General features: G+C 46.0%; 1 protein-coding gene across 1 annotated transcript; it reads right to left on the reverse strand.

Annotated features, from left to right (window-relative positions):
• Positions 1 to 10015: 10015 nt before the first annotated feature.
• On the reverse strand, positions 10016 to 53886 carry TESPA1 (thymocyte expressed, positive selection associated 1). The gene is made up of 5 exons (XM_063957072.1): positions 53837 to 53886; positions 15468 to 15504; positions 14994 to 15086; positions 12380 to 12588; positions 10016 to 10407 (listed from the first exon to the last, which is right to left on the reverse strand). Exons 3-5 carry the CDS (start codon positions 15053 to 15055, stop codon positions 10382 to 10384), a joined length of 297 nt encoding a protein of 98 aa, XP_063813142.1. The 5' UTR covers positions 15056 to 15086; positions 15468 to 15504; positions 53837 to 53886; the 3' UTR covers positions 10016 to 10381.
• Positions 53887 to 72089: the final 18203 nt, after the last annotated feature.

Genomic DNA, 72089 nt, shown 5'->3' on the forward strand with positions numbered 1-72089 from the left:
CAACCCCCTTGCAGAACCAGAAGTCAGAAGCCGGGTGAGTAGAAGAAGATCAGAAGACTTCAGTGACGGCAGAAGATTTCAGTGACGGCTTTTGAGGCACCGCAGCGGCCGCGCTGCGCGCCATGCTCCCACATACAGAACAGCACTGAAGGGTGTAGGGCGCAGGGGGGCGCTCTGGGCAGCGTAAAACCTCAATAGCGACTGGCACAAGTGTATACAGTGCCTGGGCACTAAATACAGACCCCCACCAGTATAAAGATATAAAAAATAAGCGGGACTGAAGCACGCCATTATGTGGGCGTGGCTTAGCCCTCACAGCTCTGACCAGCGCCATTTTCTCTTCACAGCTGCAGAGACGCTGAGCCTGGCCTCCCACACTACTGTACAAGTAACAGGGTGCAAAACGGGGGGGGGGGGGGGGGCATAAGTGATTTGGTGCTATTTTATTGATTTTAAAAGCGCTAACAGGTCTGGGCAGTATAGTACTCGCTTCAGAACCGGGATAGGCGCAGGGTTGTGAGCTGGCAAACTCCCTCTGTGTTTCTCTAACAGCCAGTGTGGTTGTGGGTGTCGGTACGCGTGTGTCGACATGTCTGAGGCTGAGTGCTCTTCCCAGGAGGAGGCTGGAGTGGGGACAGAAAAGGTGGTGGGAGTGACCGTGTCGGCACCGCCGACGGCTGATTGGGTAAATATGTTGAGTGTTTTGAATGCAAATGTGGCTCGGTTGACTAAGGGGCCCTACTCACTGGCCGACCCGCCGCCGAGCTGCCCGACGGCGGATACGGCCGACGAGCGACCCGGCGGCGGGGGGGCAGTGAAGTTTCTTCACTCCCCCCGTCACGCGGCTGCATTGAAGTGCAGGCAAATATGGACGAGATCGTCCATATTGGCCTGCATGCACAGCCGACGGGAGACCAGCGATGAACGAGCGCGGGGCCGCGCATCGTTCATCGCTGGAGTCTCCACACTGAAAGATATGAACGAGTTCTCGTTCATTTATGAACGAGATCGTTCATATCTTTCAGAAAATCGGCCAGTGTGTAGGGCCTATAAGAGATTAGATAAATCTGAGTCTAAGAACCAGACATGGAGAAAATCCATGGAGGATGCATCGTCGCAAGCTCAGACCCCTTCGGGGTCACAGAAACGTGCATTTACCCAGATGGCAGATACAGATACCGACACGGACTCTGATTCCAGTGTCAACTATAATGATGCCAGATTGAATCCTAAACTGGCTAAGAGCATTCAGTACATGATTGTGGCGATAAAAGACGTATTACATATCACGGAGGACCCTGCTGTTCCTGATACGAGGGTCTGTATGTATAAAGGAAAGAAATCTGAGGTAACGTTTCCTCCCTCTCATGAACTGAATGCTCTTTTTGAAAAGGCTTGGGAAAATCCTGACAAGAAGGTACAGGTTCCCAAAAGAATTCCGGTGGCATATCTGTTCCCCTCTGGGGACAGGGAAAAGTGGGAGTCAACCCCCACGGTGGACAAAGCTCTATCGCGTCTGTCCAAAAAGGTAGCGCTTCCGTCTCCTGAAACCGCAGCCCTAAAGGATCATGCAGATCGTAAGCAGGAAAATACACTAAAATCCATTTATGTCACTACAGGTTCGCTACTCAGGCCTGCCGTTGCTTCGGCATGGGTGAGTAGCGCTACTGAACAGTGGGCAGATAACTTGTCATCTGAGATAGATAGCCTGGACAGGGATAGCGTGCTTTTGACTCTGGGTCATATCAGGGGCGCTGCAGCATATTTAAAAGAAGCTGCAAGGGATATTGGCCTTTTGGGATCAAGGGCCAATGCCATGGCAGTCTCGGCTAGGAGGGCATTGTGGATTCATCAATGGAATGCTGATGCTGACTCTAAGAAGACTATGGAGTCTCTACCGTTTAACGGTAGTGTCTTGTTTGGTGATGGCCTCACTGACCTGGTATCTACGGCTACCGTGGGTAAGTCATAATTTTTACCTTATGTTCCTGCACAACAAAAGAAAACGCCCCACTATCAGATGCAGTACTTTCGGCCCAATAAATACAAAAAAGGACGAGGGTCCTCCTTCCTTGCTGCGAGAGGAAGAGGAAGGGGAAAAAGGTCACAGGCTGTGGCAAGTTCCCAAGAACAGAAGTCCTCTCCGGCTTCTACCAAATCCACCGCATGACGCTGGGGCTCCTCTGAGGGAGTCCGCACCGGTGGGGGCACGTCTCAAACTCTTCAGTCAGGTCTGGGTTCACTCGGCCCTGGATCTTTGGATATTAGAAATAGTAACCCAAGGGTACAAATTAGAGTTTCAAGACGTGCCCCCTCACCGATTTTTCAAATCGGCCTTGCCAGCTTCTCTTCCAGAAAGGGAGGTAGTATGCGCTGCAATACTAAAGCTGTTTCAAAATCAAGTCATTGTCACGGTACCCCCGTCACAACAGGGGGAAGGCTTTTATTCGAGCCTGTTCGTGGTCCTGAAGCCGGACAGCTCAGTCAGACCGATTCTGAACCTAAAATCCCTCAATTTCTTTCTAAAAAAATTCAAATTCAAGATGGAATCTCTCCGAGCAGTGATCTCCAGTCTGGAGGAGGGGGATTTTATGGTGTCGGTTGACATAAAGGATGCCTACTACACGTCCCCATATATCCTTCACATCAGGCTTACCTGAGGTTTGCTGTTCAGGATTGTCATTACCAATTTCAGACGATGCCGTTTGGTCTGTCCACGGCTCCGAGGATTTTCACCAAGGTTATGGCGGAAATGATGGTTCTCCTGCGCAAGCAGGGTGTCACAATTATCCCGTACTTGGACGATGTCCTCATAAAGGCGAGATCTAAGGAGCAATTGCTGAAAAACGTTGCGCTCTCACTGACGATTCTGCAACAACATGGTTGGCTCCTAAACTTGCCAAAATCACAGTTGGTTCCGACAACTCGGCTGTCGTTCCTGGGTATGATTCTGGATACAGAACTACAGAGAGTTTTTCTTCCAGTAGAAATGTCTCCTTACTTGGAAAGTAGTCATGTTGTTGGCCTTGGCATCCGAAAGGTGGGTATCTGAATTGGCGGCTTTGTCTCACAAAAGCCCCTATTTAATCTTCCATGCTGATAGAGCGGAGTTGCGAACTCGTCAGCAATTTCTGCCAAAAGTGGTTTCATCATTTCACGTAAACCAGCCTATTGTGGTGCCAGTGGCAACTGACGCCTTGGCGGAATCAAAGTCTCTCGATGTGAGCTTTGAAAATCTATGTCGCCAGAACGGCGCAAATTAGGAAAACAGAGGCTCTGTTTGTCCTGTGGGCTCCCAACAAGATTGGGGCTCCTGCTTCCAAGCAGACTATTGCGCGCTGGATCTGTAATACGATTCAGCAGGCTCATTCTACTGCAGGATTGCCGTTACCGAAATCGGTGAAAGCCCATTCTACCAGAAAGGTGGGCTCATCCTGGGCGGCTGCCCGAGGGGTCTCTGAATTACAGCTATGCTGAGCTGCTACTTGGTCGGGTTCAAACACCTTTGCGAAGTTTTACAAGTTTGATACCCTGGCTGAGGAGGACCTCTTGTTTGGTCAATCGGTGCTGCAGAGTCATCCGCACTCTCCCGCCCGTTCTAGAGCTTTGGTATAAACCCCATGGTTCTTGAAGCATCCCCAGCATCCTCTAGGACATATGAGAAAATAGGATTTTAATACCTACCGGTAAATCCTTTTTCTTAGTCCGTAGAGGATACTGGGCGCCCGTCCCAGTGCGGGCTGTACCTGCAGTTTGGCTATGGTTACAGTCATTTTGAGTTAAGTTCAGTCAGTCTATGGCTGATGTTGGTCATGCCGTTGCATGCGTTGTTGTTGAATGCCATGTTGTACGGCGTGTTTGAGGTGTGAGCTGGTATGTATCTCACCTTAGTTTTAAAAATTAAATAAATCCTTTTCCTCGAAATGTCCGTCTCCCTGGGCACAGTTCCTATAACTGGAGCCTGGAGGAGGGGCATAGAGGGAGGAGCCAGTTCACACCCCTTTTGAAGTCTTAAAGTGCCCATGTCTCCTGCGGATCCCATCTATACCCCATGGTTCTTGAAGCATCCCCAGCATCCTCTACGGACTAAGAGAAAAGGTATTAAAATCCTATTTTTTTATATTTCAAGAAGACCGCAGGTGCGGTTGGGGGTTTAATGGCCGCTGCATGCGCACAATCCATGCAGCGCTGAATAGAGCAGCCAAAGAGGGAAAGTGTACACACCGCAAAACAGTTACTTTAACACTCTCACTCTTCAGCAACGTAGCCTGTCATACATTCTGCCTTTACAAGGACCTGCTTTGCCGTGCTAAATGGGAGATGAAGGTCCTGTCACATAATGGAAGAATGAGCAATAATAATACATTTGCCCCATAGTGAGCTACAGCTCTGCTGTTGTGTCTTATACGAAGAAAGAAATGAGAGTAGAAGTAGTTTAAAGGAAATGCATTAATTATTCTAATTAAACTTTTAGGGGGGCTGTCAAAGCTTGGAGAGAGAAAAAAAATTGTGAGAGATAATGTACCAGCTAATCTGCACCTGTCATTTTTCAAACACAGCCTGTTGGTATTTTGTCTCCCACAATTTTATTTCTCTTTGAGCTTTGATAAACCCCACTCAGGGCTCTATTTATTATCATTTGCAGCCAGCACCTGAAAATAAAGATTCCATATCGACACAATCAGCTGCAATAAAGAATCTTTACTCTTCCAGATGTACCATTAGCAAGTCACTGAGACGTCAGCCTGGTATGAAAATATGGTCCTGCTAAGGATAATAATATTGTAGTCAATGGTGTAAGCTCTGATGAAGTTCTGGTTATGCATCAGCCTATTTTCTTTAGTGTATCCATAAAGGGAAAAAGATTTTCAGAAGATACAATTATTTGTAATAAGGTTGATCCCTCATATAGGGTAAAACTAATGCTTAGGGGGACTTTGATCAACCAAAATTTGTGGGATATCCACCCCAAAACAGCAGTTTTCTCTAGATCCCTGCAAAAGCTAAGAATCTCCAGGATTTAAGAAGGTGGGATATCTGTTATAGCCCCTTCATTTCTGACCACAATAAAAGCTGCCATATAGGGACCGTGAAACTGTCAGAGCTTGGCCACAGCAGCTAAAGTCATTATCAGATGGCATTAGCCAGAGCCGGCCCTAACCAATATGATGCCCTAGGCAAGATTTTGGCTGGTGCCCCCTACCACCGCCACTAGTTCTGCAGGACATGCCTGGCATGAGTCAGCTGGCAGCTCTGCTAACGTTGGGGCGCCTTTTGTTTATGAAAATGCCTCTTATTTGCATTACTATGTGGCTACGATGCACAAGCAGCTTTTGCTGATTAAAATCAGTATTAAAATCAGCATGCCTATATTCTGTATGCGACTGCGGCTGTATCTGCATACGAAATGCTACATTACAGTTATTTCCACACAAATATAGGCATGCTGCATATCATTTTAATCAGCAGAAGCTCCTGGTGCCCCAAAGCATGCCAAATGCCCTAGGCATCTGCCTAGTTTGCCTATGCCTAGGGCCGACTCTGGCATTAGCCAATAGGGGATCCGGTCTGAAGATCGACAGTGTCTAGGTCGACAATGTTTAGGTCGACCACTATAGGTCGACAGTCACTAGGTCGACATGGATGGAAGGTCGACAGGGTTTCTAGGTCGACATGTGCTAGGTCGACAGGTCTAAAGGTCGACATGAGTTTTTAAAAAAAAATTCTTTTTTTGGATTTTTTCATACTTAACGATCCACGTGGACTACGATTGGAACGGTAAAGTGTGCCGAGCGAAGCGGTAGCGGAGCGAAGGCACCATGCCCGAAGCATGGCGAGCGAAGCGAGCCATGCAAGGGGACGCGGTGCACTAATTTGGGATCCCGGTCACTTTACGAAGAAAACGACACAAAAAAAAATCCTCATGTCGACCTTTAGACCTGTCGACCTAGCACATGTCGACCTAGAAACCCTGTCGACCTTACATCCGTGTCGACCTAGTGACTGTCGACCTATAGTGGTCGACCTAAACATTGTCGACCTAGATACTGTCGATAAAACGAACCACACCCAGCCAATAGTAACCTAAGAGCTAATCTACAGCATTGTTTTTTTCGAGAGGGATCCCATTCCTCCATATCCCTCTGTGTTGGCCCTTATTGTTGCTGACAGCCATGCATGTGCAGTACACCTAGGGGATAATTCAGAGTTGATCGTAGATGTGCTAAATTTAGCACATCTGCGATCATTTACTCTGACATGTGGGGGGATGCCCAGCACGGGGCTAGTCCGCCCCGCATGTCAGGCCCTACCCCCGTCCTAATAATTTAGTAAAACTAAAGCAATGAACATTGATGTGCAAAATAATGCATGCACTACATAACACACAAAAGCAGCATACAGAATGGATGGCAGCAGCTAGAGAGGTAAGGAGCTTGGAGTTATAGTTTTGGATCATATGAAGGTAGGCAAGCAGTTTAGCCAAAGTGACCAAATATTGTATTGATCCAAAGTGCAGCAGTCCGCACTTTACGTGGAATGTTCAGAGATAGTTGTACATACTGTAAATATGTCACTGTCAGTGCCTCAATGCTCGTGTTGACAAATTTACAGAATTATCAGTGTATAAAAAATATACACTAACCTGTATGTGTGACTGTGAATGAAGGATAAATGAGCAAGAGATGACAGATTCACAGGTAAAAAGCTGCCAGCTGCTTCTCGTGGATGTCCACAGGAGGGCGCAGCGGGAACATTTAACACACCAGATGGGACATCTGGACACTCATTCAGTGTTTTACGTGCCCTTTATCCTTTGATGCCCAAGGGTCACCTAATGATAGTGTCGGTCATGAGAAACATTCAGTATCAAAAGGGTCACGGGTAATAGATCCATGGAAAAGTGTCCCAGCAGTTGCAGTGGGATCTCAGTAGTAAAGGAAGTCAGTAATGCATATACTGATACAGTAATTGCCATTGTACAGACTTGGATAAAAAAATAAATCTAATAGGCCCTACACACTGGGCGACACGAGTGAAAGATATGAACGATCTTGTTCATTAATGAACGAGATACTGTTCATATCTTTCAGAGTGGAGGCACCAGCGATGAACGATGGGCGACCCCGCGCACGTTTATCGCTGGTGCCCCATCGCTTGTTAATGCAGGCCAATATGGATGATCTCATCCATATTTGCCTGCACTGCTATGGAGCCGGGTGACGGGGGCAGTGAAGAAACTTCACTCCCCCCTGTCACTGCCCCTTCCCCCCCCGCCGCCGGGTCGCCCGTCGGCCGTATCCGCCGACGGGCATCTTGGCGGCGCATCACGCAATGTGTAGGGCCCTTAAATAAGAAAAAGCAGCAAATAAACAAAACTAAGACAGACTAGATGGACCACAGGATGCTTTGCTGCTGCCACATTGATTTTCCTTTTCGAAAATGATGCACAGTAGTGCTCCATGTGAAAACATTGAATGGCCAAGGCATACTAACTAATCACTGTTTCAGTAGTAAACTTTTGTTCATACCCAGAAGATAATAGTTAGAGCCATCTAAATTGTCCACTCTATAGACAATACATTAAAAGTGAATACAACTTGAAAGAATGGACTTGGCATGAAGAGAATTTGCCACAAGACATTTCCTATTGTACACTGCCATCTTGTGGTAAATCTCAGATGTTCAAGCTTCACTTGGCATTGCAGAAAGAGTTACATTTGGTTAAAGTTAATTTTCCCCTAAAGCATTTAGATGGTTGCACAATAAAGACACCACAGCACAATTACATTTCTCATAAAGAAACATAAAACAATAAAGTACTAAAATGTGAAGAGTCTAGAATAGATTAGACTGTCCTTTTACAGGAGATGTCCATCTTGGTGCATTGTGACACAATCCCTCACTTCTCCCAGAAATGGCAGATTGATCTGATCCCTACCATAGTAAGCTTCTGCTCCAATCTCACACTGCACTAAACCAGCCCATCCACGGTTGGGACTGGGACATACTGGTAAATAAAAGATGGAATATGATTGGATGGATTACCATTAAGGGGGTTCCAGTACCTTGTTTGATACAAGTAAAACATGAGACTATTGATGGGAAAAAGTTTCATGCAGTGTGTACTGAGACAATATTTATAAGACTCAACTCTTATCAATTCATTAGGTACTGGTGTGTCTGACTTTGTTGAAATAAATTATATAGAGAGAGAGAGTGCTAAAATAAATTAGAGAGAGAGAGGAGAGAGAATCCACTTCAAATAATCATAGGCTTTTCAAAATTTCTGCTTTACTTTTTTTTTCTGTTATTTTATTTTTACATACAATATATGATAATTATATAAATGAATGTTCCTTAAATGGTAAAGGTTACAGAATAATTAGCAATTAAACAAAACTGGGAATTAAGTAAGAAAACAAGTAACTGCGCACCTGGACAAACCATGTTACAGTGCAAGGGGGTACAAATGCTAGTCAACTTTATTTTTACATTGCAATTTAGATTTCAGTTTAGACACCCCTCCCAAACCTAAATCTCTCTGCATATTTTAAATCTGCCCCAGTTACAGTGCAAATTATACCCCTTTCACATCGCACAAATAACCCGGTATTCGCACGACATATTGCCGTGTCGAAACGGATCAGTGTGCGTTGTGAAAGCTCCTTTGGTGAATTAGCGGGTCACCTGACCCGGTAATTCAACCCGGTAAAAAAGAAGGGTTATTATTACCGGGTTGAATACCGGGTCAGGTGCAGTGTGAATGGGAGCCGTTCCGATGCGACACGGCTCCCATTCACAGCATAGGGAGAGGCGGCGCAGGAGATGAGCTCATCTCCCAGCGCCGCCTCCACCCCCGCCCCTGCTGCTGCTGCGCCCCCCGCTGCTATGGCAACCGACCCGGTATATTGCCGGGTCGGAAAGCCAGCAAAGGAGCGCAAATGCCGGATCCCACCCGGTAAGGACACGTTTCTCTTACCGGGTGGGATCCGGCATTTGCGATCTGAAAGCAGCATTAGTTTTACCAAGGTGATTATTTGCTATTTTATTTTATTCCCAAATTAGAATCAGACCCTATGTCACATATAATTACTATATAATATTATACATATATATAATAATATATCTATACTTAATGGCAGTGTACAGTATTTAAGTGTCCCTCAGAATAATATATATTCTTTTTCATTACTTGTATATAATCTTTACTGTGCTCAATCCATTACAACATAAATTCTGTTGGATCCAGTGATACTAGTTCTAATAGTATCGGTATGCGTGATTGGTGGATGGGATGCTGGTTGTCACAATACCCACACCACAATCCCTAACCCTCCCTTACCGCAGCCTAACCTTAACCTCCCCCTTTATTTCGTAAACCTAACCTCCTCCCTTAGGGGTCTATTCATGTAGAAAACGAAAACATAATTGCTACTTATCACTATACATCGCATCTCTTCGATGCGATGTATAGCTGTGATAAGTAGCAATTCATGTATACTCACCCTTCCGACGATGCGCTGCGGTGTCTGGGGCTCCTGCGGTGCGGTCTTCTCCAGAGATCCCTCCCGGCGATGCGCGGGGTCCAGCGGCGGGTCCCTTTGCGCATGCGCAGGGTGTTGACCTCCCGGCCGGCCGCAGTGGTTGCTGGGAGGTCGGGGGCGGAGCCAGCGCGAGGTGCAGAGCAGCGATCAGGGAAGCATTGAGCTTCCCTGACGTCTCCGCACTACAGTTCAGGTTACGCCGTCCTCAGATGGCGAACCTGAACTCCATGGAGAAGCGGAAAGCAGAGCTTTCCGCACCTTCATGAATTGCACTCACCATACAAAGGTATGGTGATGCGATTCAGGCACAGAGCGGGGGTACCGCTGGAGAAGTCAGAGACTTCTCCACGGTAACCGGCTCTGTGAATTGCGGTAAGCAGAGAAAAGCCCTGTTTAACGCAAAACAGGGCTTTTCACTGCTGCATGAATAGACCCCTTAGTGCCTAAACCTAACCCCCCCCCCTCTCCGCAGCCTGACCCTAGCCCTCCCCGCTTAGTGCCTAAACCTACCACCCAAAGACAAACCCTAACGCTCCAGGCTATACTTACCTTTGGGATTCTGGCTGACAGGATAACAGCGTCGCGATGTTGACCTGTTCGGGTTTCGGGCATCTGTGTTCTGACGCGTGTCTGGACTCCGGTGTCAGTATTCTGACTGCCGGGATCACGAAAGCCGGTATCTTGAGCATATACCGTTCTAATGTCATCTGCACCATGAATAGGATTTTCTTTCACTTAAGATATATACATGTTTAGATTGTCTATGAGATTCCTATGTTGACGACTGGTTGCTGGCTTCTGCCCAGTGTCACTTAGGAGTACAGGCTCTGGAGTGTTCATACTGTTTTGTTCAGAAATTCATCTAAGATACAAAACAAAATATAAGCAGAGTCCAGACAGAGAAATAAAGCAAATACACATTTAAGCCTACAGTATATATATATATATATATATATATATATATAATTTTAAAGTTTCCCAAACAGCACTCTAATGGTATGCTCTCTGATTACACTAATGATTACGATACCTTTGCATTCCATCCTGTAGGCTGTGTGCAGAAGCATACAAACTAACACTATCTGGGACCGGATGTACACAGTATCTTATTCCAATAATGAGAAAATGTACCTCTTTAACGTTACAAACACGATTCGCAAACATGACAAGCAAGCCCAGACTTCACAAAGTTTACTTAAGGGTAGTATCAGACAGGCACTGTATGCACCTTATAAAGTATAAACAGCTCCATGTTGTTGTACAGGTGTTTATCTTCATCTCATACTTGCACATTGCAGGCAGCAAGACACCAGGGTCCTGTCTCACGGTATCCGGACTCTGGGTCGACACCACTGTGGTCGACACCCATTGGTCGACAGTGACTAGGTCGACACTAGAAATAGGTCGACGCGACCATTAGGTCGTCATGAACAAGGTCGACATGCAAAAAGGTCGATATGAGTTTTTCACATTTTTATCTTTTTTTGAACTTTTTCATACTTTACGATCCACGTGGACTACAACTGGGAACGGTAACCTGTGACGAGCGCAGCGAGGCACCTTGCCCGAAGCATGGCGAGCGGACACGGTGCACTACTTGGGGTTCCCGGTCACTTTACGAAGAAAACAACACCAAAAAAACATGAAAAACTCATGTCAACCTTTTTACATGTCGACCGTGTTCATGTCGACCTAATGGTCGTGTCAACCTATTTCTAGTGTCGACCTAGCCACCGTCGACCATTAGGTGTCGACCTAATGGGTGTCGACCGAGACACTGTCGACCCTGAGCCCCATACCCCTGTCTCACTAAGGGGGCCATTTATTAATCATTGCATTTGTAATGTGATCTTGGCGCAGCGTCTGGAGGATGTACATAACGGGGCAGATATATGAAGCGGCGCATGCAGTTACAGGGGCTTCAAAAGGAGCCTGTCCCTGCAATGTGCTCACCTCAGAGCTGGCACTACTGTGCATGCGCGGTCTACTGACCACAAATGCGTGGCGGCCATTCTGGAGGAACCCTTTCCTGGTGATTTTTGTGATCTGTAGCCCATAGGCTACAATGGGCTAATGGTATCTTCAGATGGCGTTAGCTGCGGTGGCCAGTCTCCGGAATACTTTGCATTTTGGAGCTTGGTATATCTGGCAAGATCACATCCCCCATAGAAACCTATGGGGGTTGCGGCTGCAGGCAGCAATGGAGGGATTGCATTAGGTATCGGAGACACGAGACTATAATATCTGGGGCAGTTATACAGTGGGCGCAGACAGCACCATTTCGGTAATTCTTACACGCCACCTTAAGTAGAAGAAGCTGATGTTTTTCTATGCGAACACACAGTGAGCAGCAAATATAACATGGGGTTAGGGGAAGAGCAGTAAGAAAGTAATTGTAATAATCAGTACGGAAGATTATGAATGTGTGCATTAAACATTTTGCAGTGTCATGTGAGAGATTCAGATTTATTCAGGAATATTTTAGATGTATGTAATAGGATCACCCCCAGGCAGCGAGCTTTGGGGACAGGGATTAGTGTCATGTTGTCTACAGAAATAGAGACGTCATGTAGGCTCAGTAACTTACAGTATGCTAACTGGTGGAAATGTCAGTAGCTCAGCTTTTCACAGATGGACTTTAATGCCCAGATTTAGGTTCCTTAATTTGAAGTGTAGTAATCACAGGCCAGTGGAGATTGACCCCAGAAACATAAAATAATACATTTTGTAAATGTTTACACATGTTCTAGGCAATAAATCTAATGAATGCAAAATGGATATACTGTACAGTATATATAACTTCAGTATAAAGCATTGCCCACTAGCACACTTACCTGCTGGTATATAGCTGGGGACACCCATCTTCATTCTATGTAATTGGGATTCAACAAACCTCCTGAAATCAATGCCCGAAGCCTTAGATGGGAAGAGGAAGAATCTGGCTGGAATTTTGTACATAGAACACATTTTCTCACAGGCAAATCCCAGGTTATAGAGGACGCTCTCTGGGTCTACCTGGCACAATGTCAGGATCTCTGAGATACTGAAAAGGCAATGTCAACATTTTTTAGGAAATAACAAAGTAAATGCCACAGAGGAAAAAAAAAGTAATTTTACATAATAAAACGTAGGCGATACCTATACTAATGCTATTTCTCTGTTAAATGGAACATGATCTAAAGCAGGGATATGCAACATTAAGCTCTCCTTCTGCTGTGGAACTACACTTCACAGCATGCCCTGCACAGTGTTGCCCGTAGGTAATGCTAAAACTGTGTCAGGTATGCTGGGATGTGTAGTTCCACAGCATCATGTATGATAAAAATATTCCAAGATTTCCAGGTCGTCCTTTGCAGGTTGCTTGCGCTGTTGCATTGATTGGCTTACCTGGCTATAGTATCTATGGCATAGCGATGCTCAGTACTGCATGAGCCAACAAATACTGTAGAATGCGTATGTGTTCTCCTATATGCGTAGTTGTTCACATCTGTGTCCCTGTCCCTACACTTGGGGGTATATTCAATTAGCAGCGATAACGGACTTTTCGCGCGAAAAACCGGACTTTTCCCGCGAAACGCAATTACAGCCTATTCAATTTTCCTGGAAAATTTATCGGTGATAATTTTTTCACTAATTTCACTTCACCTACTCTGAAGCAGGTGAAAAGTTGGGAAAAGTCACTATTTTAAGGTAAAAAATGTTTGGATATGGGCCCTCATTCCGAGTTGTTCGCTCGCAAGGCGATTTTAGCAGTATTGCACACGCTAAGCCGCCGCCTACTGGGAGTGAATCTTAGCTTCTTAAAATTGCGAACGAAAGATTCGCAATATTGCGATTACACATCTCGTAGCAGTTTCAGAGTAGCTTCAGACTTACTCGGCATCTGCGATCAGTTCAGTGCTTATCGTTCCTGGTTTGACGTCACAAACACACCCAGCGTTCGCCCAGACACTCCTCCGTTTCTCCAGCCACTCCCGCGTTTTTTCCGGAAATGGTAGCGTTTTTTCCCACACGCCCATAAAACGGCCTGTTTCCGCCCAGTAACACCCATTTCCTGTCAATCACACTACGATCGCCTGAGCGAAGAAAAAGCCGTGAGTAAAAATCCACACTTCATAGCAAATTTACTTGGCGCAGTCGCAGTGCGGACATTGCGCATGCGCACTAAGCGGAAAAACGCTGCGATGCGAAGAAATTTTCCGAGCGAACGACTCGGAATGACCTCCATGGTACAGAACTCCTGGGACACCCCCGTTAATGACTAATTAGGCACGTTGAGGTTTTTAATTATTTTTAATTGGCCAATAATGACATGTCATTTTTGGGGTGAAAAAGTACAAAGTGATGGAAATTGGGGTTCAAGGTATGGGACAGGTATATTGGGGTGCTTTATGAGTGGGACAGGTGTTTTTAGGCTTGCAGATGGGAGTAATCGGTCTGTTTCCACTTTTTTTTTAAAGTACCCTAAAATGACCCAAATATATACTTATACCCATTTTCATGTACCCCAAATTTAATGAGAGCATTTATTTTGCTCAAAAAACTTGCTTTCTATCATTTTTTTTTTGCATTTTTTTTAAAAATGCATATAACAGCCATTTCACACAATTTAAGTCCCCCAAAACTCTCTAATGTGATCTCTAATACACTTCTCTTCTGTTTTCCTATGTTAGTTTAGCATTTTTTGGGGTACAGGCTGATTTCCCCATTTTCACCTGCACTTTTTTTCACTGCAAGAATTTTCAGGTGAAACCCGTTTGGAATTAAATAGGTCTAAAAACGGAGCGTTTTCGCGGCAATTTTCGCCCGATTGCTGCGAAAAATGTTCGGGTGAAAAATTGCCGCGAATTTGCGGATAATTGAATACCCTAGTTGGTCTGATACCTGACATCATTATCAGTGTGCACTTTCACCAGCTCTATAATTAGTGCATACGCACCAATCTGCATATCCTACAATTCGACGACACACCCTCACTGAGCGTAATCTAGGTAAGAATACCCTGTTACCACGCAGTGCCTCCTACTTAGCTAAAAGTGATGATGAGTTGGACATGCATCACTCCTACTTGTGTATACTGTACTTGGGTCTGATGCATGTGCAGTGTTAAAGTGTCTTTTGCAAAACCATTACATTGAGAAAATGCAAATTGATCATATTGGGCGCTCAACTGTCTGTGTGCCAAAAGTATACTCATCGCCCGTACAAATCGAAGGCAGCTAATATACACAGGTGGATGTAGCCAATCACATCAGCGGAATCCAACCATGATTGGTTTTATTTTGTCTGCTTACACTGTATTTGGAACCTAGTTTTCATGTTCTGTTCTACCATCACAGATGCAGTGCGGATGTAACATGAAGCCACCGGATCATCATGTTAATAAGATGTTACAGTATATACATTTCACATGTGTAATCTGGTAAAGATCAGCTTTGTAGGTCATACCTGGAACTGGTTTTGAAGGTGCTGTTAGATGTCATAGATGTCATACTGTCACCAAGGTACATGGTCTTGAGTCGTGTTTGTTCTTGCACCACCCTGTGTACACAAGTGGAATAACTACGGCTCTGTACATGATGACCTTATTTTATATAGAGATGCACCTGCATCAGAATCTTCCTGCATCAGTATTAACATTCAGATATAAACATCTCTACTTTTGCCACAGACAGCTTGATTGACATGTATAATAGCCAGTGTCCAATAATATATGTTTAACTGAACAGTTTTTCTCTCCCAGTACTATTCTGTATAGATCTAGAAATGGGAATGGAAAGTCTTACTGGGAAATCATTTTATACTGGAACAGCCATAGAGTTTACAAACAAAGATGTATTAAAGCAATAACAATGAAAGCAAATGTACTACAAAAATTAACACGTACAGGAAAAATGTTTGCTTTACATGGATTCGTGTTACCTTATCCTGTTTCTATGGTGAACAGATAAGAGAGTTGCTAAAAGAAACAGAGGAAACAAAGACTGGATAAGAGAAAATGCTAATGTATTCATAATAATAAAAGTGTCTACTTGGAATATAACTGGTGTACAGCAGAATAGTGGCGTCATTTACCAGTGAACATTCATAATACACATTTCATGTGTTGCATTGCATCACACTTTTCACATTATTCTATGTGAGCCCTAAAGGACCGCGATGTCGTTATGTGACTGGTGGTCAGGAGACCGTCGGTCACATTACCTCCCCCTACATACCACCCGCTGAGAATCCCGACGTCGGCATGCCGACCAACATGGACTATTGTCCACGACACCCATAGAGCAGAAATAGAAACCATGGTGACCGCAGGTCGCCACCGAGCCCGCAGCGTGGTGAGCACAGCGAGCACGCAAGGGGCTTGCTGCCCCCCCTCCCCGCCGGTATTCTGCAGCCAGGATCCTGGCGTCGGGATACTGACCACCGGGATCCCGAACACCGGCATCCCAAAACACACCCAGGGGATCAGGGGAGCTGTGGTTTAAAACCAGGCACAGATGCCCTGGAATATATTCACCCTTGGCCATGAAAATGTACACGTTTATGGGTTACTGATCATTTCCTTTCTCAACCACACCACACAGCAGAATGAATCAGTCATCATAGTGCCAGCTTTATTCCTAGACTAGAAGTTCTGTGTCATACAACTACGTGGCAAAGCAAAAATTAAACTAGGCCACAATGTCGCTCATCACTGCTAATGAGCCACAGGCTCTGTGTATGCCATCTAGAGTTAATAATAAATATTGTAATATGTACTGTACATTTCATTTAAAAAAAATAGCTGAAGAACTTACCAATCAAAAATATTCACAAAGAGACATTGGGGCGGTTTCATTATCAGGCGTGTAAAGGACTCTTCCAGGTGTAGTATAAAATACATGATGGCCAGGATGTAATAGCATACGATTCTGCCAAAATTGCAGTTTTCTAGTGATTTTCCAGCGAGTTGCAAATCACCTTGTCTATAGTAACACGCTATAAGGAAAGTCCCTTAGGCCAGTGACATAGATGTATCTGCAGCTATCGGGCCTATACCGTTACACCTAGGTCATTCAGCATTGGGTTTGGTCTTCTAAGCAGGGGGAGCTGAACAAATATGAAGACTCCCTTCTTAAGAGATAAGAAAGGTTCACCACTGGGTTCTTCCTGGTAACCTTAGTATTGTGCCTCTATAATAATGAAGTTAATATTATGGGTGCCCCTGTTAATAACATTCGTAGTAACATTGTATCTAAGGTTGAAAAAAGGCAAATTGTCCATCGAGTTCAACCTGTTTGTGGTCTCCTATGCAGTATTAATTTTGGACTAATTTTGTCTGATGCAGATGTCAGCCATTGTGTTTTATTTCTCTTTTTTTTAACTACGCACCATAACCCTGGATACCCTTATCCATTAGGAATTTATCTAACCCATTCTTAAAGGTGTTGACTGAGTCCGCCGTTACTACTCACTCAGGCAGGGAATTCCAAACACGTATTGTATTTACTGTGAAAAAACCTTTTCGCTGCTTTGTGCGGAATCTTCTCTCCTCTAACCTAAGCAAGTGTCCACGTGTCCTCTGTGCTGATCTTACCAAAAACAGATCCTGCGCAAGCTCTGTGTATTGTCCCTTTATATATTTGTAAATGTTGATCATGTCCCCTCTTAGTCTCCTCTTTTCCAGTGTAAAAATGCCTAGCCTTGCAAACCTTTCCTCATATTCCAGCGTCTCCATTGCCCTTAACTAGTTTGGTCGCCCACCTCTGCACCTTTTCTAGCTCCAGGATATCCTTTTTGTTGTATGGTGCCCAAAATTGTACACAGTATTCAAGATGTGGCCTCACTAGTGATTTATATAATGGGAGTACAACACTCTCATCCCTTGTGTCAATTCCCCCTTTATGCATGCTAATATCTTATTAGCCTTCTTTGCTGCAATCCTACTTTGGGTACTGCTGCTTAGTTTGCTATCTATGTGAACACTTAAGTCTTTTTCTAGTACAGAATCCCCTAATATTACCCTATGTAGTATGTAGATGTTATTTTTGTTCTTGCTACCACAGTGCATTACCTTACACTTGTCTGTGTTGAAGCTCATTCTCCATTTTGCTGCCCATGCTTCTAGTTGAACTAAGTCATTCTGAAGAGACTCAGCATCCTCCTCCGTATTTATAACCTTACACAATTTGGTATCGTCTGCAAAAATTGACACCATGCTCTCTAGACCTACAGTTAGGTCGTTAATGAAAATGTTGAACAATAGTGGTCCAAGTACAGACCCTTGTAGCACACCACTTAGCACTTCAGTCCAATTTGAAAATGATCCATTAACCACAACGTGCTGCTCCCTATTATCTAACCAATTTCTGACCCAAGTGCATATTGCGCTCCCTAGCCCTATTTCAAGTAGCTTATAGATAAGTTGCATGTGTGGTACTGTGTCGAAAGCTTTGGCAAAGTCTAAAAATATTACATCCACCTCCTTACCCTGATCAAGATTCGCACTAACTGTTTCATAAAAGCCAAGTAAGTTGGTTTGACATGATCTGTCCTTTACAAATCCATGTTGGTTCCTATTAAAGACCTTATTGGCTTCAAGGAACTTCTAAATACTGTCTCTTAGAATACCTTCCAATACTTTCCCCACTATAGATGTAAGACTAACTGGTCTATAATTACCCGGTTCAGCTTTACTTCCCTTTTTGAATATCAGCACTACTTCCGCTATACGCCAGTCTTTGGGAACCATACCTGATATAACTGAATCTTTGAAGATCAAAAATAGCGGTCTTGCTACAGTAGTTAAGAATGAAGCTCCATGAGAACCCTTGGATGAATTCCATCGGGACCAGGTGACTTATTAATCTTTACATTTCTCTATCGTCCTAGTGGATGCTGGGGTTCCTGAAAGGACCACGGGGAATAGCGGCTCCGCAGGAGACAGGGCACAAAAAGTAAAGCTTTAGGATCAGGTGGTGTGCACTGGCTCCTCCCCCTATGACCCTCCTCCAAGCCTCAGTTAGATTTTTGTGCCCGGCCGAGAAGGGTGCAATCTAGGTGGCTCTCCTAAAGAGCTGCTTAGAAAAGTTTAGCTTAGGTTTTTTATTTTACAGTGAGTCCTGCTGGCAACAGGATCACTGCAACGAGGGACTTAGGGGAGAAGAAGTGAACTCACCTGCGTGCAGGATGGATTGGCTTCTTTGGCTACTGGACATTAGCTCCAGAGGGACGATCACAGGTACAGCCTGGATGGTCACCGGAGCCTCGCCGCCGGCCCCCTTGCAGATGCTGAAACGAGAAGAGGTCCAGAATCGTCGGCAGAAGACTCCTCAGTCTTCTTAAGGTAGCGCACAACACTGCAGCTGTGCGCCATTTCCTCTCAGCACACTTCACACGGCAGTCACTGAGGGTGCAGGGCGCTGGGAGGGGGGCGCCCTGGGAGGCAAATGAAAACCTTTTTGGCTAAAAATACCTCACATATAGCCTCCGGGGGCTATATGGAGATATTTAACCCCTGACAGAATCCATTAAAGAGCGGGAGACGAGCCCGCCGAAAAAGGGGCGGGGCCTATCTCCTCAGCACACAGCGCCATTTTCCCTCACAGAAAGGCTGGAGGGAAGGCTCCCAGGCTCTCCCCTGCACTGCACTACAGAAACAGGGTTAAAACAGAGAGGGGGGGCACTAATTTGGCGTTAGAAATATATAAAAGATGCTATAAGGGAAAACACTTATATAAGGTTGTCCCTATATAATTATAGCGTTTTTGGTGTGTGCTGGCAAACTCTCCCTCTGTCTCTCCAAAGGGCTAGTGGGTCCTGTCCTCTATCAGAGCATTCCCTGTGTGTGTGCTGTGTGTCGGTACGTGTGTGTCGACATGTATGAGGACGATGTTGGTGAGGAGGCGGAGCAATTGCCTGTAATGGTGATGTCACTCTCTAGGGAGTCGACACCGGAATGGATGGCTTATTTAGGGAATTACGTGATAATGTCAACACGCTGCAAGGTCGGTTGACGACATGAGACGGCCGACAAACAATTAGTACCGGTCCAGACGTCTCAGAAACACCGTCAGGGGTTTTAAAACGCCCGTTTACTTTAGTCGGTCGACACAGACACAGACACGGACACTGAATCCAGTGTCGACGGTGAATAAACAAACGTATTCCTTATTAGGGCCACACGTTAAGGGCAATGAAGGAGGTGTTACATATTTCTGATACTACAAGTACCACAAAAGAGGGTATTATGTGGGATGTGAAAAAACTACCGTAGTTTTTCCTGAATCAGATAAATTAAATGAAGTGTGTGATGATGCGTGGGTTCCCCCCGATAGAAAATTATGGGCGGTATACCCTTTCCCGCCAGAAGTTAGGGCGCGTTGGGAAACACCCCTTAGGGTGGATAAGGCGCTCACACGCTTATCAAAACAAGTGGCGGTACCGTCTATAGATAGGGCCGTCCTCAAGGAGCCAGCTGACAGGAGGCTGGAAAATATCATAAAAAGTATATACACACATACTGGTGTTATACTGCGACCAGCGATCGCCTCAGCCTGGATGTGCAGAGCTGGGGTGGCTTGGTCGGATTCCCTGACTAAAAATATTGATACCCTTGACAGGGACAGTATTTTATTGACTATAGAGCATTTAAAGGATGCATTTTCTATATATGCGAGATGCACAGAGGGATATTTGCACTCTGGCATCAAGAGTAAGTGCGATGTCCATATCTGCCAGAAGATGTTTATGGACACGACAGTGGTCAGGTGATGCAGATTCCAAACGGCACAAAGGTGTATTGCCGTATAAAGGAAGAGGAGTTATTTGGGGTCGGTCCATCGGACCTGGTGGCCACGGCAACTGCTGGAAAATCCACCGTTTTTACCCTAAGTCACATCTCTGCAGAAAAAGACACCGTCTTTTCAGCCTCAGTCCTTTCGTCCCTATAAGAGTCATATCTGCCCAGGGATAGAGGAAAGGGAAGAAGACTGCAGCAGGCAGCCCATTCCCAGGAACAGAAGCGTTCCACCGCTTCTGCCAAGCTCTCAGCATGACGCTGGGACCGTACAGGACCCCTGGATCCTACATGTAGTATCCCAGGGGTACAGATTGGAATGTCGAGACGTTTCCCCTTCGCAGGCTCCTGAAGTCTGGTTTACCAAGGTCTCCCTCCGACAAGGAGGCAGTATGGGAAACAATTCACAAGCTGTATTCCCAGCAGGTGATAATCAAATTACCCCTCCTACAACAAGAAAAGGGGTATTATTCCACATTATATTGTGGTACTGAAGCCAGAAGGCTAGGTGAGACCTATTCTAAATCTAAAAAAATTTGAACACTTACAAAGGTTCAAATCAAGATGGAGTCACTCAGAGCAGTGATAACGAACCAGGAAGAAGGGGACTATATAGTGTCCCGAGACATCAGGGATGCTTACCTCCATGTCCAAAATTTGCCCTTCTCACTAAGGGTACCTCAGGTTCGTGGTACAGAACTGTCACTATCAGTTTCAGACGCTGCCGTTTGGATTGTCCACTGCACCCCGGGTCTTTACCAAGGTAATGGCCGAAATGATGATTCTTCTTCGAAGAAAAGGCGTCTTAATTATCCCTTACTTGGACGATCTCCTGATAAGGGCAAAGTCCAGGGAACAGTTGGAGGTCGGAGTAGCACTATCTCGGATACTGCTACAACAGCACGGGTGGATTCTAAATATTCCAAAATCGCAGCTGATCCCGACGACAAGTCTGCTGTGCCTAGGGATGATTCTGGACACAGTCCAGAAAAAGGTGTTTCTCCCGGAAGAGAAAGCCAGGGAGTTATCCGAGCTAGTCAGGAACCTCCTAAAATCAGTGCATCATTGCACAAGGGTCCTGGTAAAGATGGTGACTTCCTACGAAGCAATTCCATTCGGCAGATTTCACGCAAGAATTTTTCAGTGGGATCTGCTGGACAAATGGTCCGGATCGCATCTTCAGATGCATCAGCGGATAACCCTATATCCAAGGACAAGGGTGTCTCTCCTGTGGTGGTTACAGAGTGCTCATCTTCTAGAGGGCCGCAGATTCGGCATTCAGGATTGGATGCTGGTGACCACGGTGACCGAGAGGCTGGGGAGCAGTCACACAAGGAAAAAATTTCCAGGGAGTGTGATCAAGTCTGGAGACTTTTCTCCACATAAATATACTGAAGCTAAGGGTAAATTTATAATACTCTAAGCTTAGCAAGACCTCTGCTTCAAGGTCAGCCGGTATTGATCCAGTGGGAAAAACATCACGGCAGTCGCCCACGTAAATAGACAGGGCGGCACAAGAAGCAGGAGGGCAATGGCAAAAACTGCAAGGACTTTTCGCTGGGCGGAAAATCATGTGATAGCACTGTCAGCAGTGTTTCATTCCGGGAATGGAAACTGGGAAGCAGACTTCCTCAGCAGGCACGACCTCCACCCGGCAGAGTGGAAACTTCATCGGGAAGTTTTCCACATGATTGTAAACCGTTGGGAAATACCAAAGGTGGACATGATGGCGTCCCGTCTGAACAAAAAACGGGACAGGTATTGCGCCAGGTTAAGAGACCCTCAGGCAATAGCTGTGGACGTTCTGGTAACACCATGGATGTACCAGTCGGTGTATGTGTTCCATCCTCTGCTTCTCATACCTAAGGTACTGAGACTTATAAGACGTAGAGGAGTAAGAACTATACTCATGGCTCCGGATTGGCCAAGAAGGACTTGGTACCCGGAACTTCAAGAGATGCTCACAGAGGACTTATGGCCTCTGCCGCTAAGAAGGGACTTGTTTCAGCAAGTACCATGTCTGTTCCAAGACTTACCGCAGCTGCGTTTGACGGCATGGCGGTGGAACGCCGGATCCTAAGGGAAAAAGGCATTCCGGAAGAGGTCATTCCTACCCTGGTCAAAGCCAGAAAGGAGGTGACCGCACAACATTATCACCACATGTGGCAAAAAAATATGTTGCGTGGTGTGAGGCCAGAAAGGCCCCACGAAGAAATTTCAACTCGGTCGATTCCTGCATTTCCTGCAAACAGGAGTGTCTATGGGCCTCAAATTGGGGTCCATTAAGGTTCAAATTTCGGCCCTGTCGATTTTCTTCCAGAAAGAAGTGGCTTCAGTTCCTGAAGTCCAGAAGTTTGTCAAGGGAGTATTGCATATACAACCCCCTTTTGTGCCTCCAGTGGCACTGTGGGATCTCAACGTAGTTCTGGGATTCCTCAAATCACATTGGTTTAAAACCAGTCAAATCTGTGGATTTGAAGCATCTCACATGAAAAGTGACCATGCTCTTGGCCCTGGCCTGGACCAGGCGAGTGTCAAATTGGTGGTTTTTTTCTCAAAAAAGCCCATATCTGGTTGTCCATTTGGACAGGGCAGAGCTGCGGACTCGTCCCCAGTTCTCTCCCTAAGGTGGTGTCAGTGTTTCACCTGAACCAGCTTATTTTGGTGCCTTGCGCCTACTAGGGACTTGGAGGACTCCAGGTTGCTAGATGTTGTCAGGGCCCTGTAAATATAGGTTCCAGGACGGCTGGAGTCAGGAAAACTGACTTGCTGTTATCCTGTATGCACCCAACAAACTGGGTGCTCTTGCTTCTAAGCAGACTATTGCTAGTTGGATGTGTAATACAATTCAGCTTGCACATTCTGTGGCAGGCCTGCCACAGCCAAAATATGTAAATGCCCATTCCACAAGGAAGGTGGGCTTATCTTGGGCGGCTGCCCGAGGGGTCTCGGCTTTACAACTTTGCCGAGCGGCTATTTAGTCAGGGGCAAACACGTTGGTAAAATCCTACAAATTTGATACCCTGGCTAAGGAGGACCTGGAGTTCTCTCATTCGGTGCTGCAGAGTCATCCGCACTCTCCCGCCCGTTTGGGAGCTTTGGTATTATCCCCATGGTCCTTTCAGGAACCCCAGCATCCACTAGGACGATAGAGAAAATAAGAATTTACTTACCGATAATTCTATTTCTCGGAGTCCGTAGTGGATGCTGGGCGCCCATCCCAAGTGCGGATTATCTGCAATACTTGTACATAGTTACAAAAATCGGGTTATTATTGTTGTGAGCCATCTTTTCAGAGGCTCCGCTGTTATCATACTGTTAACTGGGTTCAGATCACAGGTTGTACAGTGTGATTGGTGTGGCTGGTATGAGTCTTACCCGGGATTCAAAATCCTTCCTTATTGTGTACGCTCGTCCGGGCACAGTATCCTAACTGAGGCTTGGAGGAGGGTCATAGGGGGAGGAGCCAGTGCACACCACCTGATCCTAAAGCTTTACTTTTTGTGCCCTGTCTCCTGCGGAGCCGCTATTCCCCATGGTCCTTTCAGGAACCCCAGCATCCACTACGGACTCCGAGAAATAGAATTATCGGTAAGTAAATTCTTATTTTTTTAAATCGGTCACAGAAAACCTCCTCACTTAAATAATCCATTAGCAGTGGGACATTATCTTCGTTGAGATTGTGTGTTAGTCCCTGCATTTGGTCCTCTCTTGTAAATACCGTTGAAAATAACTCATTTAGCTGGTTCCTTTGAACATATATAAGTATACCCTATTAAACTAAAATAATATAAATCAGTCCACTTTAAATGATATCTAAAATAATAGTACTTCTCTATACAATCAATTAGTGCCCCCTTTTTTGGCCACCATGAAAAAATTAATTTTTTAACTAAAAAATCTTCAAGATAGAACACAGCCAATAAGGAGCCAAAGGCAGGCAAATGCACCTGGTATACCCTAACAACAAGATTAGTGTTGGTTTGGTTGACAAAATATAAGTAGGAAATGAATGTTAACTGGATTAATAAATCAAATACGCATTAACAAAGCCTTTATTAACATTTTTATTTATTCATACACAATTCAACCAATGGGCCTGATCGCAGCAGCAAATTTGTTCTCTAATCGGCAAAACCACATGCACTGCAGGGAGGCAGATAACTGTGCTGCTGCAATCAGGTCTGAATTAGGCCCAATGTTTATTTCCTCCATCATTACGTTTTCATGGCAACAGGGTATGTAATCTTGTGTGCACAAACTTTCTAACTCAACTTGTTAAGACTTTTCAACATGTTCATTTTATGTTCAATTCTAAAAATGTTATTACAAACAGTCTACACCAGTGGTTCCCAAACTTTTTGAATCTTGTCACCCTAGAGCAGGGGTGGGGAACCTGTTTTTCTACCAAGGGCCATTTGGATATTTATAAAATCCTTCGGGGGCCATACAAAAATTCTCAACTTAAAAATTAGCCTGTCCCCAGTAGATATGCCCCCAGAAGTTATGCCCCCTGTACATATGCCGTCAGTAGTGCACTGCCAGATACACATATGCCCCCAGTAGTGCACTGCCAGATACACATATGCCCCCAGTAGTGCACTGCCAGATACACATATGCCGCCACAGTGCCAGATACACATATGCCGCCAGTAGTGCAGTGCCAGATACACATATGCCGCCACAGTGCCAGATACACATATGCCGCCAGTAGTGCAGTGCCAGATACACATATGCCCCCAGAAGTTATGCCCCCTGTACATATGCCGTCAGTAGTGCACTGCCAGATACACATATGCCCCCAGTAGTGCACTGCCAGATACACATATGCCGCCACAGTGCCAGATACACATATGCCGCCAGTAGTGCAGTGCCAGATACACATATGCCGCCACAGTGCCAGATAAGCCCCCACAGTGTCACATATGTCCCCACAGTGCCAGGTACACACATGTCCCCACAGTGCCAGATACAGATATGCCCCCAAAGTGCCAGGTACACACACAGGGGCCCACCAGTACACCATGACAGATTGTGATGGGCTGGTCCCATATCCCTCTCAGCCAGGCCGATTCAAACTCTGGCTGGACTGGCTCACACTGCTTCCAGTACTTGCGGTTCATTGGAACGCAATCCGGAAGTTGGGCTAGAAAGGACTTCCGGGTGCCGCTAGCCGTGAAAAGTGGTGAAGCTGTTCTACCAACGGGGGACCTGGAGAAAGTTTACCAGCCCAGCAGCATCCTTTCTCTGGTCCTGGCCAAAGGTCTATTTAATGAGCCCGGCCCTGGAGCAGCAGCATAGCGATAGTCAGAGCCGGGTTCACTACACCCACCGCCACCCTAGCTCCCGAACTCTCACTGAACTGTTCAGAGCGGCAACTGAGCACTGAAGGTGACCTTGCAGAGAGGTTATTTTTAATTACATTATTTGCATTATTATGTTGGTGTAAAGGTTAGGGCACCCCCGGTCACAGTGTATGGTTTGGGGACTGGACAGGAGCAGGACGTATCTTTTTCTCAAGATGCCAGCTGATCAGGCAGCACTCACAGCCAGCCCTGGGACAATCTCTTACGCAAAATCCTTCAGCCCTATAGCTGCCAAATGTCTGTACCTGATGATGGGCCTATTTATTTAATGTGGTGGCTACGTATTTAATGTGGTGGCTACGTATGTAATGCGGTGGCTTCGTATGTAATGTGGTGGCTACGTATGTAATGTGGTAATGTGCTATTTGTATAATGAGGTGCTATACGTGTAATGTGGTGCTAGTAGTATAATGCGGTGCTATACGTGTAGTGTGGTGCTATACATGTAATGCAGTGCTATTCGTGTGATATGGTGCTATTCGTGTAATGTGGTGCTACTCCTGTAAAAATGTGGTGGCTATGTATGTAATGTGGTGGCTATGTATGTAATCAGGGACGGATTGGCCACTGGGATAGATTCGACTGCGCTGGTCCCCTGTGTCTGTGTTTCACTACATGTGTGCGCTCCCTGCCTCTACTGTGCTGTATGTAGTGTGTGCTCCCCCTCCTTGTACTTTATAACATAAGGTTAAAAAAAGGGGGTTTGTAAAATGAAAAATCAATAAAATCAGAAGTAGAATAAAGGTATGACAGCAGTGTCAGTAGATACTGAAAGTGGGCATATCAGTCCTTGTATATTCAGACGTACGGATGTACATCAGGGAAGGGCATTGTAGCAGCATATGCATAAAGTTGCAGGTAAACATTAACATAAAGTAAAGCAAAGGAGGCCCCAACTGTCTATCTCAGAATCAGGACCTCTGAGGAGTGACCCCACCCTCTTGACAGACTCCTCCCCCTCAACAGACGCTACCCCCATTAGGGCTGCTTCCATAAATTTCCCGGGCTGGTGTTCGATCCCAATCCGCCCCTGTACACACATGTCCCCACAGTGCCAGATACAGATATGCCCCCACAGTGCCAGATACAGATATGCCCTATGGCACCAGATATGCCCCCATAGTGCCAGGTACACACATGTCCCACAGTGCCAGCTATGCCCCCACAGTGCCAGATATTACCCCATAGTGCCAGGTACACACATGTCCCACAGTGCCAGATATGCCCCCACAGTGCCAGATATGCCCCCATAGTGCCAGGTACACACATGTCCCCACAGTGCCAGATATGCCCCCATAGTCCCAGGTACACACATGTCCCCACAGTGCCAGATATGCCCCCATAGTCCCAGGTACACACATGTCCCCACAGTGCCAGATATGACCCCATAGTTCCAGGTACACACATGCCCCCCAGTGCCAGATATGCCCCCACAGTGTCAGATATGTCCCCACAGTGCTAGGTACACACATGCATCCCTCCCCACCCCACTGTGCTGCTCACCGCTGCTGCTCCAGTGCTGCTGTGTGTGTGTGACAGGGGAGGAGAGTGCAGCATGCACCTCTCCTGCCCCTTTGTGCTCAGTCCGGCGGCGGCGTGTCTCAGCTGTCAGGGGCCAGGCAGGGAGGAGAGCGCAGCTATGTCGGGCGCCTGTTTGTGAGCCAATCAGAACTCGCGGACCGGCAGCGGCCGCTCCTGATTGTCTCACGAACCGGCGGCTAGTTTGAGATCCTACACGCCGCTGCCGGACATAGCTGCGCTCTCCTCCCTGTAGATGACACATGCTGCTGCTGCCGGACTGAGCACAAAGGGGCAGGAGAGGCGCACGCTGCGCTCTCCTCCCCTGACACACACAGCAGCGGCTGGCCGGGCCGGAGCAATTGTCTTTGCGGGCATTATACGGCCTGAGGGCCGGAGGTTCCCCATCCCTGTTCTAGAAAGTACTAGATAAATGAGAAGTAGATTCTGATTGGTTGCTATGGGCAACATCACATCTTAAATATAATTCCCATTTTAGTAAATTTACCCCTAAGTGGGGATATATCAAACAGTTTCTGCCATTTATATATACTGTGCTAAATAAATGACAGATACAAGTTGATTGCAATTTCTCCACTGTACCTCTCTGGAATATTTGATAAATCTCCCCTTAACCACTTGCCTGGCATGGTCGTATCGTTTGCGACCACACCGGGCAGTGCGTTATCTGATCTGGTACCAAATGATGCAACCAGTCAAATACACAGTGTGGGTGGCTGCAGGAAGAGAATATTCCCACAGCTGCTGCTCTTAGAGGGACCTCCTGGATGCTCTTCTTACCTGTACCCTACCACAGTGTCTGCCGTGCTGCCGATCACTGCTGATTGTTCAGCACAGCAGGACCCCCACCCATTAGCTGCAGACAATAGCAGCCGCAGGAGAAATGAATATTAAAACCCCAGCCCTCCATTGTGTACCTGGCGGCTGCTCAGATCAGCAGCCTCTGGGAAAATCAACGTCATGATGGTCGGGATGTTCCCAATGTTGCAATGGTGCTGATCCGCTGTTTTGATGTTTAAAAAAAAAACACATTTTTTTTGTTTTTTTTTACAAATATATATATATATATATATATATATATATATATATATATATTTTTAAGTACAATCATTTTGGATAAGTTTAAAAACATATTTTTCACCTAATTTAGGGGTCTATTCATGAAGCAGTGAAAAGTGCGGAGAAGACAGCCAGTGGTGAAGGTGCCCATGGCAACCAATGAGCTGCTCCGTACAATTATATAGTATGCAAATTCTGAATGTTACTTCAATGCTGATTGGTTGCCATGACAATTTGAGTGTTTTTTCAAAAAACAAAATTGTCAGTTAAGTGTCTAAGAGCAGGCCCGGCGCTACCCGTTCAGCGAAGGGATGCAGTGCAGGGAGGCGCTGGGACGGAGAGGCGCTCCCCCTGCTCTTCATCCCTTCCCTGCTGCTGCGTCGTCCTGTCCCCCCTGCTGCTGCTGCCAGCTGCTGTGCCTGTCACTGTGTATGACAGGCAGCGGCGCCGGCAGCATGAAACGCCTACTGCCCTCCCATCACCTGTGTGACAGCGGCTGTGTACATATCAGAGGAGGGGGCGGAGCTACACGGAATGGAAGGGGGCAGAGCTAAATGGGACATAAGGGGGCGGAGCTACACGGACCAGGCTGCTGTACAGAGGGAGACTGGAGAGTAATTACAGTGGCTTAGGTAAGTGGAGGGTGAGAGAGAAATGTGTGTGTGTGTGTGTGTGTGTGTGTGTGTGTGTGTGTGTGTATGGTGGGTGTGTATGTGTGTGTATATATGTGTGAATTGTGTGTGTGTGTGTGTGTGTGTGTGTGTGTGTGTGAGGTACACGCTTTATGGACGCTACTACTGGGGGAGGGGCATTACGTACAGATGTATCCTCTTATAACATTGCTCGCTGGCTGCTATTCTTGGCATACTGGGGAGTGGCGGATGCATTGCTGGAGTGTGCGTACGCAGAATATACGTGTATGTGTTGCATACGCAGGTAACGATGCTCCCACTACCTGGAAAAGTAAGGGGGAGCTCAGTCAGCAGGAGTAGTGGGTAAATGCTCCCCATACCCCTAGTTTTTAATACCTCTCAGTGCTAGCGCTGTGATGTTAGTGTATTAGAATGTTTAATATTTGTAGACTAATCTGTGTAAGCCTGAATCTTCTGTGATGGTCCCTGGGACCAGGGGGATGCTGGGAAGTGGGTGGTCCAGTGTGCAGTGTGCCTGGAGTTGGTGAGGGAATAAACAGCACAGCAGTGAACTCACATGTCTCTGTGTCCTGATGACTGGATTTACAAACGTATGAACAAAACATGGTGTCAGAAGAAGTATAACTTGGACTGCTAGTGCTCTCAGAGTGTGAAAGAATCCTGCAGAAGTCTGTGGCTGTGATACTCTGTGTCTACAAAGCCTGCCGTGTGCTCCTATCTTCAAACAGTGAGTAACCATGGATAAACTAGCTCCTCCAACCGGCATGCTGATGTCTGGTAACTTGTCTGAAAACTGGAAAAGATTTAAGCAAAGGTTTAATATATATCTTGCTGCATGTGGAGCTGATTCAGAGGCTGACAAAACGAAGGCATACATTTTCCTCCATGTGATAGGAGAGGATGTGCTGGACATTTATAATAGTTTTCAGTTTGATGAGGGGCAGAATATGGTGCTATCTTCTATAATGCAAAAGTTTGAAGATTACTTTGTGCCAAGGAAAAATGTGACATATGAAAGATATAAGTTTTTCACATGTGATCAGAAGTCTGTAGATGGATTTGATCAGTATGTTACAGAGCTGCAATCACTCAGTAAAACCTGTGAGTTTGGTAATTTAAAGGAATCACTGATAAGAGATCGTATTGTCTGTGGAATACCTGATAATGGACTCAGAGAGAGACTGCTGAGAGAGCAAGACCTAACACTAGACAAGGCAGTGACTATGTGTAGATCTGCAGAAATAACTAGATTTCAAGCCAAAAAGTTACACAAGGAAGCTGATGTGCATGTAGTGCAGAAAACAGAGCCATGCAAACCTCCATTCTCAAGAATGAAGCAGTCTAAGCCACAGTATAATAAGGAAATGTGTAGTAGATGTGAAAATGCTCACAATCCTAAAATGTGCCCTGCTTATGGTAAAACCTGCATGAAATGTGGTAGACTTAATCACTTTGCCAAATGCTGTAAAATCAAAAGTGAAACAACCAATGTGCATGCTGTTAAACAGAGGAATTCTTTGTGGATTGCATTGAACTTTGCAGTGCAGATAAGAAAGAATGGATTGTCCCTTTAACTGTGAACGTGATTGTCATTCCCTTTAAGCTTGATACTGGCGCGCAGGTGAATTTAATATTGTTTCAAGACTATAAGACTTTTAGAGTAAAACCTAAAATTCATCCAGCCAAAGTGAAAGTTACAGGGTACACTGGGGAGGAAATTCCTGTGAAAGGTACATGCTTAGTGACACTGAAATATAAGGGACAACAGTTTAAAACATCTCTACTGATTGTGGATAAAAATGTGCAACCGATTCTAGGATTAAGTTCCTGTGAGAAACTAAGCTTGCTAAAGAAAGTTTTTATGGTGACATCACAAGTAGAAGATGACTGCAAATCGATGTTTACAGATTACAGAGACTTGTTTGAAGGTCTAGGTTGTTTGCCTGGAGAGCATAAAATAAATATAGACACGCAAGTTTCTTCAGTGATACACCCCTGTAGAAATATGCCGTTTGCGCTGAGAGAAAAACTGAAACAAGAGTTAAATCGCATGGAAGCCTTGGGTGTGATACAGAAAGTTGATGAGCCTACTGAATGGGTAAGCTCCTTAGTAATTGTTGAAAAGAAAATGGACAACTCAGAATATGTCTAGACCCCAGAGATTTAAACAAAGCTATTAAACGAGAACATTTCAAACTACCAACCAGAGATGAAATCATGTCGCAATTTGCGGGAGCAAAATGGTTCAGTAAATTGGACGCATCTTCAGGATTCTGGCAAATGAAGCTAGATGAGGCCAGCTCAAAGCTTTGTACATTTAATACACCAGAAGGTCGATACAGATTTCTTCGACTACCATATGGAATATTGTCTGCTCCAGAAGTATATCACAAAAAATACACATGATTTTTGAACATATTCCATGTGTTGAAACAATGATGGATGACATTATTGTCTGGGGATCTACAAAGGAAGAACATGATTCTAGATTGAGACAAGTAATGGAACTTGTCAAGAAAGTGAATCTAAAGCTAAACAAGGACAAGTATGAATTTGGCGTGAATACACTTACCTTTATGGGCGACGTGGTCTCGGATCAAGGTGTAAAACCAGACCCAAGGAAAATATCAGCCATAGTGAACATGGAACATCCTAACAACAAAGACGACGTCAGAAGATTCCTAGGAATGATTACTTACTTAGGAAAGTTTATTTCTCAACTCTCTGAATGAACAGCCTCTCTTAGATGATTGTTGGACAAAGATAACGAGTGGATGTGGTCACATGAACAAGAAGAAAGTTGGCAAAACTTGAAACAGATCATTACAGAGCAACCAGTGCTAAAATTCTTTGATCCAGCGAAAAGAATAAGAATTTCAGCAGATGCTTCGCAATTTGGCCTAGGCTCAGTGCTGTTACAAGAACATGAGGATACATGGCAACCAGTAATCTATGCATCAAGAGCACTGACAAGTGCTGAAACAAGGTATGCTCAGATAGAAAAAGAACTTCTAGCGATCACATATGCATGTGAGCGATTTCATCAGTTTGTGTATGGTCAAACATTTACAGTGGAAACTGACCACAAGCCATTTGTAGCTATCATGACTAAACCATTACATGACTGTCCAATGAGAATTCAATGAATGCTTATCAGACTACAGAAATATGATGTACACTTGCTTCTCGGCAAATACATGTACATTGCTGATACACTTTCTCGTGCTATGGACAAAAGTCAAGGTTCCAAAAGTCTGATGGATGAAGAGGTAGAAGCCTATGTTAATTTGATCGTAGCTTCTCTACCAGTGTCTCTTGCAAGACAAGAACAGATTAGGAAAGAAACTGAGACAGATGACACAATGAAAGTGTTGAAAGATATCATTCTGAAAGGTTGGCCAGCAGAAAAACATGCGTGCCCGCTGTCTATCCATGATTATTGGATGTACCGCAGTGACCTTACAGTTGTCGATGGTATTATTTACAAAGGCAATAGGTTTGTAATACCTGCACGACTAAGAAAAACTATGCTGTGCAAGATACATGAAGGCCACTTAGGAGAAGAAAAATGTAAGCGGAGAGCACGTGAAGTTATGTATTGGCCAAGAATGAACCAAGACATAGCACAGACTAACGCTACATGTGAATTATGTCTTACGTATAGACCGAAACAACAAGTCGAGCCACTGAGTCCTCACGCAGTGCCAGAGAGACCGTACCAGAAAGTTGGCGCAGATTTGTTTGATTGTAATGGGAAAACGTACATTGTCGTGACTGATTATTACTCTAACTACCCTGAGGTGAAGACACTACATACAACTACTAGTAAAGCCGTAATCAATTACATGAAGTCAATCTTTGCAAGGCATGGTGTGCCTATGGAGGTGTTCACTGACAATGGTCCTCAGTTTTCCAGTGCTGAATCTAGACAATTTGCTGATGAGTGGGAATTTGTCCATACTACGTCAAGTCCCCACTATCCACGCTCAAATGGGTTGGTGGAAAGTTCTGTAAAAACTGTAAAGAGTCTCATGAAAAAAGCTCAAGAAGGTAAAGAAGATTTCTACAAAAGTCTTTTAATCTACCGCAGTACACCTTTACAGAATGGACTTTCTCCTGCACAAATGCTGATGGGAAGGAGGATTAGAGCAAATCTCCCGATACATGATGAACTGCTTAATACACATAACTCAGCGTTTGTCAGACTGAGTAAGGAGCGTCAACAGGCGAAACAGAAACTGTTCCATGACAGGCGAGCAAAAAGCTTATCTGATCTAAAATCGGGTGACCAAGTCCGTCTCAGAGATCACGAGAAAGGTATTTGGGTGCAGAAAGGTATTGTGCAGGCACAAGTAGCACAAAGATCCTATACTATACGTACAGAGCATGGAACGGAAGTAAGAAATCGGGTGGATTTAAGATCTCAACCTAACCATAATGAAGACAACATGACTGAAGAATACCCTTCATCTGACATGTATGATGATCCTGATAATGGTGAACAAACCACGATTCTAGAAAGGTCCAACATGGTCGATGAAACACAGACTGTGTATGAAAGACTCAAAAGGGTAATACGCAGACCTGAGAGACTCATTGAAGCGTGTTAGATGATGTTCTTAATATGACGTTGTTAATTGTTACATTGAAGCGTACAGGGCTTATCTTTAAAGAAAAGAGGATGTGATGTTAGTGTATTAGAATGCTTAATATTTGTAGACACTCCCTTACTAATCTGTGTAAGCCTGAATCTTCAGTGATGGTCCCTGGGACCAGGGGGATGCTGGGAAGTGGGTGGTCCAATGTGCAGTGTGCCTGGAGTTGGTGAGAGAATAAACAGCACAGCAGTGAACTCACATGTCTCTGTGTCCTGATGACTGGATTTACAAACGTATGAACAAAACAAGCGCGACTATTTGCAAAACCTTGGAAAGCGAGTGGCTGGGGGAGTATATATCGCGACAACACCACAGTAAGCAGCCTCCCACAGCCAAGATGTGTGAGGACACATCTGTATAACGACGCTACTACTGGGGGGGGGGGCATTACATGTAAGGACGCTATTACTACTGCGGTGGGCATTAAGGTATAAGGACGCTACTACTACAAGAGGGACATTACGTATAACAATGCTACTACTGGGGGGGCCATTACGTGTAAGGACGCTACTACTAATGGGGGGGCATTATGTATACGGACGGTACTACTACTGGGGGCACATTACGTATAAGGAAGCTGCTACTACTTGGGGGCATTATGTATAAGGACCAGAGCCGGCGGAACCCGCTCAGCGAAGGGATGCAGTGCAGGTAGGCGCCAGGCAGGAGAGGCGCTCTTCCTGCTCTGCATCCCTTCACTGTGCGCTGTTGTTGTCGGCTGTCGCTGCGCCTGTCACTGTACAAGCAGCGGCAGCTGGCAGCCTGGATCACGGATATTCTAGTCCCCCCACTCCAGCCCTGCTGCTGATGTCACCTCCTCCCGTCCTGTGTCAGCGCAGTGACGCTAGCAGGAGGAGGTGTGGGGACGGGACCAACAAAGGACGGCTTCGGGAGCAGAGAGCTGCAGTTACTGCTGACTGCAGTACTGCCAGGAGCCACTAGATGCCCCCATCTCATCACCTGACAGGACTCCGAAACAAAAGTGAGACTGCCCGGGACCAGTACAGAGGAACTAAAGTGAGTTTTCTTTTTACGTGTGATTGTCTGTCTGCCTATCTATCTATCTATCTATCTATCTGTCTGTCTATTATCTATCTATTTATCTATGTGTCTATCTATTAGGGATGAGCGGGTTCGGTTCCTCGGAATCCGAACCCGCCCGAACTCCATGTTTTTTTACACGGGGCCGAGCGACTCAGATCTTCCCGCCTTGCTCGGTTAACCCGAGCGCGCCCGAACGTCATCATCCCGCTGTCGGATTCTCGCGAGGCTCGGATTCTATCGCGAGACTCGGATTCTATATAAGGAGCCGCGCGTCGCCGCCATTTTCACACGTGCATTGAGATTCATAGGGAGAGGACGTGGCTGGCGTCCTCTCCGTTTATAGAGAAGAGAGTGAGACAGTAGAGAGAGACACAGTAGTAATTTTGGGGAGCATTAGGAGGAGTACTAGTTACTTGCTGAAGTGATAGATAGTGTGACTGTATATTATCTGACTTGTGGGGGAGACACTGACAGTGGGGAGCAGTTAGAGTCTGAGAGCAGGACTCAGGAGTACATATAACGTACAGTGCACACTTTTGCTGCCAGAGTGCCACACTGCCATTGTGACCACACTGACCACCAGTATAATATATATTGTGATTGTCTGCTTAGGAGTACTACTTGCAAGTTGCTGATAGTGTGACCAGTGACCTGACCACCAGTCACCACCAGTTTAATATATATATATATATATATATATATATAAAATTGTATATAATATATATATAATATTGTATACCACCTACCCGTGGTTTTTTCTTTTTCTTTCTTCTTTATACATACTACTATAGTAGCTTACTGTAGCAGTCTGCGGTGCTGCTGAGCTGACAGTGTCCAGCAGGTCCGTCATCAGTCATTACATAATAAATGTATATACCTGTCCGGCTGCAGTACTAGTGATATTATATATATATATATATATATACAAACAAATATAGAAAACCACAGCACTCGCCACCCCAGAAGCGGGGTGCAGTGTCTGCACTCACCACTCATAGGGTGGGGTGCATGCAGCCCATGGCCACCTACCCAAATACATACGAAATAGAGAATTCAGCACTCACCATAGCAAGCTCACTTGTCCTCACAACATCAATAAATAAATGATGGGGGTTTAGTTGGTGGATTGGCCAATGCACGGAAGCCTGCATACCGATTTTCAAGGTACCCCACCTTCATGCAGGTCCTACACTATCACAAAGCCTAAAGAATTAAAACCTGGCAACTGTATCACATATAATATAACTGCAAATATGCCCACTAGGTTTAATGTATGCCTGCCACATATCGAGTGGCTTTTAAAGGCATACTAGTCACCTGACACAGGTTGCAGTACTAGTGATATTATATATATATATATATATATTGATTTCATCTCATTATCATCCAGTCTATATTAGCAGCAGACACAGTACGGTAGTCCACGGCTGTAGCTACCTCTGTGTCGGCAGTCGCTCGTCCATCCATAATTGTATACCACCTACCCGTGGTTTTTTTTTTTTCTTTCTTCTTTATACATACTACTATAGTAGCTTACTGTAGCAGTCTGCGGTGCTGCTGAGCTGACAGTGTCCAGCAGGTCCGTCATCAGTCATTACATAATAAATATATATACCTGTCCGGCTGCAGTACTAGTGATATTATATATATATATATATATATATATATATATATTGATTTCATCTCCTTATCATCCAGTCTATATTAGCAGCAGACACAGTACGGTAGTCCACGGCTGTAGCTACCTCTGTGTCGGCAGTCGCTCGTCCATCCATAATTGTATACCACCTACCCGTGGTTTTTTTTTTTCTTTCTTCTTTATACATACTACTATAGTAGCTTACTGTAGCAGTCTGCGGTGCTGCTGAGCTGACAGTGTCCAGCAGGTCCGTCATCAGTCATTACATAATAAATATATATACCTGTCCGGCTGCAGTACTAGTGATATTATATATATATATATATATATTAATTTCATCTCCTTATCATCCAGTCTATATTAGCAGCAGACACAGTACGGTAGTCCACGGCTGTAGCTACCTCTGTGTCGGCAGTCGCTCGTCCATCCATAATTGTATACCACCTACCCGTGGTTTTTTTTTTTTTCTTTCTTCTTTATACATACTACTATAGTAGCTTACTGTAGCAGTCTGCGGTGCTGCTGAGCTGACAGTGTCCAGCAGGTCCGTCATCAGTCATTACATAATAAATATATATACCTGTCCGGCTGCAGTACTAGTGATATTATATATATATATATATATATATATATATATTAATTTCATCTCCTTATCATCCAGTCTATATTAGCAGCAGACACAGTACGGTAGTCCACGGCTGTAGCTACCTCTGTGTCGGCAGTCGCTCGTCCATCCATAAGTATACTAGTATCCATCCATCTCCATTGTTTACCTGAGGTGCCTTTTAGTTGTGCCTATTAAAATATGGAGAACAAAAATGTTGAGGTTCCAAAATTAGGGAAAGATCAAGATCCACTTCCACCTCGTGCTGAAGCTGCTGCCACTAGTCATGGCCGAGACGATGAAATGCCAGCAACGTCGTCTGCCAAGGCCGATGCCCAATGTCATAGTACAGAGCATGTAAAATCCAAAACACCAAATATCAGTAAAAAAAGGACTCCAAAATCTAAAATAAAATTGTCGGAGGAGAAGCGTAAACTTGCCAATATGCCATTTACCACACGGAGTGGCAAGGAACGGCTGAGGCCCTGGCCTATGTTCATGGCTAGTGGTTCAGCTTCACATGAGGATGGAAGCACTCAGCCTCTCGCTAGAAAACTGAAAAGACTCAAGCTGGCAAAAGCATCGCAAAGAACTGTGCGTTCTTCGAAATCCCAAATCCACAAGGAGAGTCCAATTGTGTCGGTTGCGATGCCTGACCTTCCCAACACTGGACATGAAGAGCATGCGCCTTCCACCATTTGCACGCCCCCTGCAAGTGCTGCAAGGAGCACCCGCAGTCCAGTTCCTGATAGTCAGATTGAAGATGTCAGTGTTGAAGTACACCAGGATGAGGAGGATATGGGTGTTGCTGGCGCTGGGGAGGAAATTGACAAGGAGGATTCTGATGGTGAGGTGGTTTGTTTAAGTCAGGCACCCGGGGAGACATCTGTTGTCCGTGGGAGGAATAGGGCCGTTGACATGCCTGGTGAAAATACCAAAAAAATCAGCTCTTCGGTGTGGAAGTATTTCACCAGAAATGCGGACAACATTTGTCAAGCCGTGTGTTGCCTTTGTCAAGCTGTAATAAGTAGGGGTAAGGACGTTAACCACCTCGGAACATCCTCCCTTATACGTCACCTGCAGCGCATTCATAATAAGTCAGTGACAAGTTCAAAAACTTTGAGCGACAGCGGAAGCAGTCCACTAACCAGTAAATCCCTTCCTCTTGTAACCAAGCTCACGCAAACCACCCCACCAACTCCCTCAGTGTCAATTTCCTCCTTCCCCAGGAATGCCAATAGTCCTGCATGCCATGTCACTGGCAATTCTGACGAGTCCTCTCCTGCCTGGGATTCCTCCGATGCATCCTTGCGTGTAACGCCTACTGCTGCTGGCGCTGCTGTTGTTGCTGCTGGGAGTCGATGGTCATCCCAGAGGGGAAGTCGTAAGCCCACTTTTACTACTTCCACCAAGCAATTGACTGTCCAACAGTCCTTTGCGAGGAAGATGAAATATCACAGCAGTCATCCTGTTGCAAAGCGGATAACTGAGGCCTTGACAACTATGTTGGTGTTAGACGTGCGTCCGGTATCCGCCGTTAGTTCACAGGGAACTAGACAATTTCTTGAGGCAGTGTGCCCCCGTTACCAAATACCATCTAGGTTCCACTTCTCTAGGCAGGCGATACCGAGAATGTACACGGACGTCAGAAAAAGACTCACCAGTGTCCTAAAAAATGCAGTTGTACCCAATGTCCACTTAACCACGGACATGTGGACAAGTGGAGCAGGGCAGGGTCAGGACTATATGACTGTGACAGCCCACTGGGTAGATGTATGGACTCCCGCCGCAAGAACAGCAGCGGCGGCACCAGTAGCAGCATCTCGCAAACGCCAACTCTTTCCTAGGCAGGCTACGCTTTGTATCACCGCTTTCCAGAATACGCACACAGCTGAAAACCTCTTACGGCAACTGAGGAAGATCATCGCGGAATGGCTTACCCCAATTGGACTCTCCTGTGGATTTGTGGCATCGGACAACGCCAGCAATATTGTGTGTGCATTAAATATGGGCAAATTCCAGCACGTCCCATGTTTTGCACATACCTTGAATTTGGTGGTGCAGAATTTTTTAAAAAACGACAGGGGCGTGCAAGAGATGCTGTCGGTGGCCAGAAGAATTGCGGGACACTTTCGGCGTACAGGCACCACGTACAGAAGACTGGAGCACCACCAAAAACGCCTGAACCTGCCCTGCCATCATCTGAAGCAAGAAGTGGTAACGAGGTGGAATTCAACCCTCTATATGCTTCAGAGGTTGGAGGAGCAGCAAAAGGCCATTCAAGCCTATACAATTGAGCACGATATAGGAGGTGGAATGTACCTGTCTCAAGCGCAGTGGAGAATGATTTCAACGTTGTGCAAGGTTCTGCAACCTTTTGAACTTGCCACACGTGAAGTCAGTTCAGACACTGCCAGCCTGAGTCAGGTCATTCCCCTCATCAGGCTTTTGCAGAAGAAGCTGGAGGCATTGAAGGAGGAGCTAAAAGGGAGCGATTCCGCTAGGCATGTGGGACTTGTGGATGGAGCCCTTAATTCGCTTAACAAGGATTCACGGGTGGTCAATCTGTTGAAATCAGAGCACTACATTTTGGCCACCGTGCTCGATCCTAGATTTAAAACCTACCTTGGATCTCTCTTTCCGGCAGACACAAGTCTGCTGGGGTTCAAAGACCTGCTGGTGACAAAATTGTCAAGTCAAGCGGAACGCGACCTGTCAACATCTCCTCCTTCACATTCTCCCGCAACTGGGGGTGCGAGGAAAAGGCTCAGAATTCCGAGCCCACCCGCTGGCGGTGATGCAGGGCAGTCTGGAGCGACTGCTGATGCTGACATCTGGTCCGGACTGAAGGACCTGACAACGATTACGGACATGTCGTCTACTGTCACTGCATATGATTCTCTCACCATTGAAAGAATGGTGGAGGATTATATGAGTGACCGCATCCAAGTAGGCACGTCAGACAGTCCGTACTTATACTGGCATGAAAAAGAGGCAATTTGGAGGCCCTTGAACAAACTGGCTTTATTCTACCTAAGTTGCCCTCCCACAAGTGTGTACTCCGAAAGAGTGTTTAGTGCCGCCGCTCACCTTGTCAGCAATCTGCGTACGAGGTTACTTCCAGAAAATGTGGAGAAGATGATGTTCATTAAAATGAATTATAATCAATTCCTCCGTGGAGACATTGACCAGCAGCAATTGCCTCCACAAAGTACACAGGGAGCTGAGATGGTGGATTCCAGTGGGGACGAATTGATAATCTGTGAGGAGCGGGATGTACACGGTGATATATCGGAGGATGATGATGAGGTGGACATCTTGCCTCTGTAGAGCCAGTTTGTGCAAGGAGAGATTAATTGCTTCTTTTTCGGTGGGGGTCCAAACCAACCCGTCATTTCAGTCACAGTCGTGTGGCAGACCCTGTCACTGAAATGATGGGTTGGTTAAAGTGTGCATGTCCTGTTTATACAACATAAGGGTGGGTGGGAGGGCCCAAGGACAATTCCATCTTGCACCTCTTTTTTCTTTCATTTTTATTTGCGTCATGTGCTGTTTGGGGAGTGTTTTTTGGAAGGGCCATCCTGCGTGACACTGCAGTGCCACTCCTAGATGGGCCAGGTGTTTGTGTCGGCCACTAGGGTCGCTTATCTTACTCACACAGCTACCTCATTGCGCCTCTTTTTTTCTTCTTTGCGTCATGTGCTGTTTGGGGAGTGTTTTTTGGAAGGGCCATCCTGCGTGACACTGCAGTGCCACTCCTAGATGGGCCAGGTGTTTGTGTCGGCCACTAGGGTCGCTTAGCTTACTCACACAGCTACCTCATTGCGCCTCTTTTTTTCTTCTTTGCGTCATGTGCTGTTTGGGGAGTGTTTTTTGGAAGGGCCATCCTGCGTGACACTGCAGTGCCACTCCTAGATGGGCCAGGTGTTTGTGTCGGCCACTAGGGTCGCTTATCTTACTCACACAGCTACCTCATTGCGCCTCTTTTTTTCTTCTTTGCGTCATGTGCTGTTTGGGGAGTGTTTTTTGGAAGGGCCATCCTGCGTGACACTGCAGTGCCACTCCTAGATGGGCCAGGTGTTTGTGTCGGCCACTAGGGTCGCTTAGCTTACTCACACAGCTACCTAATTGCGCCTCTTTTTTTCTTCTTTGCGTCATGTGCTGTTTGGGGAGTGTTTTTTGGAAGGGCCATCCTGCGTGACACTGCAGTGCCACTCCTAGATGGGCCAGGTGTTTGTGTCGGCCACTAGGGTCGCTTAGCTTACTCACACAGCTACCTCATTGCGCCTCTTTTTTTCTTCTTTGCGTCATGTGCTGTTTGGGGAGTGTTTTTTGGAAGGGCCATCCTGCGTGACACTGCAGTGCCACTCCTAGATGGGCCAGGTGTTTGTGTCGGCCACTAGGGTCGCTTATCTTACTCACACAGCTACCTCATTGCGCCTCTTTTTTTCTTCTTTGCGTCATGTGCTGTTTGGGGAGTGTTTTTTGGAAGGGCCATCCTGCGTGACACTGCAGTGCCACTCCTAGATGGGCCAGGTGTTTGTGTCGGCCACTAGGGTCGCTTAGCTTACTCACACAGCTACCTCATTGCGCCTCTTTTTTTCTTCTTTGCGTCATGTGCTGTTTGGGGAGTGTTTTTTGGAAGGGCCATCCTGCGTGACACTGCAGTGCCACTCCTAGATGGGCCAGGTGTTTGTGTCGGCCACTAGGGTCGCTTAGCTTACTCACACAGCTACCTCATTGCGCCTCTTTTTTTCTTCTTTGCGTCATGTGCTGTTTGGGGAGTGTTTTTTGGAAGGGCCATCCTGCGTGACACTGCAGTGCCACTCCTAGATGGGCCAGGTGTTTGTGTCGGCCACTAGGGTCGCTTAGCTTACTCACACAGCTACCTCATTGCGCCTCTTTTTTTCTTCTTTGCGTCATGTGCTGTTTGGAGAGTGTTTTTTGGAAGGGCCATCCTGCGTGACACTGCAGTGTCACTCCTAGATGGGCCAGGTGTTTGTGTCGGCCACTAGGGTCGCTTAGCTTACTCACACAGCTACCTCATTGCGCCTCTTTTTTTCTTCTTTGCGTCATGTGCTGTTTGGGGAGTGTTTTTTGGAAGGGCCATCCTGCGTGACACTGCAGTGCCACTCCTAGATGGGCCAGGTGTTTGTGTCGGCCACTAGGGTCGCTTAGCTTAGTCATCCATCGACCTCGGTGCAAATTTTAGGACTAAAAATAATATTGTGAGGTGTGAGGTATTCAGAATAGACTGAAAATGAGTGGAAATTATGGTTTTTGAGGTTAATAATTCTTTGGGATCAAAATGACCCCCAAATTCTATGATTTAAGCTGTTTTTTAGGGTTTTTTGAAAAAAACACCCGAATCCAAAACACACCCGAATCCGACAAAAAAAATTCGGTGAGGTTTTGCCAAAACGCGGTCGAACCCAAAACACGGCCGCGGAACCGAACCCAAAACCAAAACACAAAACCCGAAAAATTTCAAGTGCACATCCCTACTATCTATCTATCTATCTATCTATCTATCTATCTATCTATCTATCTATCTATCTCATATCTATGGGGGGAGTGTATTTTAGCATAGCGTAGTGCAGCCCTGCTATACTAAAAAAGTTTAAAGCAAAACAAGACCAGCCCTGCAGCTACTGACCAGTGCGACGGATCCAACGATGATGTTCCCGTCTGTGACGTCAGACATCCGCCCTCCAAACGCCTGGATCCACCTGCGTTGGACTCACCACGCCTGGAAAACGGTGAGTATCTGCCCCAGAACGCCTCCTGCCTGTCCGTCTTCTTGCGATCGCCGATGTGATCACATTTCTCGCTGGCGGCGTTGCTTCCCAGCGACGGCCGTCGCCAGGCAATGACGCACGTGCTCAATGCATCCGGCGTGCATGCGCAGTTCCGACCCATTCGCACCGCAGCGAAGAACCGCTGCGTGCAAACGGGTCGGAATGACCCCCAATGTGCGGTGTAATGTGAACAAGATTGTGCTACTTTGTGGAGTAATTTGAATTGGTACTATTGTGTGGCCACACCCCACACGCTTCTTGCGGTGTGCGACTTCGGGGCGCTCTGTCCCTTTATTAAGTATGGGAGGGAGGGCGCAAATGTATAGTTTGTAGGGAGGCGCCGAACACCCTTGCACCGGCCCTGATAAGGACGCTACTATTACTGGGGGTGGGCATTACGTATAACAATGCTACTACTACTGGGGGGGAAGGCATTACGTATAAGGATGCTACTACTGGGGGAGCATTACCTATAAGAGCGCTACTACTACTAGGGGGGAATTACGTATGAGGATGCTTCTACTACTGGGGGTGCACTACGTATAAGGACGCTAATACTACTGGGGGGGGCATTACGTATAAGGAAGCATCTACTACTGGGGGTGCACTACGTATAAGGACGCTACTACTACTGTGGGTGCATTATGTATAAGGATGTTACTACTACTGGGGGGGCATATTATGTATAAGGATGCTACTACTACTGGGGGGGCATTCTGTTTAAGGATGCTACTACTACTGGGGTGCATTACATATAAGGACGCTACTACTACAATGGGTGGGGCATTACGTATAAGATGAATAAAATTGTGCTACATTGTGGCGTAATTTTAAATGGGGTACTATTGTGTGGCCATGCCCCTTACTTGTGAGACCACACCCCTTTTCCCGGCGTGCCCCAAAGGAAAATGGGAGAGCGCAAATTTATAGTTTGCAGGGGGCGCTGAACACCCTAGCACAGGCCATGGCTAAGAGCCAACAAAAATCTCTACAATATAAATAACAGAGAACTTTGGGTTTAATTCAGATCTGATCGCAGCAGCAAATTTGTTAGCTAATGGGCAAAACCATGTGCACTGCAGATTTGGGTGGTTTATATTAGAGATGAGCGCCGGAAATTTTTCGGGTTTTGTGTTTTGGTTTTGGGTTCGGTTCCGCGGCCGTGTTTTGGGTTCGACCGCGTTTTGGCAAAACCTCACCGAATTTTTTTTGTCGGATTCGGGTGTGTTTTGGATTCGGGTGTTTTTTTCAAAAAACCCTAAAAAACAGCTTAAATCATAGAATTTGGGGGTAATTTTGATCCCAAAGTATTATTAACCTCAAAAAACATAATTTACACTCATTTTCAGCCTATTCTGAACACATCACACCTCACAATATTATTTTTAGTCCTAAAATTTGCACCGAGGTCGCTGTGTGAGTAAGATAAGCGACCCTAGTGGCCGACACAAACACCGGGCCCATCTAGGAGTGGCACTGCAGTGTCACGCAGGATGTCCCTTCCAAAAAACCCTCCCCAAACAGCACATGACGCAAAGAAAAAAAGAGGCGCAATGAGGTAGCTGTGTGAGTAAGATTAGCGACCCTAGTGGCCGACACAAACACCGGGCCCATCTAGGAGTGGCACTGCAGTGTCACGCAGGATGTCCCTTCCAAAAAACCCTCCCCAAACAGCACATGACGCAAAGAAAAAAAGAGGCGCAATGAGGTAGCTGACTGTGTGAGAAAGATAAGCGACCCTAGTGGCCGACACAAACACCGGGCCCATCTAGGAGTGGCACTGCAGTGTCACGCAGGATGTCCCTTCCAAAAAACCCTCCCCAAACAGCACATGACGCAAAGAAAAAAAAGAGGCGCAATGAGGTAGCTGACTGTGTGAGAAAGATAAGCGACCCTAGTGGCCGACACAAACACCGGGCCCATCTAGGAGTGGCACTGCAGTGTCACGCAGGATGTCCCTTCCAAAAAACCCTCCCCAAACAGCACATGACGCAAAGAAAAAAAGAGGCGCAATGAGGTAGCTGACTGTGTGAGAAAGATAAGCGACCCTAGTGGCCGACACAAACACCGGGCCCATCTAGGAGTGGCACTGCAGTGTCACGCAGGATGTCCCTTCCAAAAAACCCTCCCCAAACAGCACATGACGCAAAGAAAAAAAGAGGCGCAATGAGGTAGCTGTGTGAGAAAGATAAGCGACCCTAGTGGCCGACACAAACACCGGGCCCATCTAGGAGTGGCACTGCAGTGTCACGCAGGATGTCCCTTCCAAAAAACCCTCCCCAAACAGCACATGACGCAAAGAAAAAAAGAGGCGCAATGAGGTAGCTGTGTGAGTAAGATTAGCGACCCTAGTGGCCGACACAAACACCGGGCCCATCTAGGAGTGGCACTGCAGTGTCACGCAGGATGGCCCTTCCAAAAAACCCTCCCCAAACAGCACATGACGCAAAGAAAAAAAGAGGCGCAATGAGGTAGCTGACTGTGTGAGTAAGATTAGCGACCCTAGTGGCCGACACAAACACCGGGCACATCTAGGAGTGGCACTGCAGTGTCACGCAGGATGTCCCTTCCAAAAAACCCTCCCCAAACAGCACATGACGCAAAGAAAAAAAGAGGCGCAATGAGGTAGCTGTGTGAGTAAGATTAGCGACCCTAGTGGCCGACACAAACACCGGGCCCATCTAGGAGTGGCACTGCAGTGTCACGCAGGATGTCCCTTCCAAAAAACCCTCCCCAATCAGCACATGATGCAAAGAAAAAGAAAAGAAAAAAGAGGTGCAAGATGGAATTATCCTTGGGCCCTCCCACCCACCCTTATGTTGTATAAACAAAACAGGACATGCACACTTTAACCAACCCATCATTTCAGTGACAGGGTCTGCCACACGACTGTGACTGATATGACGGGTTGGTTTGGACCCCCCCCAAAAAAGAAGCAATTAATCTCTCCTTGCACAAACTGGCTCTACAGAGGCAAGATGTCCACCTCATCTTCACCCTCCGATATATCACCGTGTACATCCCCCTCCTCACAGATTATCAATTCGTCCCCACTGGAATCCACCATCTCAGCTCCCTGTGTACTTTGTGGAGGCAATTGCTGCTGGTCAATGTCTCCGCGGAGGAATTGATTATAATTCATTTTAATGAACATCATCTTCTCCACATTTTCTGGATGTAACCTCGTACGCCGATTGCTGACAAGGTGAGCGGCGGCACTAAACACTCTTTCGGAGTACACACTTGTGGGAGGGCAACTTAGGTAGAATAAAGCCAGTTTGTGCAAGGGCCTCCAAATTGCCTCTTTTTCCTGCCAGTATAAGTACGGACTGTGTGACGTGCCTACTTGGATGCGGTCACTCATATAATCCTCCACCATTCTATCAATGTTGAGAGAATCATATGCAGTGACAGTAGACGACATGTCCGTAATCGTTGTCAGGTCCTTCAGTCCGGACCAGATGTCAGCATCAGCAGTCGCTCCAGACTGCCCTGCATCACCGCCAGCGGGTGGGCTCGGAATTCTGAGCCTTTTCCTCGCACCCCCAGTTGCGGGAGAATGTGAAGGAGGAGATGTTGACAGGTCGCGTTCCGCTTGACTTGACAATTTTGTCACCAGCAGGTCTTTCAACCCCAGCAGACCTGTGTCTGCCGGAAAGAGAGATCCAAGGTAGGCTTTAAATCTAGGATCGAGCACGGTGGCCAAAATGTAGTGCTCTGATTTCAACAGATTGACCACCCGTGAATCCTTGTTAAGCGAATTAAGGGCTGCATCCACAAGTCCCACATGCCTAGCGGAATCGCTCCGTGTTAGCTCCTTCTTCAATGCCTCCAGCTTCTTCTGCAAAAGCCTGATGAGGGGAATGACCTGACTCAGGCTGGCAGTGTCTGAACTGACTTCACGTGTGGCAAGTTCAAAGGGCATCAGAACCTTGCACAACGTTGAAATCATTCTCCACTGCACTTGAGACAGGTGCATTCCATCTCCTATATCGTGCTCAATTGTATAGGCTTGAATGGCCTTTTGCTGCTCCTCCAACCTCTGAAGCATATAGAGGGTTGAATTCCACCTCGTTACCACTTCTTGCTTCAGATGATGGCAGGGCAGGTTCAGTAGTTTTTGGTGGTGCTCCAGTCTTCTGTACATGGTGCCTGTACGCCGAAAGTGTCCCGCAATTTTTCTGGCCACCGACAGCATCTCTTGCACGCCCCTGTCGTTTTTTAAAAAATTCTGCACCACCAAATTCAAGGTATGTGCAAAACATGGGACGTGCTGGAATTTGCCCATATTTAATGCACACACAATATTGCTGGCGTTGTCCGATGCCACAAATCCACAGGAGAGTCCAATTGGGGTAAGCCATTCCGCGATGATCTTCCTCAGTTGCCGTAAGAGGTTTTCAGCTGTGTGCGTATTCTGGAAAGCGGTGATACAAAGCGTAGCCTGCCTAGGAAAGAGTTGGCGTTTGCGAGATGCTGCTACTGGTGCCGCCGCTGCTGTTCTTGCGGCGGGAGTCCATACATCTACCCAGTGGGCTGTCACAGTCATATAGTCCTGACCCTGCCCTGCTCCACTTGTCCACATGTCCGTGGTTAAGTGGACATTGGGTACAACTGCATTTTTTAGGACACTGGTGAGTCTTTTTCTGACGTCCGTGTACATTCTCGGTATCGTCTGCCTAGAGAAGTGGAACCTAGATGGTATTTGGTAACGGGGGCACACTGCCTCAATAAATTGTCTAGTTCCCTGTGAACTAACGGCGGATACCGGACGCACGTCTAACACCAACATAGTTGTCAAGGACTCAGTTATCCGCTTTGCAGTAGGATGACTGCTGTGATATTTCATCTTCCTCGCAAAGGACTGTTGAACAGTCAATTGCTTACTGGAAGTAGTACAAGTGGGCTTACGACTTCCCCTCTGGGATGACCATCGACTCCCAGCGGCAACAACAGCAGCGCCAGCAGCAGTAGGCGTTACACGCAAGGATGCATCGGAGGAATCCCAGGCAGGAGAGGACTCGTCAGACTTGCCAGTGACATGGCCTGCAGGACTATTGGCATTCCTGGGGAAGGAGGAAATTGACACTGAGGGAGTTGGTGGGGTGGTTTGCGTGAGCTTGGTTACAAGAGGAAGGGATTTACTGGTCAGTGGACTGCTTCCGCTGTCACCCAAAGTTTTTGAACTTGTCACTGACTTATTATGAATGCGCTGCAGGTGACGTATAAGGGAGGATGTTCCGAGGTGGTTAACGTCCTTACCCCTACTTATTACAGCTTGACAAAGGGAACACACGGCTTGACACCTGTTGTCCGCATTTCTGGTGAAATACCTCCACACCGAAGAGCTGATTTTTTTGGTATTTTCACCTGGCATGTCAACGGCCATATTCCTCCCACGGACAACAGGTGTCTCCCCGGGTGCCTGACTTAAACAAACCACCTCACCATCAGAATCCTCCTGGTCAATTTCCTCCCCAGCGCCAGCAACACCCATATCCTCCTCATCCTGGTGTACTTCAACACTGACATCTTCAATCTGACTATCAGGAACTGGACTGCGGGTGCTCCTTCCAGCACTTGCAGGGGGCATGCAAATAGTGGAAGGCGCATGCTCTTCACGTCCAGTGTTGGGAAGGTCAGGCATCGCAAACGACACAATTGGACTCTCCTTGTGGATTTGGGATTTCAAAGAACGCACAGTTCTTTGCGGTGCTTTTGCCAGCTTGAGTCTTTTCAGTTTTCTAGCGAGAGGCTGAATGCTTCCATCCTCATGTGAAGCTGAACCACTAGCCATGAACATAGGCCAGGGCCTCAGCCGTTCCTTGCCACTCCGTGTGGTAAATGGCATATTGGCAAGTTTACGCTTCTCCTCCGACAATTTTATTTTAGGTTTTGGAGTCCTTTTTTTTCTGATATTTGGTGTTTTGGATTTGACATGCTCTGTACTATGACATTGGGCATCGGCCTTGGCAGACGACGTTGCTGGCATTTCATCGTCTCGGCCATGACTAGTGGCAGCAGCTTCAGCACGAGGTGGAAGTGGATCTTGATCTTTCCCTAATTTTGGAACCTCAACTTTTTTGTTCTCCATATTTTATAGGCAGAACTAAAAGGCACCTCAGGTAAACAATGGAGATGGATGGATTGGATACTAGTATACAATTATGGACGGACTGCCACGGTTAGGTGGTATAAAAAAACCACGGTTAGGTGGTATATATTATAATAATAATACAATTATGGATGGACGGACTGCCTGCCGACTGCCGACACAGAGGTAGCCACAGCCGTGAACTACCGCACTGTACACTGGTTGATAAAGAGATAGTAGTATACTCGTAACAACTAGTATGACACTATGACGACGGTATAAAGAATGAAAAAAAAACCACGGTTAGGTGGTATATATTATAATAATAATACAATTATGGATGGACGGACTGCCTGCCGACTGCCGACACAGAGGTAGCCACAGCCGTGAACTACCGCACTGTACACTGGTTGATAAAGAGATAGTAGTATACTCGTAACAACTAGTATGACACTATGACGACGGTATAAAGAATGAAAAAAAAACCACGGTTAGGTGGTATATATTATAATAATAATACAATTATGGATGGACGGACTGCCTGCCGACTGCCGACACAGAGGTAGCCACAGCCGTGAACTACCGCACTGTACACTGGTTGATAAAGAGATAGTAGTATACTCGTAACAACTAGTATGACACTATGACGACGGTATAAAGAATGAAAAAAAAACCACGGTTAGGTGGTATATATTATAATAATAATACAATTATGGATGGACGGACTGCCTGCCGACTGCCGACACAGAGGTAGCCACAGCCGTGAACTACCGCACTGTACACTGGTTGATAAAGAGATAGTAGTATACTCGTAACAACTAGTATGACACTATGACGACGGTATAAAGAATGAAAAAAAAACCACGGTTAGGTGGTATATATTATAATAATAATACAATTATGGATGGACGGACTGCCTGCCGACTGCCGACACAGAGGTAGCCACAGCCGTGAACTACCGCACTGTACACTGGTTGATAAAGAGATAGTAGTATACTCGTAACAACTAGTATGACACTATGACGACGGTATAAAGAATGAAAAAAAAACCACGGTTAGGTGGTATATATTATAATAATAATACAATTATGGATGGACGGACTGCCTGCCGACTGCCGACACAGAGGTAGCCACAGCCGTGAACTACCGCACTGTACACTGGTTGATAAAGAGATAGTAGTATACTCGTAACAACTAGTATGACACTATGACGACGGTATAAAGAAAGAAAAAAAAATACCACAGTTAGGTGGTATATATTATAATAATAATACAATTATGGATGGACGGACTGCCTGCCGACTGCCGACACAGAGGTAGCCACAGCCGTGAACTACCGCACTGTACACTGGTTGATAAAGAGATAGTAGTATACTCGTAACAACTAGTATGACACTATGACGACGGTATAAAGAATGAAAAAAAAACCACGGTTAGGTGGTATATATTATAATAATAATACAATTATGGATGGACGGACTGCCTGCCGACTGCCGACACAGAGGTAGCCACAGCCGTGAACTACCGCACTGTACACTGGTTGATAAAGAGATAGTAGTATACTCGTAACAACTAGTATGACACTATGACGACGGTATAAAGAATGAAAAAAAAACCACGGTTAGGTGGTATATATTATAATAATAATACAATTATGGATGGACGGACTGCCTGCCGACTGCCGACACAGAGGTAGCCACAGCCGTGAACTACCGCACTGTACACTGGTTGATAAAGAGATAGTAGTATACTCGTAACAACTAGTATGACACTATGACGACGGTATAAAGAATGAAAAAAAAACCACGGTTAGGTGGTATATATTATAATAATAATACAATTATGGATGGACGGACTGCCTGCCGACTGCCGACACAGAGGTAGCCACAGCCGTGAACTACCGCACTGTACACTGGTTGATAAAGAGATAGTAGTATACTCGTAACAACTAGTATGACACTATGACGGTATAAAGAATGAAAAAAAAACCACGGTTAGGTGGTATATATTATAATAATAATACAATTATGGATGGGCGGACTGCCTGCCGACTGCCGACACAGAGGTAGCCACAGCCGTGAACTACCGCACTGTACACTGGTTGATAAAGAGATAGTAGTATACTCGTAACAACTAGTATGACACTATGACGACGGTATAAAGAAAGAAAAAAAAATACCACGGTTAGGTGGTATATATTGTAATACAATTATGGATGGACGGACTGCCTGCCGAGTTCCGACTGCCGACACAGAGGTTGCCACAGCCGTGAACTACCGCACTGTACTGTGTCTGCTGCTAATATAGACTGGTTGATAAAGAGATAGTATACAATACATACAACAATATACTACTATACTGGTGGTCAGGCACTGGTCACCACTAGTCACACTGGCAGTGGCACTCCTGCAGCAAAAGTGTGCACTGTTTAATTTTAAATTAATATAATATTATGTACTCCTGGGGGCTCCTGCTATAACAACCTGCAGTGCTCCCCAGTCTCCCCCACAATTATTATAAGCTTTGCCTTTTATACATTGATGTGCAGCACACTGGGCTGAGCTGAGTGCACACAGACTGAGTCACACTGTGTGACTGGCTGCTGCTGTGTATCGTTTTTTTTCAGGCAGAGAACGGATATAGCAGAGAACGGATATATTATATTAAAATAAATAAAAGTTAACTAACAACAACTGCACTGGTCACTGTGGTAAACTCTGTCTGACTCTGCACAATCTCTCTCTCTCTTCTAATCTAATTTCTAATGGAGAGGACGCCAGCCACGTCCTCTCCCTATCAATCTCAATGCACGTGTGAAAATGGCGGCGACGCGCGGCTCCTTATATAGAATCCGAGTCTCGCGAGAATCCGACAGCGTCATGATGACGTTCGGGCGCGCTCGGGTTAACCGAGCAAGGCGGGAGGATCCGAGTCTGCTCGGACCCGTGAAAAAAACATGAAGTTCGTGCGGGTTCGGTTTCAGAGAAACCGAACCCGCTCATCTCTAGTTTATATTGTTTCTGTGCAGGGTAAATACTGGCTGCTTTGTTTTTACACTGCAATTTAGTTTCAGTTTGAACACACCCCACCCAAATCTAACTCTCTACACATGTTATATCTGCACCCCCTGCAGTGCACATGGTTTTGCCCATTACCTAACAAATTTGCTGCTGTGATCAGATCTGAATTAGGCCCTATGGCCCTCATTCCGAGTTGTTCGCTAGCTGCTTTCGGTCGCAACACGGCGATTAGGTGAAAAAGCGGCATTTCTGCGCATGTGTACGGGCCGCAGTACGCACGTGCGAAGTACTTTCACACAAAACTATGCAGTTTTACACAAGGGCGAGTGACACATTTCTGTCGCTGTGTTGATCGGTGAGTGATTGACAGGAAGTGGGTGTTTCTGGGTGGTAACTGACCATTTTCCGGGAGTGTGCTAAAAAACGCAGGCGTGTCAGGAGAAAACGCAGGCGTGCCTGGGGAAACGGGGGAGTGGCTGGCCGAACGCAGGGCGTGTTTGTGACGTCAAAGCAGGAACTAAACTGACTGAGGTGATCGCAATGAAGGAGTAGGTCTGAAGCTGCTCAGAAACTGCATGAAAATTTTGACGCGCACTTCTGCTAACCTTTCGGTCGCACTTCTGCTAAACTAAGATACACTCCCAGAGGGCGGCGGCCTTTCGTGCGCACTGCTGCTAAAAGCAGCTAGCGAGCAAACAACTCGGAATGAGGGCCTATGTGCACTGCAGTTGGGGCAGATATAACATGTGCAGAGATAGTTAGATTTGGGTGGGATGTGTTCAAACTGAAATCTAAATTGCAGTGTAAAAATAAAGCAGCCAGTATTTACCCTGCACAGAAACAAAATAACCCACCCAAATCTAACTCTCTATGCACATATTATATCTGCCCCCTCCCTGCAGTGCACATGGTTTTGCCCATTAGCTAACAAATTTGCTGCTGCGATCAGATGTGAATTAGACCCTGTGTCCTCATAATGCCCTTCAAATTCACCACATGCCATCAGACATCACCACATTCCCATTACAGGCACATAAGTCCTCCCTCCTTTCCCCACAGACCTCTCTACATGCCTCTCCGATCTTCCCACATGCCCCCCAGACCTCATGACATGCTCCTCTGACCTTCCCATTTGCCCATCAAATCTCATTACTGTACGGACCCTACCCAGTCCACAGTCCCCCCACCCCACCCCCATTTAGGACTGCTTTAGAATTTTCCGGGCTAGTTTTCCATCCAAGTTTGCCCCTGACTGTGCTAGACAAATGACAAGAGGGAGGCTTTATCTCTCCAATGCTTGTTACATCTCCCCCTTATTCATTATATCAAAGTAGGAAATAAATCAGATTGGGTGCAGCCAGCTGGGAAATAATCTGCTCCTGCCGGCACCCAGAACACCATGGTTACGGATCAATGGGTTGAACTGAAAAAGGTAGACAGTGTCTAGGTCATCCCCAAAAGGTTGACTGGCACAACGTAGGAAAAAGGTTTACATTGACAAAAGGTCAACACGGTAAAGGTCAACAAAGGAAATGGTTGATATGATTGGTGTTGTTTTCTCCGTAAAATGGCTGGGAACCCCAATTAGTGTACCATGTCCCTTTGCATGGCTCAGCTGTGGTTACTATTCACAGAATGAAAAAGTTGGAAATGCATTTTTTTTTAAAACTCTGTCGACCTTTCCTGTGTAGACCATTGACACCTCTACCTTTTGTCAGTGTTAAAATGTTGTCCATGTCGACCTAATGCATTTCAACCAACAGTGGTCGACCTATTGACTGCCGACTTAGTACTGTCGACCTATCATCCGGATATCTCCAGCAACTGGGAGTTACATTTACAAGTTCAGATAGTCGAATGTGTTTCAAGAGTCACAGGCTGGCCTCACAGGTCTAATACACCCCTTAACATTTTTACAGCAAAAACATGCAAAATATTGTACTACTAACAGTCCTAAAGCTGAGCTTGTATATGTACCATACTGATTCTCCCAGTCTCCTGGCAATATTAATGTCTCATAATCTGAGAGTGTATACCTACCTTTGGGATGAAGATGAAGTAACACCTCTTCACGTGTATTTTCCACAGATGAGCTGTGAGACAGTTAGAATATAATAGGTATCACAATCTTTACACCACATTGATCAGTTTTCAAAAATAGACGAACACTTAAATTTATACTCACTTTCCAGGACCACTGCTGGGCTGGTGCTGTCACAATGGACATGCAGCTTATACTCACTGGTGAATGTAACCTTTACAGGGGGCAGGTTTCCACTATTAGATTTTAATTTATTGGGTTGTACATTTCCATCTGCAGCCTAATTTACGTCTCTGCTTTTCATTCATATTTTGTTATGAGCAGGTAATTTTTAATTTAGTTGGCCTTGGATACAACACAAAGCTGGTGTCTGAATATACACCAGCAGGGCTGCTAAGAATTCCAGGACCTGGCACAAAGAGGGAGGGGCATCTGTGGGGAGTAGCCACACCCCATCTGGGCCTTTTGCAGAGCCTGCTGAGGAGAGTGTAGCTGTAGCATCTGAGGGGGGTCAGGGAGGTTGGGTTGTTTTGTGGGATGGCTGTACCTCCTTACAGGCCCAGGCCCCCAGAGAAGCCTGAGTGCATTTATCTTTTGTTAACTCCTGGTGCCCTTACACAGTACAGTTATGTTGAATCAAATACAGTAACAAGCACTGATGTACAGTAAGTCTGAAAGATACAGTATTATGGAAAAGTTTATGTATTGTATGAACAGGGAAAGAAATTAATGGAAAACTGAAGTCGGAAAACCAATTGAGATACTTTTGAGGGCCTCTGCTATTGCTGGGAATTTTCTTACACAATATTTTATTCTTTAAGAATCAGCATCTGGGGGTATATTTACAAAAGTTCAAGTTTGATTTTCTAGGGATTTGGCATTTCCTTTCCATTTTGATTAAAGAGATTTACTAAAGACAAAAATCGAATGTCAAATTGATTCTAAGACCTAATTCAATTCAAAGCCCACTAAAAATTAAATTTCTGAAAACATTGATGTTTTCCCATAGACCAATATAGAATCTCCTCATTTACTAAAATTCGATTTGAAATAGAACTCTAAATCAATCTTTAAATTCCCAAATACATTGAATCATATTAGTCATTCAATTTGAACTTCTAAACACCATTCTATTGGTAAGAAATTGATTATGATTACTTTTAAAGTACCTAAAAGCATGCGCAGCAGTGTGACTGTAGGAATAATGGATGTCCAAGGTTATGGTATGTTGTGCACCTACCTGCAGTATAAAAATCACTACCTGACTGAGAGAACCCAGGAGCATTAATCAGAGCAACATCAGTAGCATCATGAGTTGAATACTGCACATTTTATACAAATGGGTATCATACCTAGTCCATGAATGTGCAATAGACAGCAGCATAGCACAATATCTGACACTTTTGTCAGATGATATAATTAAACTTAAATTCATGATTGTTGTTATGGGCTAACCTGGTTCATGCCATGATGCATACTTCCTCAGCAAAGTATCACTCACTGCAAAATTTGAGGTGAGTCAAATGCCAGATGGATGGTGGTTGGGCAAGCTACCTGTATGTGTTAATGAAGCAGCTAATAGTACTTGTTACTATATTGTTCTAATCCCACCCCCACCCCAAACTGCTGATTTAGGCTATGGCTGTTGCTCATGGCTTCTGACTCCATCGACAAATCATCAAACTCCTGCTGAGCATAAGTATAAAGGGGAACATACTGTATAGTCACTCAATCCATTGGTCAATTAAAAATAAATAATTTGGAAGGCATATTATTATATCATTTGGCAAAAATGTCCAAAATTGTGCTCTGCTGACATCTATTGCATAATCGTGCATTCAATAAACCACTCCTCCCAGATTATGCAATAAAAAGGGAGCAGGCAGAGGTTTTGTTACCAACAACTGACTATGTGAGCACAGAAAGTGGAAGGTAGGCAGGATAGCAGATTAGGACTAAGTTTATTGGCAACTATTTCAGCTAGGAAAAAAACAACAACGGCTGCGCTGTATATCAGGAGTTAATAAGTTAAAAACGAGAGCCAACGTGTAAATGAATAGAAGGAATATTTAATAACAGTGTTTCACAATTGAAACATAAAATAATAATAAGGAAATATAATATTTAAATCAGTAAAAGCACACCTATATCTGTCTCAGGTGATAGAGGGCTAATTAGCCATATGTTAGATAATGAATGTATAAACGTCCATTTTCCACAAGGTGTAAATAGCTGAAATGCGGACGATTCAAAGATAGCAGTGCAGTTCCACGAAATTAAAGCTCAGAGTCACCGGGTTGGTGGTAGTGGAATATGTTACCTCTCAGGTGGGCTGGTTTATTAGCCGAGCGTCCTCGGCTAAGAGTCCTGCAGGACCCCGCCTTCATGCACACCTGGTCCAGGTGAATATTTTGTGCAACCCGAACTGGTCTAGTTACAAAATCATCTGACCATCCTTTGCTGCAGCCGGCTGCCGTCTATTCCACCGCCGCGGTTAACAACAGCCATCCGGTGGCCTCTCCATTTCATCTCTGCGGCAGAGTGTAGTGGGCACTGCAGGACTCTTAGCCGAGGACGCTCGGCTAATAAACCAGCCCACCTGAGAGGTAACATATTCCACTACCACCAACCCGGTATTAGGATCTCCTGCTCTGTGCTGCCACGTCACCATGGCAACCGGGAGGCAAGTGTTAGCGAAGTAACCTGAGCGCAGCTGATACTCCGGTCCGGGTTTTTACTGTGTAGTGGTTACAGGCTCTGTGCACGGCAGGCAATCCGGCGCTGGTTTTGTGCTCACAGTCTGTGAGGTCTGAGTGGGGCGTGGACAGCACCTGCTATATAAACCATCCTCTCAGGCTAGGCAAATGCTGCTGAATCTTTGTTTGTTAGTCAGTTCCAGAGAGTTAGCTAGTACTGTGTGACTTTGTATTTACTTGTTGCTTACTGCGAATAGGCCTTGGGATTCGGTACTTCATTCTGCCAATCCGGACCTAGCAGTAAGACTGGAGTCAGTTGTTTGAGCTGCTGGGGTTCTTTTGCTATTCTGTGAACCCAGCAGGTTTGCGGCTGTACTCTCAGACCTGCTTGCTTAATCCTCCCTCACTGTGCAGGGCGTCCAGGTGTCAGTTTAGTGGCAGTAAGCTGAACCTGTGCCCTGCAAGTGGGGGTTAGGATTGTGGATACTCTCCTTGTGTCTATATTTCTATCTCTGACCAAGGAGTTTATTCCCACACCCGTTGGTAACCCTTTGGGGTTTTTTCTGTTGCTCTTAGCAACATCATTTCAGGTGCTCCACATGTTAAATCACTACACCTCGCTTCATTGTCTGCTCTATTCCATCTGAGCATTCCTGACACTAAGGAGACACCCAATTCCTGAGCCTTTGGGCTTCTCCGTTCACTTTCTGTTTATTAGTTATTCCATCACCTCCTGTGTATGTTATGTTATACTGTCTGTGAGTTCGTTTGCTTCGCTTCCCTCTCTGTTCATACACCGGTATACTCCTGTTAGCACTGGTGTGTGTAACATTCAGCAGCCATACCCCTGTTGAAATTTTGTGGGAATATGGAGCATACCCCTCAAAATACTTTGCAACAGGTGGTCGATCAGGTGCAGGTCCTGACTTGACAATTTAATGAGATGTCCATTAAAATGAACACCCCGCAGGCCGCTAGCGGAGCTCCCGCAGCAGCAGCGGCAAGTTCAGGGGTTAATGAGCCGAAAGTAAATCTCCCGGATCGTTTTTCTGGAGATCGCTCGCAGTTCTTTTGTTTCAAGGAGAGCTGTAAGCTATATTTCAGGCTTAGGCCCCAGTCTTCTGGGTCGGAGATTCAGCGGGTGGGCATGGTGATTTCCTTGCTACAAGGAGACCCACAGGTCTGGGCATATGGGTTACAGCCTGACTGTCCGTCGCTTAAAAGTGTTGATGCTTTTTTTACGGCACTGGGCATTTTGTATGATGACCCTGACAAGATGGCTTCAGCCGAGGCTCAGATTACGGTTCTTAAGCAAGGGCGACGGCCAGCTGAGGTTTATAGTACGGAGTTTCGGAGGTTGGCTCATGATACCCAGTGGAATGACCCAGCCCTGAGAAACCAGTACCGAAGGTGCCTTTCTGACCAGATAAAGGACCAACTGGTACAATATCCCTCGCCTGATAGCTTAGATCAGCTCATGCAGTTATCCATCCGGGTGGATAGACGGCTGAGAGAGCGTAGGCTTGACAGGGAGACCGCAGTTTCCTTTTTTCCCAAGGGAATCTCAGACTCTGAGGAATATTCCGAGGAGCCTATGCAGATTGGGGCTACCCGCCTCTCCTCGCGTGAGAAGACGCGGAGGAGACAGCAGGGTTTGTGTTTGTACTGTGGGAATAAAGGTCATGTTGTAGTATCATGCCCAGAAAAACCGGAAAACTTCAGGGCCTGAGGGTGATGGGAAATATCCTGTCAGGCCAGAAGTCAGAATTTCCCAAAAAGACTTTTCTCATTCCGGTGACTTTGGAGATCCTCGGTCAAACTGTCAAGACTGAGGCCTTTGTTGACAGTGGGGCCGATGGGGTTTTCATGGACCGTCAATTCGCCCTGGAACACTCTGTTCCCTCAGTACCTTTGGCATCAGAGATTGAGATCTGTGGGTTAAACGGGGAACCATTGTCCCAGGGTAAAATTACCTCCTGCACCAGCCAAATTCCTTTGTTTATTGGAGCCACACACTCTGAAAAATTGTCTTTTTATGTGACTGTCTGTTCTTTTGCCCCATTGGTTTTGGGGTTACCCTGGTTAAGGGCCCATAACCCTCAATTTGACTGGGTCTCTGGGGAGATTCTTAGTTGGGTAGTGATTGTTTCAGGAGTTGCTTGAGCCTTCCAGTAAGGCTCTCGCAGCTAAATTTGCCAGGATTGCCAGGATGTTATGCAGATTTTGCGGCTGTGTTCTCCAAAAAAGTTGCAGAGGTACTACCTCCCCATCGCCCCTATGACTGTGCCATTGATTTGTTGCCGGATGCTAAGCTTCTCAAGAGCAGGTTGTACTCCCTGTCACGTCCTGAGACTCAGGCTATGGCAGAGTACATTCAGGAGAACTTGGCTAAGGAATTTATCAGACCCTCACAGTCCCCAGTTGGGTCGGGGTTCTTCTTCGTGGGTAAAAAGGATGGTTCGTTGCGACCCTGCATCGACTTCAGGGAATTGAACCGTATCACGATTAAAAACTCGTACCCACTGCCTCTCATTTCGGTTTTGTTTGACCAGCTTCGTACTGCCACCATTTTTTCTAAGATTGACCTACGTGGTGCTTACAATCTAATCCGAATAAGAGAGGGGGATGAATGGAAGACTGCCTTTAATACCCACTCAGGGCATTATGAATATTTGGTGATGCCTTTTGGGCTCTCTAATGCCCCGGCAGTCTTCCAGGAATTCATGAACGATGTGCTTAGGGAATATTTGGATAGATTCTTAGTTGTTTATCTAGATGACATCCTAATCTTCTCTCATTCCCTGGAGGAACATCGGAAGCATGTACGCTTAGTCCTCCAGAAACTCAGAGACCACCAGCTTGGGGCGAAGCTGGAGAAGTGCAAGTTTGAAGTCCAGCAAATCGCATTTCTAGGGTATATTATCTCCTCAGAAGGTTTCCAAATGGAGGGTTCTAAGGTACAGGCAGTCCTGGATTGGGTGCAGCCCACTAGTTTGAAGGCGCTACAGCGTTTTCTGGGCTTTGCGAATTTTTATAGACGGTTTATCGCTGGATTTTCGTCTATAGTGGCCCCCTTGGTGGCACTCACTAAGAAAGGGGCGGATGTTGCTCACTGGTCTTGTGAGGCCAAAGCGGCCTTTGCCCGTCTCATAAGGGCATTTGTCTCGGCCAAGGTGCTGCGACACCCAGATCCAGAGCGTCCTTTTGTGGTAGAAGTGGATGCCTCTGAGATAGGTATTGGGGCAGTGCTCTCTCAGATGGGGGTGTCTGATAATCGCCTTCATCCCTGTGCTTACTTTTCCCGTAAATTTTCGTCTGCCGAGATGAATTAGGATGTGGGTAACCGGGAATTGTTGGCTATAAAGGATGCACTCGGGGAGTGGAGACACTGGCTTGAGGAGGCTAAGTTTGTGGTCTCAATTCTCACCGACCATAAGAATCTGGCATATTTAGAGTCAGCGAAGCGGCTCAATGCCAGGCAGGCACGATGGGCTTTGTTTTTTGCTCGCTTTAATTTTTTGATAACATATCGCCCTGGGTCAAAAAACATCAAGGCTGATGCGCTCTCGCGGAGTTTTGCTCCAGTTCAAGAGACCACCGAGGAGCCATTGCCCATTGTGTCCCCATCATGTATTAAAGTGGGCATTACCCAGGACCTCTTGTCATTAGTCCTTAGAGCACAGGAGCAGGCTCCTCCAGACCTTCCGGTAGGTCTCTTGTTTGTGCCTCCTAGGTTAAGACAGCGAGTGTTCCTGGAATTCCATGTCAAGAGGTCGGCAGGGCATCCGGGTATTGCCAGAACTCGGGAGTTGCTGTCTAGGGCGGTGTGGTGGCCCTCGGTGGCTAGGGATGTGGATCAGTGGGTTCGGGCATGTGACGTTTGTGCCCGAAATAAAACTCCTAGAGGGGTTCCTGTCGGCCCATTACATCCACTCTCTATTCCGTCTAAGCCATGGACCCACATTTCCAAGGATTTTGTGGTGGACTTGCCCAAATCCTCGGGGATGACAGCCATTTGGGTTGTCGTTGACAGGTTTTCGAAGATGGCGCATTTCGTTCCACTGGTTGGGTTGCCATCGGCCAGACGCCTGTCTGAGTTATTTATGCAGCATGTTGTGCGCCTCCACGGGTTGCCACTTGATGTGGTCTCTGACCGTGGATCCCAGTTTGTGGCCAAATTCTGGAGGACATTTTGTTCTGATCTCCAGATTTCTGTGAGCTTGTCGTCAGGCTACCATCCACAGTCTAATGGGCAGACTGAGAGGGTGAACCAGTCCTTGGAGCAGTTCCTCAGGTGTTATGTCTCCAAGTGTCATACTGACTGGGTTGCTCATCTGTCCATGGCGGAGTTTGCCTATAACAACGCGGCTCACTCTGCTACAGGGATCTCTCCCTTCCTTTGTGTGTATGGGCATCATTCTAAGGCCAATTCTTTTGACCCCCTGGATTCCACGCCTGGTGGTTCCTCTGTTGTTTCGGTCCTTAGGGGTATTTGGAGGAAAGTGAAGAAAGCCCTTGTGTCTGTGTCATTAGTGACCAAAAGGGTTTTTGATAAGCGGAGAAGACCCTGCAGCTTCAAATTAGGAGACTTTGTCTGGTTGTCCACCAAGAATTTGAAGTTGAGACAGCCATCTCATAAGTTAGGCCCCGGTTCATCGGCCCTTATAAGATCACCAGGGTTATCAATCCGGTGGCATTTCAGTTAGATCTGCCCCGTTCATTGGGTATCAATAAAACATTTCATTGTTCCCTTTTAAAACTGGCGGTTAGTAATCCTTCTTCCAGTGGAAGACCTTCTCCTCTTCTGATACGGGGTCAGAGGGAGTTTGTGGTTGGAAGGGTTCTTGACTCCAAGATGGTTCGGGGTCGGCTGTCATTTTTGGTGCACTGGAAGGGGTATGGCCCGGAGGAGCGGTCGTGGGTGCGCAGTTGTGATCTTCATGCCCCCAGACTGATACGCTCTTTCTTCTCGCAGTTCCCCGATAAACCCGGTGGTAGGGGTTCTTTGACCCCTCGTCAGAGGGGGGGGTACTGTTAGGATCTCCTGCTCTGTGCTGCCACGTCGCCATGGCAACCGGGAGGCAAGTGTTAGCGAAGTAACCTGAGCGCAGCTGATACTCCGGTCCGGGTTTTTACTGTGTAGTGGTTACAAGCTCTGTGCACGGCAGGGAATCCGGCGCTGGTTTTGTGCTCACAGTCTGTGAGGTCTGAGTGGGGCGTGGACAGCACCTGCTATATAAACCATCCTCTCAGGCTAGGCAAAGTCCTGGTTGAAAAAAAAATAGAATTGATTTTAGTTGACTTTGTAGATTAATAAAAATGATCTTAAAAATCGAACTTTAGTAAATATTTCCCCCGGAGCATTATCAAATGAGACAGGACACCTGTACTCGGGTGGAACATGTGTCGCAGCACCTCTCAGCTCCCCTGTAGGCTCCAGTTTGAGTGTCCCCAGGCAGCCACACTACACGTATCTTACACACGTCCACTTCATCACACCCCTCTGTTTTGCATTTACACTTTTACATTTATAGTTAGGCACAGTCCACTCCACCTCATGTTGCTTGACACATTTTATACCACCTGTTCCTTAGGCCACACAACCACATACATATTCATGTCAGGAGCGGACCTCCCTCGATTGGATTAATCCGCCACTATGTTTATTGTAATTCTTATCAGTTATCCATTTTACCCTGCTACAATCATATTGCAGTTGTCCACAATATCTAGAGGTTACCGGGGCTCTGTAACTGTGTGTCACTGTTTATGTTGGTTTCAGCGCGCGCTGACGCGCACTCTGGCATTCCGGTTTCCATGGCTACACGGCGCCACGTCATCAGCACGCGTCAATGACATGCCAATACCGGAGCCAGAGGACGCGGCGGCGGGCGGCGCTTCCTTCACGGCGGGATTTTTCTTAGGTATATAGGTAAGTAGTGTTTAATCTGTTTTCATTTCTGTTCACCTTGACAAAGGGGCGTGTGAGCCCCGAAACCTTGGTTGGGATGTTTATGTAAATACACGCTTTTTGCAGCAAAGACTCCGAGTGCCGCAGAATTCTTTCTCATTGGTAAATACCTTATGTCACTGGAGGCACCGGAGCAGCATTGCTTGTGAGAGAGGAGTGCCGGTCCAGACACCAGGATATATATATATATATATATATATATATATATATATAATATAGCAATGGCTTGGCACTCCGGATAAAATAGGCATATATAGGGTGCCCTCACCAACAGATAGACACTTAGTCAATTAATTTCTTATAAATAAGAAAAGGGCGGCACTCCAATGAACATGTGGAAAAGTCCTTTAGTAGATACTCATCTGTGTCGTCGTCAACGTTTCAAGGCTCGCAGGCCTTTTCGTCAGGACGTGTATACCAGTGTCAAGTGAATACAGAGCCCATATATATATTAGAGATGTGCACCGGAAATTTTTCGGGTTTTGTGTATTGGTTTTGGATTCGGTTCCGAGGCCGTGTTTTGGATTTGGACGCATTTTGGCAAAACCTCCCTGAAAATTTTTTGTCGGATTCAGGTGTGTTTTGGATTCGGGCGTTTTTTACAAAAAAAACTCAAAAACTGCTTAAATCATAGAATTTGCGGGTCATTTTGATACCATAGTATTATTAACCTCAATAACCATAATTTCCACTCATTTTCAGTCTATTCTGAGCACCTCACTCCTCACAATATTATTTTTAGTCCTAAAATTTGCACCGAGGTCGCTGGATGACTAAGCTAAGCGACTCAAATGGCCGACACAAACACCTGGCCCATCTAGGAGTGGCACTGCAGTGTCAGACAGGATGGCACTCCAAAAAAATAGTCCCCAAACAGCACATGATGCAAAGAAAAAAAGAGGCGCAATGAGGTAGCTGTGTGACTAAGCTAAGCGACCCAAGTGGCCGACACAAACACCTGGCCCATCTAGGAGTGGCACTGCAGTGTCAGACAGGATGTCAGATTTAAAAAATAGTCCCCAAACAGCACATGATGCAAAGAAAAAATGAAAGAAAAAAGAGGTGCAAGATGGAATTGTCCTTGGGCCCTCCCACCCACCCTTATGTTGTATAAACAGGACATGCACACTTTAACGAACCCATCATTTCAGTGACAGGGTCTGCCACACGACTGTGACTGAAATGACTGGTTGGTTTGGGCCCCCACCAAAAAAGAAGCAATCAATCTCTCCTTGCACAAACTGGCTCTACAGAGGCAAGATGTCCACCTCCTCCTCATCGTCCGATTCCTCACCCCTTTCACTGTGTACATCCCCCTCCTTACAGATTATTAATTCGTCCCCACTGGAATCCACCATCTCAGGTCCCTGTGTACTTTCTGGAGGCAATTGCTGGTGAAGGTCTCCACGAGAAATTGATTATAATTCATTTTGATGAACATCATCTTCTCCACATTTTCTGGAAGTAACCTCGTACGCCGATTGCTGACAAGTTGAGCGGCTGCACTAAACACTCTTTCGGAGTACACACTGGAGGGGGGGCAACTTAGGTAAAATAAAGCCAGTTTGTGCAAGGGCCTCCAAATTGCCTCTTTTTCCTGCCAGTATACGTACGGACTGTCTGACGTGCCTACTTGGATGTGGGTACTCATATAATGCTCCACCATTCTTTCAATGGTGACAGAATCATATGCAGTGACAGTAGACGACATGTCAGTAATCGTTGGCAGGTCCTTCAATCTGGACCAGATGTCAGCACTCGCTCCAGACTGCCCTGCATCACCGCCAGCGGGTGGGCTCGGAATTCTTAGCCTTTTCCTCGCAGCCCCAGTTGCGGGAGAAAGTGAAGGAGGAGCTGTTGACGGGTCACGTTCCGCTTGACTTGACAATTTTGTCACCAGCAGGTCTTTGAACCTCTACAGACTTGTGTCTGCCGGAAAGAGAGATCCAACGTAGGTTTTAAATCTAGGATCGAGCACGGTGGCCAAAATGTAGTGCTCTGATTTCAACAGATTGATCACCCGTGAATCCTGGTTAAGCGAATTAAGGGCTCCATCCACAAGTCCCACATGCCTAGCGGAATCGCTCTGTTTTAGCTCCTCCTTCAATGTCTCCAGCTTCTTCTGCAAAAGCCAGATGAGGGGAATGACCTGACTCAGGCTGGCAGTGTCTGAACTGACTTCACGTGTGGCAAGTTCAAAGGGTTGCAGAACCTTGCACAACATTGAAATCATTCTCCACTGCGCATGAGTCAGGTGCATTCCCCCTCCTTTGCCTATATCATAGGCAGATGTATAGGCTTGAATGGCCTTTTGCTGCTCCTCCATCCTCTGAAGCATATAGAGGGTTGAATTCCACCTCGTTACCACCTCTTGCTTCAGATGATGGCAGGGCAGGTTCAGGATTGTTTGCTGGTGCTCCAGTCTTCAGCACGCGGTGGCTGAATTTCCGAAAGTGGCCCGCAATTCTTCGGGCCACCGACAGCATCTCTTGCATGCCCCTGTCGTTTTTTAAATAATTCTGCACCACCAAATTCAATGTATGTGCAAAACATGGGACGTGCTGGAATTTGCCCAGATGTAATGCACGCACAATATTGGTGGCGTTGTCCGATGTCACAAATCCCCAGGAGAGTCCAATTGGGGTAAGCCATTCTGCGATGATGTTCCTCAGTTTCCGTAAGAGGTTGTCAGCTGTGTGCCTCTTATGGAAAGTGGTGATACAAAGCGTAGCCTGCCTAGGAACGAGTTGGCGTTTGCGAGATGCTGCTACTGGTGCCGCCGCTGCTGTTCTTGCTGCAGGAGGCAATACATCTACCCAGTGGGCTATCACAGTCATATAGTCCTGAGTCTGCCCTGCTCCACTTGTCCACATGTCCGTGGTTAAGTGGACATTGGGTACAACTGCATTTTTTAGGACACTGGTGACTCTTTTTCTGACGTCTGTGTACATTTTCGGTATCGCCTGCCTAGAGAAATGGAACCTAGATGGTATTTGGTACCGGGGACACAGTACCTCAATCAAGTCTCTAGTTCCCTGTGAATTAATGGTGGATACCGGAAACACGTTTCTCACCACCCAGGCTGCCAAGGCCTGAGTTATCCGCTTTGCAGCAGGATGACTGCTGTGATATTTCATCTTCCTCGCAAAGGACTGTTGGACAGTCAATTGCTTACTGGAAGTAGTACAAGTGGTCTTCCGACTTCCCCTCTGGGATGACGATCGACTCCCAGCAGCAACAACAGCAGCGCCAGCAGCAGTAGGCGTTGCACTCAAGGATGCATCGGAGGAATCCCAGGCAGGAGAGGACTCGTCAGACTTGACAGTGACATGGCCTGAGGGACTATTGGCTTTCCTGTCTAAGGAGGAAATTGACACTGAGGGAGTTGGTGGTGTGGTTTGCAGGAGCTTGGTTACAAGAGGAAGGGATTTAGTGGTCAGTGGACTGCTTCCGCTGTCATCCAAAGTTTTTTAACTTGTCACTGACTTATGATGAATGCGGTCCAGGTGACGTATAAGGGAGGATGTTCCTAGGTGGTTAACGTCCTTACCCCTACTTATTATAGCTTGACAAAGGCAACACACGGCTTGACACCAGTTGTCCGCATTTCTGTTGAAATAATTCCACACCGAAGAGGTGATTTTTTTTGTATTTTGACCAGGCATGTCAATGGCCATATTCGTCCCATGGACAACAGGTGTCTCCCCGGGTGCCTGACTTAAACAAACCACCTCACTATCAGAATCCTCCTTGTCAATTTCCTCCCCAGCGCCAGCAACACCCATATCCTCATCCTGGTGTACTTCAACAGTGACATCTTCAATTTGACTATCAGGAACTGGACTGCGGGTGCTCCTTCCAGCACTTGCAGGGGGCGTGCAAATGGTGGAAGGCGCAACCTCTTCCCGTCCAGTGTTGGGAAGGTCAGGCATTGCAACCGACACAATTGGACTCTCCTTGGGGATTTGTGATTTAGAAGAACGCACAGTTCTTTGCTGTGCTTTTGCCATCTTAACTCTTTTAAGTTTTCTAGCAGGAGGATGAGTGCTTCCATCCTCAGGTGAAGCTGAACCACTTTCCTTGAACATATGCCAGGGCCTCAGCCGTTCCTTGCCACTCCGTGTCGTAAATGGCACATTGGCAAGTTTACGCTTCTCCTCAGACGATTTTGATTTAGATTTTTGGGTCATTTTACTGGGCTTTATTTTTTTGGATTTTACATGCTCTCTACTATGACATTGGGCATCGGCCTTGGCAGACGACGTTGATGGCATTTCATCGTCTCGGCCATGACTAGTGGCAGCAGCTTCAGCACGAGGTGGAAGTGGATCTTGATCTTTCCCTATTTTACCCTCCACATTTTTGTTCTCCATTTTTTAATGTGTGGAATTATATGCCAGTAATATATCAATAGCAATGGCCTACTACTATATATACTGCGCACAACTGAAATGCACCACAGGTATGGATGGATAGTATACTTGACGACACAGAGGTAGGTAGAGCAGTGGCCTACTGAACCAAACTGCTATATAGTATATACTGGTGGTCAGCAAACTGTGCAAAACTGAAATGCACCACAGGTATGGATGGATAGTATACTTGACGACACAGAGGTAGGTAGAGCAGTGGCCTACTGTACCGTACTGCTATATAGTATATACTGGTGGTCAGCAAACTGTGCAAAACTGAAATGCACCACAGGTATGGATGGATAGTATACTTGACGACACAGAGGTAGGTAGAGCAGTGGCCTACTGTACCGTACTGCTATATATTATATACTGGTGGACAGCAAACTGTGCAAAACTGAAATGCACCACAGGTAAGGATGGATAGTATACTTGACGACACAGAGGTAGGTAGAGCAGTGGCCTACTGTACCATACTGCTATATAGTATATACTGGTGGTCAGCAAACTGTGCAAAACTGAAATGCACCACAGGTATTGATGGATAGTATACTTGACGACACGTAGGTAGAGCAGTGGCCTACTGTACCATACTGCTATATAGTATATACTGGTGGTCAGCAAACTGTGCAAAACTGAAATGCACCACAGGTATGGATGGATAGTATACTTGACGACACAGAGGTAGGTAGAGCAGTGGCCTACTGTAGCGTACTGCTATATAGTATATACTGGTGGTCAGCAAACTGTGCAAAACTGAAATGCACCACAGGTATGGATGGATAGTATATTTGACGACACAGAGGTAGGTAGAGCAGTGGCCTACTATACCGTACTGCTATATAGTATATACTGGTGGACAGCAAACTGTGCAAAACTGAAATGCACCACAGGTATGGATGGATAATATACTTGACGACACAGAGGTAGGTAGAGCAGTGGCCTACTGTACCGTACTGCTATATAGTATATACTGGTGGTCAGCAAACTGTGCAAAACTGAAATGCACCACAGGTATGGATGGATAGTATACTTGACGACAGAGGTAGGTAGAGCAGTAGCCTTCTGTACCATACTGCTATATAGTATATACTGGTGGTCAGCAAACTGTGCAAAACTGAAATGCACCACAGGTATGGATGGATAGTATACTTGACTACACAGAGGTAGGTAGAGCAGTGGCCTTCTGTACCATACTGCTATATAGTATATACTGGTGGTCAGCAAACTGTGCAAAACTGAAATGCACCACAGGTATGGATGGATAGTATACTTGACGACAAAGAGGTAGGTAGAGCAGTGGACTACTGTACCGTACTGCTATATATATAGTTATACTGGTGGTCAGCAAAATTCTGCACTGTCCTCCTACTATATACTACAATGAAGCACAGATATGGATCGTTTTTCAGGCAGAGAACGTATAATACTGGTGGTCACTGGTCACTGGTCAGCAAAACTCTGCACTGTCCTCCTACTATATAATACTGCTGGTCCCCAGTCCCCACAATAAAGCAATTAGCACACTGTGCACAGATATTTGCAGCACACTGAGCACAGTCAGATATGGAGCGTTTTTCAGGCAGAGAACGTAGATATGTGCACTTGCAGCACACTGAGCACAGATATTTGCAGCACACTGAGCACAGATATTTGCAGCACAATTTGCAGCCCACTGAACATAGAAACTGAGAGGACGCCAGCCATGTCCTTTCACGATCATCTCCAATGCACGAGTGAAAAATGGCGGCGACGCGCTGCTCCTTATATAGAATTTGAATCTCGCGAGAATCCGACCGCGGGATGATGACGTTCGGGCGCGCTCGGGTTAACCGAGCAAGGCGGGAGGATCCGAGTTGCTCGGACCCGTGAAAAAAAAGGTGAAGGTCGGGCGGGTTCGGATCCCGAGGATCCGAACCTGCTCATCACTAATATATATATATATATATATATATATATATATATATATACACACACACACTAAACAAGTTTTTTTCAACAGTATTTACTAGAGAGGACCCAATTCAGGGACTAACACACAATCTCAACAAGGAGAATATCCCACTGATAGGTACTTATTTAAGTGAGGAGGTAGTCTGTGACCGATTGAAACATTTAAGGATTAATAAGTCACCGGGGCCCGAAGGAATGCACTAGTGATGTGCACCGGAAATTTTTCGGGTTTTGCGTTTTGGTTTTGGATTCGGTTCCGTGGCCGTGTTTTGGATTCGGACGCGTTTTGGCAAAACCTCCCTGAAAATTATTTGTCGGATTCGGGTGTGTTTTGGATTCGGGTGTTTTTTACAAAAAAAACTCAAAAACAGCTTAAATCATAGAATTTGGGGGTCATTTTGATCCCATAGTATTAATAACCTCAATAACCATAATTTCCACTCATTTCCAGTCTATTCTGAACACCTCACACCTCACAATATTATTTTTAGTCCTAAAATTTGCACCGAGGTCGCTGAATGACTAAGCTAAGCGACCCAAGTGGCCGACACAAACACCTGGCCCATCTAGGAGTGGCATTGCAGTGTCAGACAGGATGGCACTTCAAAAAATAGTCCCCAAACAGCACATGATGCAAAGAAAAAAAGAGGTGCACCAAGGTCGCTGGATGGCTAAACTAAGCGACCCAAGTGGCCGACAAACACCTGGCCCATCTAGGAGTGGCACTGCAGTGTCAGACAGAATGGCACTTCAAAAAACAGTCCCCAAACAGCACATGATGCAAAGAAAAAAAAGAGGTGCACCAAGGTCGCTGGATGGCTAAGCTAAGCGACCAAAGTGGCCGACACAAACACCTGGCCCATCTAGGAGTGGCACTGCAGTGTCAGACAGGATGGCAGATTTAAAAAATAGTCCCCAAACAGCACATGATGCAAAGAAAAAAAGAGGTGCACCAAGGTCGCTGGATGGCTAAGCTAAGCGACCCAAGTGGCCGACACAAACACCTGGCCCATCTAGGAGTGGCATTGCAGTGTCAGACAGGATGGCAATTAAAAAATAGTCCCCAAACAGCACATGATGCAAAGAAAAAAAGAGGTGCAATGAGGTAGCTATGTGACTAAGCTAAGCGACCCAAGTGGCCGACACAAACACCTGGCCCCTCTAGGAGTGGCACTGCAGTTTTCTAGCGAGAGGATGAGTGCTTCCATCCTCATGTGAATCTGAACCACTAGCCATGAACATAGGCCAGGGCCTCAGCCGTTCCTTGCCACTCCGTGTCGTAAATGGCATATTGGCAAGTTTATGCTTCTCATCAAACGCTTTTAATTTTGATTTTTGGGTAATTTTACTGAACTTTTGTAGTATACTTGACGACACAGAGGTAGAGCAGTGGACTACTGTACTGTTATATATTTATATATATATATATATATATATATATATATATATACTGGTGGACAGCAAAATTCTGCACTGTCCTCCTACTATATACTACAATGCAGCACAGATATGGAGCGTTTTTCAGGCAGAGAACGTAGATATTTTCAGCACACTGAGCACAGATATTTGCAAGCACACTGAGCACAGATATTTGCAGCACACTGAGCACAGATATTTGCAGCACACTGAGCACAGATATTTGCAGCACACTGAGCACAGAAACTGAGAGAACGCTGCACGTCCTCTCCCTATCATCTCCAATGCACGAGTGAAAATGGCAGCGACGCGCGGCTCCTTATAGAATACGAATCTCGAGCGAATCCGACAGCGGGATGATGATGTTCGGGTGCGCTCGGGTTAACCGAGCAAGGCGGGAGGATCCGAGTCTGCCTCGGAACCCTGTAGAATGGGTGAAGTTCGGGGGGTTCGGATTCCGAGGAACCGAACCCGCTCATCACTAGAATTTACCCAAGGGTTCTAATGGAGCTTCACTCTGAACTTGCAAAACCCCTATTTATGATCTTTAAGGATTCAGTAATATCAGGTATGGTTCCCAAAGACTGGCGTATAGCAGAAGTAGTGCCTATATTCAAAAAGGGAAGTAAAGCTGAACCGGGTAATTATAGACCAGTTCAGAGCCGGCCCTAACCAACATGATGCCCTAGGCAAGATTTTGGCTAGTGCCCCCTAACACCACCGCTAGTTCTGCAAGAGATGCCTGGCATGAGTCATCTGGCAGCTCTGCTAACGTCTGGCGCCTTTTGTTTCTGAAAATGCATCTTATTTGCATTACTATGTGGCTAGGATGCAAAAGCAGCTTCTGCTGATTAAAATGATATGCAGCATGCCTATATTCTGTGTGCAACTGCGGCTGTATCTGCATACGAAATGCTACAATACAGTGATTTCCAGGAATACACTGCAATGTAGTATTTCGTATGCAGATACAGCCGCAGTCACACACAGAATATAGGCATGCCGCATATCATTTTAATCAGCAGAAGCTGCTGGTGCCCCTAAGCACACCAAATGCCCTAGGCATTTGCCTAGTTTGCCTATGCCTAAGGCCGGCTCTGGACCAGTTAGTCTTACATCTATAGTGGGGAAAGTACTGGAAGGTATTCTAAGGGATAGTATGCAGAAGTTCCTTGAAGCCAATAAGGTCATTAAAAGGAATCAACATGGATTTGTGAAGGACAGATCCTGTCAAACCAACTTACTTGGTTTTTATGAAACAGTAAGTGCAAACCTTGATCAGGGTAAAGAGGTGGATGTAATCTTTTTAGACTTTGCCAAAGCTTTCGACACAGTACCACACATGCGACTTATCTACAAGCTACAAGAAATAGGGCTAGGAAGCACAATATGCACTTGGGTCAATAATTGGTAAGATAATAGGGAGCAGCGCATTGTGGTTAAAGGATCTCTTTCAAATTGGACTGAAGTGTTAAGTGGTGTGCCGCAAGGCTCAGTATTAGGACCGCTATTGTTCAACATTTTCATTAACAACCTAACAGAAGGTCTAGAGAGCATGGTATCAATTTTTGCAGATGATACCAAATTGTGTAAGGCTATAAATATGGAGGCGGATGCTGAGTCTCTTCATATCGACTTAGTTAAATTAGAAGCATGGGCAGCCAAATGGAGAATGCGCTTCAACACAGACAAGTGTAAGGTAATGCACTGTGGTAGCAAGAACAAAAATAACACCTACATACTGAATGGGGTAAAATTAGGGGATACTGTACTGGAAAAGGACTTAGGTGTTCTCATAGATAGC

Source organism: Pseudophryne corroboree, chromosome 2, assembly GCF_028390025.1.
Source record: "Pseudophryne corroboree isolate aPseCor3 chromosome 2, aPseCor3.hap2, whole genome shotgun sequence".
Classification (NCBI taxonomy): domain Eukaryota; kingdom Metazoa; phylum Chordata; class Amphibia; order Anura; family Myobatrachidae; genus Pseudophryne; species Pseudophryne corroboree.

What these genes read in the sequence shown, in the direction of transcription:
- TESPA1 (XM_063957072.1), bottom strand. Translation starts at nt 15,055, where the DNA reads ATGTACCTTGGTGACAGTATGACATCTATGACATCTAACAGCACCTTC. An exon ending in ACCTTCAAAACCAGTTCCAG is followed by an intron (nt 12,589 to 14,993) that starts GTATGACCTACA and finishes TTGCCTTTTCAG; the next exon opens with TATCTCAGAGATCCTGACAT. An exon ending in CCCCAGCTATATACCAGCAG is followed by an intron (nt 10,408 to 12,379) that starts GTAAGTGTGCTA and finishes TTTGTATCTTAG; the next exon opens with ATGAATTTCTGAACAAAACA.